The sequence below is a fragment of the Castor canadensis genome, chromosome X, assembly GCF_047511655.1.
Source record: "Castor canadensis chromosome X, mCasCan1.hap1v2, whole genome shotgun sequence".
NCBI classification, from domain to species: domain Eukaryota; kingdom Metazoa; phylum Chordata; class Mammalia; order Rodentia; family Castoridae; genus Castor; species Castor canadensis.
Genome location: NC_133405.1, coordinates 55,374,750 through 55,446,838, shown reverse-complemented (window position 1 = coordinate 55,446,838; position 72,089 = coordinate 55,374,750).

Here is a 72,089-nt window from a genome sequence, read left to right as displayed (position 1 = left end):
ATAATTTCTTTATGTTCACTGATTCCATTTGTCATCTTTACTCTATTGAAAGCATCTACTGACTTTTTAATTTTTAATTTTTGTTATTCTGCTTTCTAGTTGTATAGTTTCTATTTAATTTTTTATAACTTAGCTTTCCTTACTGAGAGTATTTTTCATTTCAACAAAACTCATAATTGCTTGTTGAAACATTTTCATTATGACTTTAAAATCTCTTTAGATATTCTCAATATCTGACTCACAATAGTACTCATTGTCTTTTCTTATTCTTACTGTAATTTGCCTTTTTTTGATATAACAAGTGATTTTTAGCTTTCATCCAGGATGTTTTCTCTATTACATTAGAAGTCTCTAGTTCCTGTTTAAATTCCTTTTGCTTTATGAGCAGACACTTTTCCTGTTTAAGATTAGTACAAAGGATAGTTTCCTGCGTATGTTCAGCTTCATGCTTGGACTACTAATATCACCTGGCATAAGTGGAGCACTGACTTACACTGTCTCTATGTAAAATATGTGGGGCAAAAAACCACTTCACATCTAGGCTCTGATAACATATTACCAGAAAAAGATGGGGCACTGATGCCTCTTTGTTGCCGCTGAGTGGATATACATGATCAGTTCCCCACTGAGTCACACTGACATCAGGAGAAAAGCAGAAGGCTAGGTCATACCATGCTGCTGCTGCAGGATGAGTAGCAGAGTCTCAGCTCTCTGACTGACCCCAATGGCAGCAGGGGAAGGAAGCAGGGGATAGAGGACTTAATAGCTGCATTTCTCATAACCTCCAATGACTTGATGTCAAATGAGGTAAAGACTCAGCTCCCCACTGAGCCCCCTGACATCAAGGAAGGAAAGAGCAGAATGCCACCAAGCCAGTTATCCATGATTATTTCATCTTTTTGATGCAGGATGGACGTGGAAGCTTAGTTTGACATTGAGCCCCACTGACAGCTAGGGGGCAGGTAAAAGGTCAAGAATTCTGCTTCTCATTGCCTAGTTCAGTTTTGTTGCTGCTGGATGGAGGGTCCAGCTCCCTACTAGACTTAACTGATCTCTGGAACATGGGAAAGAGTGAAATATTCGTAGCACTAAGTTGTACTACTTTGCTCAGTCTAACTGCTGGGTAGCATTGAAACCATAGCTCACCATTAGACCAGATGTGCATAACTCTTGTGGGGATTGGTAGCACTGTGTGGTTTCCATGAGAGGGGGATGTAAGAAAATTTCCCTGTTTGGTGTGTCAAGCCACCTGCCTAAGGAATTAGAGCAACACCTGTTTCTCCAAGAAACAAGGTAGGGATGATTAATTCCTTGCTAGGCTCCTCCAACACTACCAAGCAGGGAAATGAAGGTACACTGTGTGTTTCAGCAAGACCAGGAAAACCCCCATTAGGCCTTCTGAAATTACAGTGAGTATTGGAGGTAGAGGTCATAGTGTCTATTAGTCTATTAGGCAGGTAGAGGCAAAACCTTTTTCTGTTTGGCCACCATTTCCTGGTCCTTTGGTTTGGAGGAACAAGGCTTCCTAAAACTTTTTCATTGTGTCTGTTGGTATGTCTTTGTTGGGAGTTTCTGCATTCCCCTGCCTATGATATCTGAGAAGTACTGAGGAAACCCAAGGAACTTACTACAATGCCATTCCTTATGTTCTGAGGTCCCTAATACCTCAGCTTCTTCTTTATATCTGTCAGAGATTCCCTATGATTGTTGGTTAAGTTAATGTCCAGAGTAATTTGAGTTGTTAGAGGGAGAACTGGGGAGGCAGATGGCTATGCCATTTTGGTGGCAATCCTTGAATATTTTACTTATGCTATCAAAATTAGAACTTAGTGTGTTTATCCTTCTCCTAAGCACTGCAAAGATATAGGATACTTTAACCATGATCATTTTACCTTCAGTTTTTTATTTTATTGGTTGAAAATATTAAACTTATTTTTAAGTCTATCATAATTCCAACTCTGAACTTTTTGAGAACTTGAAGATAATGTCATTCGTTATTCCCTGACATTCATAATTAATTGTTTCCATGTATGTCTATGTGTGTGTTCAGAAAAAAGAGCTTTCTTAAATTACAGAAACACGTGAGCAATGATCATCTCTGAATTGTGAAATTATAGTTTTAAACCACTCTTTTATACATTTCATTATTTTCTAAATTTATTACAATAAGCATGGACTACTGTAATAGTCACATAAAACCATATATCATTTTTTAATTTTTCATTTTGAAGCTTTCATTTCTCACTAGAAAACTAGCCTTATTGAATATCCTAGATATCCACTCAATTAGGTGAAAATGATTTTAATTAAATAAATCATTAACTCTGAGAATAAATATCTCTGTGAAAGCATGATTAATTAAATTGCTATTTTTTTAACCTGTTGTGGTTATTACCCTGTGCATTCCTTGGTAAGAATGCCTATAATAAGCAAAAATGCAAATATTTTCTCTCCCATAGTTACGTCCAAATCAGGACAATTAATATTAATAAAAGAAGTGCTTACAATGTATTCAAAAAGGAGGCTGGGTCTGACGGGATGTATTAGTCTTGTGTCAGATGGTAAGAGGCCTGTCAATAGAAATGCAGGAGAGGTTTGGGAAACTGGGAAGATGATAAGAATCCTTATGGTACTTACTGGTAGAAAAAGTTAGAAACACTGCTGTAGGATTTTATATATATATATATATATATACCCAGGCAAAATAGTACCACATCGTTAGAAATCCCCAGGGTATGAGTTTCTTCTACCTACTTCAATATTATCTTTTGGAGTCTAAAACCTGAATTAGTCCTTATCAAATTTCTGTAGGCTAAATATGGATTAGGCATTAGCCACATCCACAAAAGGCCCCTGCATTAGTTGGCCAGTCAGCTGAATGTAAACCTGAGGCAGGTTCTTTGATCTTTGCTTTGCTGCCCCCCTACTAGTCAGCCCTTAGGCTGTCATGCTGAGTGGTCAGCTCTCTGACATTTTCCCCATCTTTTTGTGGCACAGTATTGAATCCTAAGTGCTTCTGATTTATTTATTTATTTATTTATCTGGCTCTGTTAAAAGATAGATGGTGCCATTCTTTTTCTTTCTTTTTTCTCAAACTATCATTTGAAACTTTTTCAACTTTAAAATTGAATCAGGACTTCTTCAAAGTAACTACACAGGACAAAATAATCTGAGAATATGTGTGCAATATCTTACAGACAATGAGGTTTAATAGATGTTTAACAAACCTTCCCGTCTGTCTCCTGTTTAAGCTTCTAGAGAGTAGAAATGCGTTTTAATTATTTATGTGTCTAATTATTTTTAGAAGTCAACATTTACTGAGCACCTACATTTCCTTTATAGATTATAATCTGTTCATTACTCTCTATGCAGATTTCACACATGTCAATACCCATTGTAAAGATATGTAATGATAGCCCACATATATGTGTGTGTGTATGTGTGTGTGTGTGTGTATAGTACATTAAGTGAAGAAGTATAGTATAGTCTAATGAACACTTTGCCTTAGAAGATCCAGCATTCACTTTCTACCTACGTGGTCATAAACCAATTGCATTGACTCAGATCATGTACAAAAAATGGAGTCAATGACACAGTTTGTCTTATAGAATTTTTATGCATAACATTCTATAAATGTTTTTAAAATAAGGGTAAAATGGTAAAGTGCTAAGTAAATGTGTTATATATATGAATATATTAGCTATCATTGCATATTGACATCAAAGTTCTTTGAAAACACTCCGCACAATGTTTTTATATGTACAATATGAATAAAGGATTACATTCTGTATAGGGGAAGAACTTTAGTCAGAGAAATGGGGGAAACAACAGAATTTCAGTCTCCTCAATTTTATATTTTTATGCAATAGACTATTCTTTCCTTTTTACCTGTTTTTGAAAACAAAATGCCAATGAAAATACCTTAATGAATAATGGAATTCATATAAAAAGTTACAGCATGTGCAGCTGTATAGTTAATGAAACTCAACATGTATTCTTCAAAAGTAACTATGAGCTCATATGGAAGCTTAATTTAAAATGTAACCAAAGCTGAGCATGCTGATGTACACCTCTAATCCCAGCACAGGAGAGGCTGAGGCAGGAGGAGCTCTGAGTTTGAGGCCAGACTGATCTATATAGTGAGATCCTGACTCAAAGAAAAAAACACCAAGAAATGTGATCAAATATAATGAAGTACGGTATCTTTTGATTTTCTCATATACAGATGATAACAAATTCAGGGTTCTTTTAAATTCAATCATCAAGCTATTTACATGAAGTCATTTTAAATTGGAAGTCTCAAAAAACTTAACATGGTTGGAAAACCTATCAAACAATTTGAAACATCTATTATCATCATGGTGTCAAATAATGAAGAGATAAAAAGAATCCTCTGGTAGTTGTTTCTTTGAGACGAAATCCACATACCACAAAGCTTATCACTAAAGCATAAGCAAGACAATGTCTCTGGTTTGTGGATGTTCTAAGCACGATATTCTCTTTTAGAATTAAACTCGTCTAACCACAATACAGTAGTTGCTTTGGTTACAAGGAATTTTTGTTATGTGACTTTGAATTACACTCCAATTGTCACAGAAAATAAAGACAATGAAAAAATGCTTGTATTCATTTCAAATATATTCAAGAGCCATAGACCCAGTACATTGTTTTCCTGAGCATATCCCAAAAGATGTCAGGCCTTTTCAAATCCAGCCATGTCTTTTGTCAGTAAGCCTGCTTGAGAGATGAGATGATTTTGATTCAAATTCAGTATCCAAATAGCAAGCCCAACACAATAATTTGAGACATTACCTTTGCATTACCTCTAACTCAATATGAAGAAAAAACTTACCCTCTGACATTTCAAAGTAATAAATTAGCACCATCTGTCCCTAGACTCTGCTGCTTCTTCTCCTCCTCACACTGCTCAAGGGCATTCATCATGTTCTTTCCATTAGCACACACCATAAAGATGTGTTGTTCTGACACCTGTATATCAGCCAAAGTTATACTCCAGGGATGCCAGAATACCTTATCACATTGTCATGAACATCAACCCTTTTTTTCCTATTGAAAAGCTCTTTGGCTCTCTGGAATAAATGACTCTATATAAATTTATCATTATTTGTTGCATTTTGTTTGAGAAGAACCCAATGTCAGTTACATTACAACTTTATCTTAAAGTAATTTTGACCCTAGATAGAATAAAAGTGGGATAGTACAATCCTTTCTTCAAATATGAAATATCAAAAATTGTATTTAATTTGACCTTCTGGACATTGGGTATATATTGTGTAGATCAGATTTGTGCTTTGCTGAAAAAATTGTGTTATGATAAACATATTCAATAATGATGGCTCCACTAATCACAAATAACCTTGAAATCAATGGTATGATTTATATTTTATAATCATATTCATTAATGCTGCTTTAACAGTGGAATTTAACTTTGCATACAGCCTATGTTTATTCATAATTCTGCCTGCTATAACACTTTACAAGTGAAATAAACCTTATTCCTCTGAGAAACTTCGTCCCCAAATCTGATGCAATTGAAGAGTAAGTAAATGGGGATAAAATCATAATAAACATGGTTTTCAGAATTCCTGAACATGTGTTAAGAAGCTATAGTACTTTTCAATAGGAAGATTACAAATACTTTTATGGAAAGAGAGAGTATGAATAGGGTGCACCAAACAGTTAACAGCCTTTACTTAATATCTCATATTTAATTTTCCCCAAAGTTGTGTTTTCTGGGAGGAAATAGCCTTAAAAATGTTGAGCAGATGACTAACTTCTCTGAGCTTCTTATTCCTCACCTGGGGAAAAATGTTTACTTAACTTTAAGGCACCTAATACATATGGCAGTCTATAATTGTTATTTAGTCCTACCACATCTATTTTCAGGATCTTCTATGCCTTCAACCCCAGACTGCTACAAAGGTTGCTATGTATGGGTTTGCATGAGTGCATATGGGTGTGGCAGTGTTGGCTCATGAATCATACTTCTTGTCCTAACTTTGATGCTTCTGTTCATAATCCCAGCCTCAGTGTTCCCAATCACTGGGTTTACTGGCTGGAATACAAGTTCCCTTGTCAATGAACTATTTGCTCCATAAGTTCTTTCAAAATACCTAAAGAAGAATTATTTCAATACCATTGTCTGGCTGAATTCCCGTTGTTTATTTATCCTGTGCTTTCCATGTTGACCAGATTTCCAGATTTCAAATTATCATTTAGATTCATGATCCAATATGATCACTGTTAAAGTAATCAAACCTCAATGTTATTTGCTAATTAGATCTTATTTTACATCCATCTTGCAGTTTCACATCAACTTTTCCTAGCTTGTCCTCTCTTAAATACAGTCTGATCCCCAACTTTGGCAGAATTAGTAGTCAAAGGTCACCTTTTTCTTTTCTTGTGATTGGTATATGTATGCATATGTTATTTAAAGAAGACAACTTTCTTAGTTTGCTTTCTTAGATTATTCTAAAAGAGGTGGTCATTAGGAATAATTCTGTTTGTGTTATTAGCTCTGTAGAGACCTATGAACCATTTCACTCATGCTTGGTGTATCTTTACATTAAAAAATATGAAAGTTTAAGTAAAGTTAAAAAGAAAATATACCATGCCAATACATTTTTTAAACCACTAATATAAGACCAACTATCTTCCTTTCTCTAAGCTGAGTATATTTTTAAGACATCCTCAAGGCTAAAACACATTTGTCATTAGGTTTGATTTTTTTGGCATTATTGGTGTTTTAATTGAGGGCCTTATGCTTGATAGGCAAGCATTCTACCACTTGAGAATGTCTCTAGCCCTTTTTGTTTTATTTTTATGATAGTGTCTCACATTTTTTGCCCATGCCAGCTTCAGACTGCAAGCCTTCTACCTACACCTTCTTGGAAGATGGGATTCTAGGTGTACACTGCCCAGCTGGTTTTGTAAGAGGTACTTAGACTGCTTTTGCTGAGAACCACTGATTCCTTACTGGGATCCATGAATTAACTAAAAACAGGAGAAAAGCTTGGGATGTCCATCTCCATTTTGTACCTATTGTCCTTTGCTCTGAGCCATTCCCTCCTGCAACCACCTTGGAATCAAGGAAGGACAGAAAGCTGATCACATATTTATGACAAGGGACTGAAACTCCTTTAAAGAACAGCTGGAGCCTTGCAGGACAGTTCACCCCTCCAAATTAGGACAATTATAATGTTGAAGCTGCACCCTGGAGCAGGAGTAATCATCTCATAAGAACCAGATTGCTCCCCTCAAGTGATGACCGTTATAACAAGTTCTCTAGAATTAGATAACCAGAACTAAGATAATGACTACACCCGTAGTTGGGATTGTTTAACTATGCATACCTTTTGCCTCCTGCCCTAATTCTTTGACTATTTAAAGTTAAAGCTCAAGTCTATATCCCAAAGATGGCTGAAGACTTACTTTGCCTCTTTCCACAAGATGTCCAAGCTGTGGTAATAAACCTCTTTCTCTGCCCTTTGCTATCTTTAATATTTGGCATATTGGGGCAAGTGGCCAGGTCTGATATGTGGAAGCCCAGGAGTTTGGGGCTGGAATCCAAAACTCCAGTTTCAGTTTGTGTGTTGAGATAGAGTCTCACTAAAATTTTGCCCTGGCTAGCCACAATCATCCCTATCTCAGCCTGCAGAGTAGAGTAGCTGGAATTATAGACATGTAGCACAATACCTGGCTATGTTTCTTAATTTTTCACAAGTGGAAGAGCAGAGAAGGAGGAGCTAATTCCTAACAGATTTTATTTTGTTCTGCTCATGATCAAACCTAGGGTCTCACACATGTTAGGCAAGTGCTCTACCACTGATCTGCAACTACAGCCCTCTAACAGATCATTTTATTCTTACAAATTTAATGTCAAATATAAGGTTTACATATAAATTGTAAAAATAAAAATTGGTCAGGTAACTTTGAAAAGTATGTGACACTTGTATTATAAATTACTTAATGTGATTATTTAGTTTATATGACCATCTATAGTATTTATTTGATATAATGGTAAGTTTTAATGGAGGAACTTTGGTAAAAATGTTTTTGCAAAAAATATATAGATAAGCCGGGTGCTGGTGGCTCACACCTGTAACACTAGCTACTTGGGAAGCTGAGATCAGGAGGATCCTAGTTCAAAGCCAGCCCCAGGCAAATACTTCTTCGTGCTACCTTATCTTGTGAAAAAAAATTGCAAAAAAGAGCTGGTGGAGTGGGTCAAGCTGTAAGAGTGCCTGCCTAGTAAGCATGAGGCCCTGTGTTCAAACCTCAATGCTGCCATTTATATAGACAAAAATGTTAATCAAAATATCAAGAAAATGTGGTACATGTACACCATGGAATTTTACTCAGCCATGAAGAAAAATGAAATTTTATCATTTGCAGGTAAGTGGGTGGAATGGGAGAACATCATTCTGAGCGAGGTCAGCCAGGCTCAGAAGACCAAAAATCATATGTTCTCCCTCATATGTGGACTTTAGATTGAAGGAAAATGCAACAATGTGGTTTGACTTGGATCACAAGACAAGGGGAGAGCACATACAGGAGATACAGGAATAGGTAGAAAATCCAAAACATGAAAGCGTTTGATGTCCCCACTCCAGAGGAACTAATACAGAAAACTTAAAATGACAGGTTATCATGAGTAGGGGATCAGGAACCAACGTAAAGATCAGTTAAAGTTGAGTCAACATGGGTCATAACACATGCGTACACGAAAGCAATAGTAGGAATCTCTCTGTATAGCTATCCTTAACTCAACTAGCAAAAATGCTTTGTCTTCCTTATTATGCTTATGTCTTTTCTTCAACAAAATCAGTGATAAGGGCAGAACGGACCTGCCTGGAACTGAGAGGGGGGAAGAGGGAAAGGGTATAGGAGGGGGGCACGGTGGAGAAATGACCCAAACAATGTATGTACATGTGAATAAATGAACAAAAAAATTTTAAAAAAGAAAAAAATATATCATTAGGGTCCACCTAGGAGCATTTATCTGTGCTTTTGGTTTTTCTTCAGAAAAATAAATAATAAACCTTTTTATGAGAATTGGGAACAAAATTACTATACAAAAAGTGTTTTAAATAACACTTTTTACATTTTTTTCTTTAGAGTTTACACAACCATTTTGTCTCATTATGCCTTATTGGTGTAAAACCCTGAAGCAAAACTGGCAGACCAACATCTGCCTTGCGATCACCCTTATTAACTAACAGTAACTGGCATTTATCTTTTCCTAGTCTGTAGGAATGAAAGCAGTGTTGTCCACAATGTTTTTATTTAAACTAATACAAGAAAAGTCTTTGCTAAATTCAATATATTTTGTGTTACCAATGAGGAAGATTGTTTTCTTGTAGATCAAATGATACTTATGGTAATCTTCTATAAATATGTAAAAGTAAAATCAATTCTGCAATGTTACAACATATTTTTCCTATTATATTCCAAGTTTTAAAATTGGTCAAAATTATAGCAAAGAAATTATTCTTTCAGATATAAGTAGATACTTTAGAAAACCATTCACACACACACACACACACACACCCACGCATACACACACATAGGTCTTATGACTTGTTTTTTAAAATGAAGTATAGTCTTCCAATATGCTCTGTGGGTTTAGACAACTGCCCATATGAAATTTGTGAAGTGCATTGCTTTTTAGTGAAAATATATTATGTTGGGGCATCATAAAATTTCCACCACCTTTTTCATAACCAAATAAAGTAAGGAGTGTTTGTTTTTAAAGGTACTCTTACCTTATCAGTGCTGTTGTCAAAAAGAAGGCACATCCTCAGGAAGAACACAGGTGTTGACATTTTTGGATTCCATTTTCTCTAAAAAGGCTTCCTCTTGTATACAATCACATTCAAAGGCTGTCTTTCAAAACAGCTCCATTTCTCTTTGAAGTGAGAATTTTATGTTCATACATTTGCACTTTTAAAGTATTCTACAAGGAAATAATGTCACCACAAATCAGTGACGCAACACTTACTAACTTGGAAATTTTGAGGCTATCCTATAATTAATATACTTAATTAATATAATTAATATATAATTAATTATAGTATCCTATAATTAATATACTTTCAAACTTTCCTTCAAATACCATTCAGACTGGCATTCTGAGAAACAACTCCTTTGAAAACTAATAGTCAAGAACAAGAATGAAATAATTCTTTGATTCTTGTGAGCAGTGTTAGGGAAAAGGAAAGGCACTTTTACAAAATCACTTTTCTGAAAATAACTGATCAAATTGATGCTGCCTAGCAACTGTGGTGGGTCCATTTTCCTTCTTAAAGAATTAAAAGACAGGAGACAAGAAAGTAGCAGGACAAAGAAAGTCTTTATTGCAAAGTGAAAGGAAAGGCTTCTCAAGAGTGAGAAGTGAGACCCAAAAACTGGTGGTCCTCTAAACTGCTCAGTGAGTTCCCTTTTATGAATCCCATTATCTTTCTTTCTTATCCCTCCCCGTGTCTGGGTGGCCCTTCTGGTGTTTGTGCCAGGATTCTCCACCTGTATTGGGTTAGATTCGGTGTTGAAGGACTTGTCAGGAATTGATTGGGGGAGAATGTAAAGGTGGTGTCTTCAGGCACAGTCCTCTGGGAAGAAGACAGCTTGTACCTTTGTAAGCACTTTCTCCCATCGCCATCTTTAGAGTGGCCCAGGCAGTTCCCCTTTCAAGTCCCCCCTCTCAGTGGCTGCTCTAACTGCCCTTAGGGAGTAGGGATGATAACTCTCTTTCTCTTTCCCAATGCCCAGTGTTCATTGCTGCTTCCTGCTGAGAAGGGGCAATGATGGGGGGCCTGAGGCATTAGGGCTGGCCATGAGGAAGACCATCTAGAGTACCGTAGTAATAGGCTCTCTTCATTTCCATCAGCATCTATAATTTGAACCTTTCCAGGCAAGAGGAAAGATTTTTCCTCCTTTCTAGGCAAGAGAAGACAAATTCAACTGTGAGATTTAAAAGACAGGATCTGAAAATGAGCAGAAGGATGATAGCAACTTATGGGGCCCAAGAAGAGCAGGAACCAAATCACTGAGGACAGCCAGGGTTTAATTTGTCCTCATACCTGTGAGGTGACCTGTGAGGTGATCTGGGTCTTGAGGGAATATTCCCAGAGCCATTTAGCCTGTTGTAAAATATAATCTGCACGCCTTCCACAGTGCCTGAGGTGTTCATATAGGTGCAACAGGAAGTGTTAGCAATCGCACATTATGCCCCCCCTCCCCGCACCCTGCCTTTTTTTTCAGCTAGAAGAAAGTCTAGGGCCAGGAGGTGGTCCATAACCATTTTGGCTAGAGAAGATAAGGACATTTGCATATCTTTAAAGTTAAGACCAAACTTGTCTGAAGTTTCCTCTATCATCTTGGTGAGATCTTTGATAATTTCATAGTTGGAGACTACACCATAGGTTATCACAGCTAGTACAGCAATTAAAATTAATTCTTACCACTAATGTGACAACCTCCTTTTTTTCTCTCTATGGAAACCTGTCTCTTTCTGATGTGAAAATTCTGTTGGATTACTGTGTTGTTCCAAAAGGTAACATGATCAGGGCTACTGCCCAGGTCCTCTGAGTATGATTGGGATAGAGGCATGTTAATCCCCATACCTCTACTTTATTTCTTGACCATCCCACACAGAGATATCCCTCCTCCAGGCAAAGTATTTGCCTTGGTCGGAAATTAGAGATGTTGGTGGGACTGAAGGATAAAGCTGTTCTCCTGGGGAAGCCAGTTAGCGCATAGGAAGCTATAGAAACAAGGCTCTCATGGTCTGGAGCTATGAGTGGGATTGAGGTCTTCCTGAATGGCATTGATGTTTTTATTCCACTTTGTATGTGCCCTAGTAGAGGCACTATAATCGTGGAAAGGAGTATTTGGTGCTATAAAGCATACAGTTCTGGATGGGTCCCAGTCAGCAGGGGCCTCCATTGGGGTTGTGATATTATATATAGATCTACTGCAGTCTACGGGAGATAACCACCACCAGAGTCCCAGCAACACTTTAAAATTAGCACAGCACCAACCAGAGCTTGGTCTTCTTGGCCAAAGAATTGATTCCCATCATTATTGGGAAAGGCTGGCAGGCTGGGCCATAGATCTGATTGACACAGGGAACAATAGTAGTGTTCCAGGTGAAAAGGTCCCAGTTAAATGATACTTCTGGGGCATTATTCCATAAAATCCCTGTCAGAGGAACCAGTGCATAGGAGTGATTAGCATTTCTTGGGCGCACCAATGTATGGCAGGGCTGTTTCTGGGGGTTCCAACAGTAATTAGAAAAGTTAAGCTGGACCCCAGCCAGTAAGTGAGTAGCTACCAGTTTTTCCTAACAAATCCAACAATCTTTTAACAGTTACCTAGGGAAGGCAAATGCTCTGGAGAAATTTAAGAAATCATTTTTATCCCAGATTTGTAATTTGTTACGATCTTTCTCTCTTAGGGAGATCAGTGTAGCCAAAAAACTAAACCCAGCAATATAGCTAGCAGATAAAAAGAACATGTCAGTGCTACTTTTAGAAATCTAGTCCAATCAGAAGGAGCAGTAGCAGCCAACCCAACCCCTAGGATGAGCACAAGCAAAATAAACTTAGCCCTAAGTGATAGAGTTGATAGAGAGTTTTTATTATTTCCCTTTGGAGGGCCCCTGGATGCCATAGCTTCTTGTTGGAGGAAACCCACCAGCCACAATGATCTAGTTGGCATCCCTGATTGGAAGCCTGTATAGCCTCCTTGGGTTGGTAATGAGGCCTCTGGTGGGAGTGAAGACTTTTACCATAGGAGAAGACTAGCTGGAGATTCTCCCAGGGCTGCCCTTTTGGCAGTTTAATCGGCTGCCCTGTTTCCCTTAGCGACACTGTCCTTCCCTTTTTGATGGCCTGGGCAATGGATCACTGATACCTGCTTGGGTAACAAAATGATATCTAGGAGACCAAGTATGTCTTGTGCATGCTTAACAGGGGACCCACTGTAGTCAGCATCCTTCTTTCCTTCCAAATGGCTGCATGAGTATGGAGGATTAAGAAAGCATATTTGGAGTTTGTATAAATATTAACTCTCTTATCTTTTGACAGATCTAAGGCCTTTGTAAGGGCTACTAGATCTGCTAGTAGAGCACCGGTATTGGGAGGGAGAGGGCCTGAATAGAGTGTGCCAAACTCCATCACTACTGCAAACCCAGCATATCTGATTCCATTCCTGACAAATGAGCTGCAATCAGTGTATAGTGCCAGATGGTTGGTTAGTTAAATCATGTCTGGCGGCATAACTTTCTATAACTACCTCTTCACATGAAGGTTTAGGTTTTCCCTCCCACTCCGGTAGGAAAGACGCTGGACTGAGACTTTGACAAGTCTTTAAAGTAACTTCAGTTCCTTCTAATGATTGGGCCTGATATTTAAGGAAACGGCTGTCAGACAATCAGAGGCCTCCCTCTGGTATTCTCCCACATCAAGGTCGGCCCAGGATGAGCTTTTGGGCCTCAGGGATTAAAAGTTTTACCGTGGCCACTGCTCGTAAACATCCAGGCCATCCTTTAGCCACTTGATCCAATTCCTTACTCAAGTATTCCACTGACTGGGGAGTTGGCCCTAGGTGTTGTGTTACTACTCCCAGAGCCAACACTTTCTTTTCACAGACATATAGCTGGAATTATCTTGAATAAGGAGGCTTAAGGCAGGGGCCCTAATTAGAGTTCTTTTTAATTGGTGAAAAGCATCAGTGGTAGCATTATCCCATTCAATGGAGATCTAGGAGTGTTTTGGGGCCTCTCTTAGGGCTTGATACAAGGGTCGATCCAGATCTGCACACCCTGAGATCCAGATCCTGCAATAGCCTGTCACCCCCAAAAGGGTCTCAACTGCGATAGGGTCCTGGGGAGGGAGAAAGCTAAAATAGGTTGAATTCTGTCTTTCCCCCAGGGCTCTCATTCCCCCAGCAAAAACAAGCCCAAATAGATAACCTTAGTCTGGCATAATTGGGCCTTTTCCAGGAGCAAGATTTTGATTTAACTCTTAGAACTTCTGAATATATTGATCAGGGTTTTCAGTAAAGTTTCCCAACTCTTTCTTAATTGCTCTAAGTTCATTTAATTTGAATGGAACATGGACAACTTTGTGCCCAAATTCTTCCTCTGGCAAAGCTTGAAAAGGAAATAAACTGGGTCTAGAGGGCTGTTGCCCCTGTGTAGTAGCTTCCCCGGGAGAACAGCTTCATCCTTCAGTCCCACCAACATCTCTAATTTCAGACCAAGGCATTTGAAATATTGTTCAAATTGTGTCTCAGACCTACTTGTAATATTCTAATTATTTTGCCAGGGAGTATATTCATTTATTTCTTTTTAAAATTAAAAATCAACCTAAAAATAGCAATCAAACCACAACAACAATGTTGATCCTTTAACTTGTTATTATGATTGGATTGTAAATATGATATAGTGCAATGAAACAATGAAGTTAGTTGGAGAAGAATGTAGGAGTCAGATAAGGAGTCTCTCAAAATATTATTTTTGCCATGAAGGTAAAATGGGAGCAATTGAAGAATGTTAAGAAAGACTTGTGTTTGAGAAAGTCAATTAGATGTTAGAGAACATATGAATGTATTTATAGTATATCTTACATGTTTTGAAGGCAAGGACTATGTTTCACTCATTTTTGAATCTCAACACAGCACCTAGACAAATGTTTGCATGTAAGGAATCATTTATAAAATATGTTAAGTTGAATTTTAATTTTGATGTTCTGTCTGATTACATGCAAGTGAGAGAATTCACAGAGTGTATAACTATCTTTAATTCTTAATATACTATTGGAGCAATCAGGTTTCTGTGATTCTTGGAGAAAACTATTTAACATTCAAAAATTATCCATTTTAATTATAAACCCTGCTGAATATTTCCTGACATTAAAAATTATAATTTGCCAATGCAATACTTAATAGAAAATGGTTTAATAGAATATGATTAAAGCTTTACACCTCACTGTGGGATCCAAATACCTTATTTTAAGGTTTATGAGAATAAACTTTCAAATGTTTTAATATACTGCTAAAATGCTAATTGTTCTTTATGCTATTTGTTTGACTTAATCATAGAGCAATACATTTACAGGACAAAATCTTTCAGGAAGGATATAATTCAATCTCCCCAGAATATGCTTCAAACTGTGGATAGTACAGAGCCATATATGTGTGTGTGTGTGTATACTGTATTTTTTCCTATACATACAAACCTATGATAAAGTTATTAATTCATAAATTAGGTATAGTAATAGAATAATAGCCATTACTAATAATGAAATAGAATAGCAAAACACTATAATAAAAGTTAATGAATATGGTCTATCCTTTCATTCTCAAATATCTTATTGCATTTTACTCACCTTTCTTGCTACTGAGACAGTGATTGATGTAAGTGCTCTGTTATAGCATTATACTACTATTATACTACTACTATTCACCTTCTGACTTGAACACAAGTTCTGTGATACCAAGATAATAAATGTGATCAATGAGATGACTATGATGTGACTAACAGGTGGGTAGTACATACAGTGTGGATATGCTGGACAATGGAATGATTGATGTCCCAGACAACATGGAGGGGGACATAATCAGACACTACAGGATGAGATAAGATTTCATCATGCTACTCAAAATGGTATGTGATTTAAAATTTATAAATTATTTATTTCTGGATTTTTCTATTTAATGTTTTCATATTATGGTTGCCCGTGAGTAACTGAAACCTCAGAAACCAAAACCTCAGATAAGAGGGGGCTACTATTACCTATATGAAGTAATGAGTGCATATGTTGAAACCATTCCTATGCTGTATGGTTTTCCGTGGCTAATTTAGAGTTCAATCATACTTAAAAGACAATCAAAAGTAATTGATACACAGCTGTAGTGATTTTTGTCTTTTAAAATATGCTGAAACAAAGACGAGTTTGCTTATAGGAATAAACTGCTATGATGAGTGGGGCTCTTTCTTTGGTGAATTGTTAATGTTTTTCAGGAGTAATTTGACAATGTGTTTCGTACTGGTAGACTGTTTATTATCTGCAAGGCTCTCAAATGTAACATTTTTAGACTGCTAGCTTAATGATAAAAAGAATGAGAATCATTTTTTAAAATCAAATCTCATATAATCTTGATATTTTTGTGTTAAGTTCCTTTTCTTTTAGTCATAATCATGTTCTTTGTTCAAGACTTAAAATAATTTCTACAAGTCAGCCAGAGCTGTGAAGGAAGGAACCTGTGCTCTGAGGCCCTGTCACTTTTCAAAGTTCCTTTGAAACTTTCTAAGTGTGTTCTAGACACTACCAGTATTCACTCCATGCTGCCAAAAGGTAAAAATTCATTGTTGTTGAATCCTTCTTCTATCTTTTGAGAGATTTTTTAATACTTGTGATCAAGTGATTGCCTTATATTAATAAGGCACTGAAAGGATTTTACAAAATATCAGTCACAATGTCATTTTTCACATACCCCATATGTGAATATTCTCATATGTTTTTCAACTATGCAACAAAATTCTGTCTTATAGTTACATAATTTGTGGACCTAAGAGAAAAAAATAATGGCTTTCCTCTGATTTCTTCTTAGTATCTTCATTTGAACCCTGGTTTGTAGACAATGCAGAAAGTAAATTGTTTGCCTGTGTTCAGCTTGGACCTTTATTCTCTAATAAGCATTGAGAAGTATTCCTGGAAAGGACAAACTGGGTAGTTGCATAGCTCTATCAAAAAATTCTTTTTGAGACTCATAGCAGACTACAAGATAGAAAATGAGCTGATTGCACAAGAGTTAATGACAGTACAGAATACCTAAAAGTACAGGAACTATGTTCAAGACTTTATTCACATTGGATTTTCTTTCTCCACTAGAATTACTACTGAAACAGAATCTAAAGATTAAAAAATCTCTTCATCTTTGTGCACCCAGAAGCTTATATTCATTCTTCCGATTTATATTGCAATTAAATTTTGGGCAGTATAACGCTACAAATAATTATACCAGTTTTTCATTTTTCATTAAAACAGTGCCATCTCTACAGGTAAAGGTAGGCTATTTATGTACATACATGTACCTAGATTTTTAATTCAGAAACAAGCTCCTCGATAATACATGGATTCTCTTTTCTTTATTGGTAGTTTGCCAAATAAAAGTATGCTTTGATATGGACTACTGAGGAAGTAGAGAAACAGAACAACTATCCCTTTTCAGTGCCCCAAATAAGTGTCAGTAGGTTAAACAATGTGGGTTCCCTGCATTGTAGTACACATAATAAGTATTTTTCCTTTCATTCCTCAACTTATTTTGCTATAAATATTTAAGAGAATTTTAAATACAAAATGCTACCTTCTATGGAAGAAGATTCATTTTTATAGGTTGATTGTCTACATTTTTTCCAGTATTGTTAAAAGGAAGTTGTTGCCCAGTTTATTTTTTAACCATATGTAGCAAAAAATTCTGTAAAATGACGTTTGTTAACTCAGATGAAATCCTTTTAATTATAGTATCTGTCTTTTCATAATGCTTTAAGTTTGAACTTAAAGCTGGTCTATGCTAAAGAAAAATTAAAATTATAATAAGAGTAGTTGACTTTTTTTAAGTAGAAAAGAAAAGTAAGTAGGGAGTAAGTACCCCAGATGCTGAAGGCAGTTGTCAGAAATATAATACAGAGATGGGATAAGGTTCCAGCTTAGAAATACATATAAGAAAATTTCTATAGTCACACCAATAGTGGCCACCAAAATATGTGTGCGTGCATGTGTGTGTGTGAATGTTTGCACATGCACACGCACCCTTATTTCCCATGGTAACCAATTCACCAACACTAGCTGGGGAATTTAACTTGTTTCTAATGTTCCTGACCTGGGCAGTGTCATGTCCAACATGTTAAGCTCTCTATCCCATAAGATAACCCATTTCAAAAGCTAAACTCCCCCAGAATCAATGGACCAATAAAGAAATTGGCAACTGAACTAAACAGATCTTTTTCAAAAGAAGAAATTCAAATGGCCAAAAAACACTTGAAAAAATGCTCACCATCTTTGGCCATAAAGGAAATGCAAATCAAAACCACACTAAGACTCCACCTCACCCCTGTTAGAATAGCCATCATCAAAAACACCACGAACAACACGTGTTGGCAAGGATGTGTGGAAAAAGGAACCCTTATACACCGCTGGTGGGAATGCAAACTAGTACAACCACTCTGGAAAACAATATGGAGGCTTCTTAAAGAACTAAACATAGATCTGCCATATAGTCCAGCAATCCCACTCCTAAGGATAGGATAAACCCAAAGGAATGTGACTCAGGTTACTCCAGAGCCACCTGCACACCCATGTTTATTGCAGCCCTATTCACAATAGCCAAGTTATAGAAATAGCCAAGATGCTCCACTACTGGCGAATGGATTAAGAAAATGTGGTATTTATACCCGGTGGAATTCTACTCAGCCATGAAGAAGAATGAAATTTTATCATTTGCAAGTAAATGGATGGAAGTAGAGGACATCATCTTAAGCAAAGTTAGCCAGGCTCAGAAAACCAGGAATCATATCTTCTCCCTCATATGCAGACTTTGGATCTAAAACAAATGCAGTAATATTATTAGACTTGGGTCACATGCTAAGGGGAGAACACATACAGGAGGAATAGGGAAAGGTAGGAAAACCAAAACTTGAAAGTGTTTGATGTGCCCACTGCAGAAGAGCTAACACAGTAACCTTAAAATGACAGAGGTCAATATGGGAAGGTGACTGGGAAGTAGTTGAAGAGATCAAGTAGAGATAAATCAATTTGGTTTGAAATATACTTGTGCATGGTAGCAATGCTAAGAATCTCTCTGTATAGCTATCCTTATCTCAACTAGCAAAAATGCTATTTCTTTCTTATTTTTGCTTAAGTCTACTCTTCAAAAACATTGGAGAAAAGGGCAGAACAGGTTCTGTCTGGAAGCAAGGAGGGCGGGAGGGGAGAGAGAGGGGAAAGGGGGCACAGGTGAGAAATGGCCCAAACAATGTATGCACATAGCACCCTGTGCTCGGGAGGAATGTGTTTCCTGGTGGGCTTTACTTTTTTTGTGTGTTGAATAAATCTAATCTGATGATGTATATAAAAGATTTTTGGGCCATTCACGTTCACCTTAAATGTGATAATAAATCCTATTTTCTATAAAAAAATAAATAAATAAAATCATACACTTGCAAAAAAAAAAGCCACGTGAAAGAACAGATTCTCAGGGGTTCCCCCAACCCTCTTGCATGTTCAGTCAAGCATACTACTAAGGAGCAGTCATGTAGAAAAGATGCCTAGGACAACTTGTGTGGGAGGGGGCACAGAGTATGAAGGGCAGTAGGCTACTTTTCCAGCACTTCCATATATTCATGATCCAGAAGCTCCCCAAACCCTGTCCTTCAGGATTTTTATGGAACCCTTATTTCTTGGGCATGTTTGCTTAAATTTCTGGCCACTAGTGATCAACTCAAACTTTTGCCCTTCTTCCCTCCCTGAAGATGGGGATGGAGGTGATGGGTACAGATAGGATTGAACCATTTAATCACATGGTTGGTTCCCTCTAAAAAGCATTGTGAGGTTATTCAGGATCTCCTAGACATTAGCCATCTTATTAGCATACAATAATATACTCATCACTTCTGAGGGTTCTGAGGGTTTTAAGGACTAAGTGCTGGGTAAATAGGACTACCCAAAATATATACAGTTGTCCCTGGTATCTGTGGAGGAGTCCAGAATCCTTGCTAATGGCAAAATGCAGGAATGCTCAAGTTGCTTATATAAAATGACATAGTATTTAGAGATAGCCCACATTTACCACTCTATTATACTTTGAATCCTCTCTAGATTACTCATAATTCAGAATACAATGTAAATGCTATTTATGTAGTTGTTATGCTCTACTAAATATGTATGGAAAAAAATCCGTACATTTTCAGTACACACCCAACCATGTTAGGCCTAACTATATTTTCCATCCGTGGTTAGTCAAATTCATGGATGGGGTGTTAGAATGAAAGAGATATGGACCAGATAGGTGGGAGACAGCTCAATGCCAGCACTGAGTTTATGGTGGATAAGTGGTCTTGTGGCAGAGGACACCAGCAAGAGAGCTGGAGCCCTCAGATGCTTTCAGACTTGGAATAGATATAGGAGGTGGGTGAAGAAGACCCAGGAAAGTCACTGGGCAAGAAAATCCTCAATGGTTGTCTGACCCTCCTAAGATAATGGCTTATTGGCAGGTCATTTCTTCTAGGCCAGGTAGGGAGCTTCTAGTAAAATGGTTAAAGGTGGATGGCTTAATTTTCTTTAGAGCTGGGTGGAAAGTTTCCAGTAAGTCACCTTTAAGGGGGAAGGAGTCCAGTTCTATCATGGCTTTTTGTTCACCCTAACATGGGAAATCAGGAGACAGGGAACACTGACTGAAGCTCTTATAGTATCACAGAATGTTGGCCCACAACAAGCAGTTTCCTTGTGTTAGGGTGAGCAAAAGGGAAGCCATGTTAGGATGGAACCCCCCAACCCCTGCAGGCAGCTTACTGGAAATATACTACTACTTACTGGAAGGACCACACCTAGCCTCAAGGAAATGACAAATTCTTACCTCCCAGTCCTGGAGTTGTCACCTAGTAGGGGGCCCAGAACTGTGAGCCACCAACCTACCTAATTGCCACTCTTATCTCCCCTAGTTTCCCTTCTTCCTTCATAAACCCTGTGCTGGTGTCTGAGCTGTCTCCCGCCTATCTATTCTGTGCTTCTTTCAGTCTAACACCTTATTCATTCCACTCCTTTTTCTCTGCCACCTGTTTCTCATTAATTATTCCTGAACACATGGAACAAGAATGAAAACCACCAGAAGGTAGGGAAAACAGGCTAGAAGCCTGCTATGCATCAGTTCAGAGATATTGAACAGGAAAATCACCCTAAAGCAGGTTATAAGGACAGGAGAAGTTGCTAGTTAAGCCATAAAATGGGTCCAGGGCCAAGATAAAAGGCCCCATGCAGAGATAACTGCCCACTCCTGTCTTTCTTTGACTCCTTCTGTAAACACACTTCCCACTACAGATCCTCTGCTGCCCATTCCTGCCTTTCTTTGTCTCCTTCTGTAAACAGACTTCCTAACATAGGTTCCCGGCTGCTCCCACCTAAACACCCCGATCCCTAGATCCCAATGTGAGCCCACCTATTAGCAACCAGCACATTCACCATAATCTGATTCCCTGCACTGTCCTATAAGAATTCTGTAATTTCACTGCTCGGGGCCCAGGATTTTGAGTATGAGCTTATCCGGGACCACTGGTGTCAATAAAGTCTGAGTTCTCCTATTTCTCTGAGTGTCACTTGGTTTCTCATCAGACAATATTTCCACAATAATATCCATCCTGAATCTGACTAATGAGAATTGTGTAAAAGCCTCCCTTCCCCATTTTTGTCTTGGAAGGAGGAAGGCAAAAACTGTCCTTGAATTACTCCCCCTTCTTCAGTCACTGAACTTCAGGCAGGTGAAAGAGGAAGAGTTTGTCTCAGAAGACCTGGAATCATGTATATTCAGGAATGTGTAGGTACTTTACCCTTCCCCCAAAACCACCTTCTCCCACACACTCTGCTACTACTTTTCCCATGATCACCCTCAGCACCACTCTCTGGTATTGTTTACCCAGAAAGAGTTGACTTGTTTTCCTCTTGAAAGATATGCTATTACACATAGGAAAAATGAGATGAGAAGAAAATTTTAAGCATTAAATGCTAAGACTAGCTTTTGAGGGTTCAGTTCAATTTAAGTGTAAGGAACTGCTGAACAGAGACCACACCATGTGTAGAAAAGAAAGATTTATTGGGGGCCAGACTGCTGGGCTAACTCTCAGGTTCAGAGTGCAGCAGCCTGGGTAGATTGGGTTGTGGGCTTTATAGGAGGGACCATCCATCAAAGGGGGGAGGGTATCTGTTTCAGAGAACAACTGGGTTGTTGGGCCCTGATTGTCAGTGATCACCAGGTGGAATGGCTCAGGACATATAGTTAGTTGAAAAATAGGAAGTTTTCTGCAGTTTTTCAAGCAGGGAGATTTTGCAAGCAGTTATGGGCCATGGGACCTGGTTTCAATGATAGCCTTGGGACTTTCTGCCTGCCCTATGGATGTCAGGGTCCTAACATTCCAGCCTTTTGTTGTTAATATGGGTGCTGATTGATCTGGCTGCTTTCTGCTGAGTGGGGGTGTCAGGGAGGGTCTGGCTGGAATGTATGAGACCCCCAAGGACTGGAGGCAGGCAGTTTCCCTTAGGCCCCATTTGAAGATAAGACCACTTGTTGGTAGGCCAGAGAGGGTTGTAGTAGCATTTGGTGAAAAGTCTGTCTGCTGAGCTCCCCTAGGCGATCCTGGAGACATCTAAAAAGGCAAGGGATGATAAGGAGTAGGGAGAAAATAGCTGCCAAAGGTCACAACTGACAGAGCAAGCCTTCACTATATCAAAGGTAAGGAAGATAGAAGATTGGCATCCCTTAGTTGGACAGAAGATGGAATTAAGCAGAGTATGTGGGTAAAATCAATTTGCCAGTCTTCTCTAGGTATAGAGTCCTGGAGCTGGTGGGCCGAGAAGGTTGGGGGTGGCTTGAGACTGCCCTGAGGAGAGACCTGGGCACTCAGGGGGAGCCATCCCTGTGATCCTGGTATGGCTCCCAAGTTGGTGAGTTTGGTTCTCTCTTCTGGAGTATATGTAGGGCTCTGGTCAGAGCTATAAGTTCTGCCTTTTGAGAAGTGGTGCCCCAAAGGAGAAGGCTAGATTTAATAACTTCTGTAAGGGACACTACAGCATAGCCTGCACATCTCTTGCCCTCTGAATCTAGTGAGGAGCTGCTATCTATGAACCAGGAGACATCAGGATCAGGTAGGGGTGATCAGGATAGATGTGGTTGACAGTATGTAAGAGTTTCTAGAGTTTCTAAGCAGGAGTGTTCTAAGGGCTTTCCATCAGGAAGCAAGGTGGCAGGATTAAGGGGAGGGCAAGTCTGTCTGTAGGGTAACATCTGGATTTTTTATAAAAGTGAGATGGAAAGGCTGTAATCTTGAGGGAGACAGGTTGGAGAGACAGTGGTGGGACAGGAGGTCAGTCAATTGGTGGGGGGACAGGACAGTTGTGGGTCTCCCAAAGGTGAGTTTGGAGGCTTCCTGAGTTGGTAGAGCTGCTGGAGCCAAAGCACACAGGCAAGGCTGCCAGCCTTTGATAACCAAGGTCAAGCTGTTTGGATAAGTAGTCTACAGGGGCAAAGGGGGGACCATTTATCTGTCACAGTACTCTTAAGGCCATTCCTCCTCATTCGGTGACATACAGTTTCAAAAGTCTTCCAGATTTGGGAGAGAGAGAGCTGGGGCCTGAAGGGGGGCCTGTTGGAATTTGAGAAAGGGGGTTTTAATGGGTTTGGCCAGGTCAAGTAGCTCAGTTAGAGGGCCCTTTGCAGCCTCATAGAGAGGCTGGGCCAAGAGAGCAAAATTGGGAATCCATGTCCTGAGATAGCCAGCCAGATCTAAGAAGGAAAGTATTTCTCTTTTTGTAGATCGGACTACTAATGATCTTATGTGGGCCTTACAGTCTACCATAATTGTTCTGGAAGCTGGTGTAAGGAGAACACCCAGGTATTTTACCTGAGGCTGGGAGAGTTGGGCTTTTGAGGGTGAAACATGATAGCCCTGTTGTGCTAGGAAATTGAGTAATAAAACAGTATGGTTTTGAGAGCAGGTGAGGGTTGGGCTGCAGAGGAGGAGGTCATCCACATACTGGAAGAGTACTGGGTTGGAGATCAAGGGTGGATAGATCCCATGCTAGAACCTGGCCAAAGAAGTGGGGGCTATCCCAGAAACCTTGGGGAAGGACTGTCCAAGTTAGCTGTTGGGCTAGTCCTGAAGCTGGAGCCTCCCAAGTAAATGCAGAGATTGTGACAATCTGGGTGGAGGGGGATAGCGAAGAAGGCAACCTTGAGGTCAAGAATAGAAAACTAAGTGGTGTTTGTGGGGATGCAAGATAGTAGCATGTAGGGATTGGGAACCACAGGATGGGTAGGAAGTATAGCTGAGTTAATGATTCTTAAGTCTTGAACCAGTCTATATGACCCATTGGGTTTTAGGACAGGGAGGATAAGGGTGTTAAATGGAGAATGTGTAAGCCTAAGAATTTCCTTATGTAGGAGCTTGTCAATGAGGGGCTTTAAACACCACCTATGTTTAAGAGAGATAAGGTATTGAGGTCTACTTGGGTGTGAGTTGGGGTCTTTAAGATATATCATGGCTGGTGTATGGTGGGAGGTGATGGAGGGGCAGGAGATATCCCAGACAGTTGGGTCAACAAGATTAGGGGGCAAAGGGAAAGAGTTTGGGGCTGGCAAAGGAGGACAGTTGCTAAGTACCATCAAAAAAGGGACATGGGAGTGGTCTGGTGTGGTGGACAGGAGTCTAAAAGAAAAGGTGAAGTGAAATTTGGAGAGAAGATCCCTTCCCAACAGAGGAGTCGGGCAGGAGGGCAGGATAAGAAAAGAATGTGTAAAGGGAAAACCTGATATATGACATGAGAGTGGACCAGTAGCTTTTGGCTGGTGGAGGAGACCATCCACCCCCACCATGGAGATCTGTGAAGGATAATGCTTACCCAAAAAGTCAGTCAACACCAAGTAGGTAATTGAGGCCTACCTGCTACTGGGATGGTTATCCTGGGTTCCTCCAAGGTGATCTTGGGCTGCCAGGCCCAAGAGGTCCGTGAGGCCTTCATTCTGGTGGAAATGGGGATGGGAGACTGACCTACCTTGTAGAGACAAAGAGGGACAGTCAACCTTCCAGTGTCCATTCTGGCCACATTGTGAACAGGGTCTTGGCAGCATGTGAGGTGAAGGGCAATTTTTTGCCCAGTGTCCCATTTGGTTGCATTTGAAGCAGGCCCCTGGAGGCATGCATTGTCAGGCGCTTTTTGAAAATGGAGGAGGTGGCCTCAGGGCAGCCAGCAAGAACTTGGCCTTACAGTGGTCTCGGGCCTCCTCTTGGCTGTTAAATACCTTAAGTGCCATTTTCACAAGATCTCCTTGGGGGGTTTGAGGGCCATCCTCTGCCTGTTTAAGTTTTTTCCAAATATCAGGGGAGGATTGGGAAATAAAGTGGGAGTTGAGAATAAGCATTCCTGCCCTTGAAGAAGGGTCAAGCTTAGTATAGTGGGTTAGGGTTTCTGTCAGGCGTCCCAAAAAGTCAGGAGAATTTTTAGTTGGACACTGAATAACTTCTCTAAGCTTATCAAAATTAACTTCAGTGTGGGAAGCAGATTGTAGTCCTGCAAGGAGGCAGGTTAGCATATAATTTCGGGCAGCCACCATGGTGGGATCTTGATAGTCCCAATGTGGGTCCTCATGTGGCATTGTCGTAGATCCCACCAGGAGAGTGAGATCAGTGTGATGTACATCGTCAGCATGTACCTGGGCTGCCAGCCAACTCTTTCCTTCTCATCCGAATTTAGGGTAGAAGAAAGGATGACATATATGTCATGTCAGGTCATGTCATATGCTTGGGTTAGATATTTGAATTCTTTAATGTAGGAGGCTGCATAATTAGAGAAGGAGCGAGGCCTTTTCTCTATCTGTGAGAGATCAGTCATGGAAAAGGGCACATGGACCCTGATAATACCATTGGCTCCTGCCACCTCCCAGAGAGGGTATAGATGGGCTGGCCATGTTTGGGAAGAGGTGTGGGAACGTGTATGAGATACTGACACAGAAGAGAAGGGTGAAGGCATAGGAAGGGTCAGGGGAGATTTAGATTTGGGGGGGGCCGATGGTGCAGGGTGAATAGTGACCACCATGGAAGGGGAATATGGTGGTGGGGGTTTAGATGAGCCAGTGGGGGATGAGGGAGGTGGTGGATAAAAGCAGTGGGAGGATGGGGTAGAAGAAGAGGTCGGGGTGGAAGGTCAGCGAGAAGAGGAGCTGGGAAATGGGTGGACTGAGTCAGTGAGGTCACCAGTAAAGGAAGAATCTTCTGAAGAAGGGGTCAGTGGAAGGAAGAGACACAGACTTTGAGGGGTGTTTGTCATGGGCAAGAAGAATTTGGAAAGTGTGGCAAGATTTAATAAAGGAGGATTGAGATTGAAGATAGAGAAAAGCTTGGACATACGGGAGCTTGGACCATTTGTCGTTGCAGTGGCAGAAGTTGTCCAGGTCAGTAAGGGTGTGGAAGTCAAAAGTGCCATTTTCAGGCCATTGGGACTGATTATCTAATTTGTATCGAAGCTAAACAGTGTTACAGTAAAATATTAATCACTTGGGCTTAATACCCTGTTGGAAACTAAGGTCCTAGCTATCAAATTTAGAGTGTGTGGTCCCCATGGTATAGTTGAAAGAAAAGAAAGAGAGAGAGAATGAGAGAAAGAGAGAGAGAGAGAGTGTGTAAGAATAAGAGAAAGAGAGAGAGAGTGGAGTGAGATTGGGAGAGAAAGTATGAGAGAGGTAGGTGCCTCAGTGAGTTTACTTGTCTGGCCAATGTAGATCTAGTTCAAGATCTAGCCTCCCTTACATGACTCAGGCAAGGAGAGCAGAATCGTTCAGTTCCCATTTGGTCAAAGTGAGCTGGAGGGGACTGTCAAGCTCTCACTGTAGGTGGAGGAAAGGAAGACAGAGAAGGAGAGTGAGAGCAAGAGGGAGGGGAGAAAGAGAGAGAGGGAGAGAGGGAGACAGGGAGAGTGAGAGGGAGAAGTATCACCAGAGTGGATTCCCAGAGGCAGGTGTCCCTGACCTGGGTCACCGTCCATAGAGAAAGTCCAACCGGTTAGCCAGGCATCCCCGTGCTAAGTGGTGGGCACCCCAGTGGGTGTTGGAGGTGTACCTGACATAGTGCTACAATTTCTGAGAGAAACAGAGCAGGCAGTCCCAAGTAGGGTGACACTTACCAAGTCCGAGGACAGGGGTAGATTAGGTGGAGAGTAGTGGAAGGGAGTCTAGTGGTGGGTGGGAGAGCCAGCAAGGCAAAATCCTTAGGCACGTGGGGTCAATTCAGCAGTCTAGGTCTGGGAGAGGACAGGACACAAAAGCCAACCAGGGCAGGGGCATCCTGTTAACCTCTCCCGGGTTTCGACACCAGATGTAAGGAACTGCTGAACAGAGATCACACCATGTGTAAAAAAGAAAGATTTATTGGGGGCCAGACTGCTGGGTTGACTCTCGGGTTCAGAGTGCAGCAGCCTGGGTAGATTGGGTTGTGGGCTTTATAGGAGGGACCATCCATCAAAGGGAGGAGGGTATCTGTTTCAGAGAACAGCTGGGTATTTGGACCCTGATTGTCAGTGATTGCCAGGTGGAATGGCTCGGGACATACAGCTAGTTGAAAAATAGGAAGTTTTCTGCAGTTTTGCAAGCATGGAGATTTTGCAAGCAGTTATGGGCCAGGGGACCTGGTTTCAATGACAACCTCGGGACTTTCTGCCTGTCCTATGGACATCAGGGACCTAACATTAAGAATAGCCCATGATTAAGATACTTGTTACAGGGTTACTTGTCACAGTAAACATTAATATTTCAAAGGACAGCATTTGATGTAGGGCTTGTTGTACATAGCATTTGACGAATACCAACCTTCAAGAAAGGCTTGTATTTAAACACTATGTCTTCCAGAGAACTTTTATCCCAGTAAATTTTTAAAGATACTTCTCTATTATTGCCTCATAAGCAAGCCACTAGATACATAACAGTAAAGGAAAGAAATGACATTTAGGATGAATACTTTCTCCAAGGTCCATGAAGGGAATACATTGCACTGACAAGGTGATATTCCACATTGTAGGTTTTTATGTGGGCCCCTATGCATGCAAATGGACTTTCTTACTATGGAGCACATTGTGTTTCAACAAGGCCTGTTTCAGACAAAAAGGCAGTATTCCACAATCACAAATGTCCTTATGTGATACCTGTGAACAATACTGAAGCTCCAGAACTTTTTTTTCTGAAACCAAAGGAACAATTTAGGTTTAAAAATAAAAAACCAATTCTCTTGTCAAAGACCAGGAGAAGGGTGACCTGAGGTCAGCTAAAAGTAGATGTGATAAAATAATGAAGGGATACTGAGAATAGAGGAAAGAACATGGGTTTGGAATGCTATTAGTAACATACATTAATATGACTTTGCACATGCTATGTAGTTACTCTGAAGCTCAGTTTTCTCATCTAAAAAGTGAAGGGAATGATTTTTTTATATTTTACAGAGCTCTTGTGGAGTTTAAATAAGGTAATGTATATAACATGTTTTTCTGTGTTATTCAAGATACTTTGCAGGTAAAAGAATTTTTTGGTTTTGATACTGGGATTTGAACCCAGGGCCTCATACTTGCTAGGAAGATGCTCTTCCACTTGAGCCATATCTCAGTTCTTTTTGCTTTAGTTATTTTTTAGGTAGGATCTTCAGTTTTTGCTTTAGGATAGCTTTAAATTCATGATATGCTTACCCATTCCTTCTGTGTACCTAAAATTATAGATGCATAATACCATTCTCAGCCTAATTGGTCAGATGGAGTCTCACTAGCTTTTTGCCTAGGCTGGCCTTAAACTGCAATCCTACTGATCTCTGCCTCTTAAGGAGCTGTGATTATAGTTGTGTGCTACTGCACCCAGCTGCAAGTGACAAACTCTTAAAGTAAAACAAAGTCTATATCATTCCCAATAAAATCCTTGATTGTTTTGACTGTGAACTAATCCTTGTGTCCAACAGTATCAAATAGTCTGACTGGTGAGGCTGTGCAATGTACACACAATTTTGGAAGAATAAAAAAGGCTTTATAATTATCAGATTTACAAGAATTTTATGAAACAAATGCTCTCAACTCTGACTAAATTTTATAAATAACTTGGAAATTTTTTATTAAAAATTAGAGATTCCTTGGCAATGGCCATTAAATGAGGTCAAAAGACAATACAAAAATAATTGAATATACTATGAACATGAAAAGGATACCTCCTAAAGAAAGAGAAAATGTATGTTGTGGGGGTTGTTTGGTTTTGGTGTTGGGTTCTTTATCTGAAGAACAGGTAGAAAACAACAAAAATCAGATGTATGCTATAAGTGTTTAGTGCAGGATCAGGCACATAAAACCTAAAATATTATCCATTATTGTTAATATTATATTACAAAATAAGAAAATATAGCATGATTAGCTAAAATGCTAGCATGTACTATTTGCCTTCCATGTATGAAAAATAACTCTGCTGAGCTAATTGGAAAAAAAAATGGTAATTCTGAGCAAGGAATGAATTTGAAAACACTATAGATGATGAATGTGTGGCATAGATATTTATAGAAGAGTGCATTTATTTTAAAAAATAATAAACATTCCATAAAATTTCATTTCTAAAGTGATACTTATTGAATATCTACTATATGCCAGATATTGCATATAGTGAATATTTTTCTGAATATTTTAGTAAATAAAATTAAAAAAAATTTCTCTACCCTGTGAGTTTTCTTTCTAGTGAACAGAAAGAGGTAACAACAACAAAACAGTAAGTAATAAGCAATACTATAGGCTGTATGGTAAAAAGTGCAATGAAGAACAAAGAACAAGGAGGTAACTGGTAGGGGATGGGATAGGAGGTGATGATACTGTTCCAATTTTATATAGGGTGGCCTGGGAAAGCCTCAGTGATGTGACTTTTGAGCCAAAGCAGAGACAAGTTAAAGGAGCAGATGTGTTCATAGTTAAGGGATAAATGTTCTATGCCAAAATGACAAAGACAATGAAGCTGTGTCAGTCAGTTGGAATAAAGTAAGTTAAAGGAAGGGAAATAAGAAATGAGGTTATGGAGGGAGAGAGACATCAGATTATGTAGAGGTGTTTTAGTCAGCTTTTTGTTGTTGTGACAAAATATCTATGTAAACAACTTAAGGAAGGATTTATTTTAGTTCATGATTTCAATGGTTTCAGTCCATGATTAGCTTGCTCCATTGCTATGGTCCTGTGGTAAGGCAGGACATGACAGCAGGAATGTATGACAGAGCAGAACTGTTTACCTCATGGCAGCCAGGAAGTAGAGAGTCAAGAAGGGGCTGATGCCTGCCTCCAGTGACCCACTTCCCCAACTAGCCTTCACCTCCCATTAATGTCATCATATTATGAATCCATCAATAGATTAATCTACTATGTTACAGTTGTTAGGATCCAATCACTTCCCTAAAGCTCATCAGCTTACAACCAAGCCTCCAACATATGAGCTTTTGTGGACATATCAGATACAAATCATAACAAGAGTCTTATAGGCAAGAAGGCAGGCAAGCTTTCTGTAAAAGGGCCAGATAGAAAATATTTTAGCTGTTGTAATCCAAAGGCAAAATTGATGACATTGTATAGGTATTTACATAATAAAAAAGAAAAAGATTTCCACTAATTTTATTGATGAAATTAAAAAATAATAATGGAGAATAAATTTTTAGTAAATATAAGTCCACTAATGTGAAGTATGGCCTTTTTTCAGTGAAGGGTATAAAATTTTTAAAATTGGAATTCAAAGTTAGTGTTCTCTGTCATCAAAATCAATTATAAATGTTCATCTCTTAATTCTAATCTATGGTAAGATTTTATGTACAGGCATGCATCATTTAATGATGCCGATATGTTCTGAGTAATGGATCATTGCAATTTCATTATTGTGCAGACCTCATAGAACATAATTACATACACTAAAATGGCTATGATGTCACATGGTGATACAATCTAATGGGACTACTCTCATACATGTGTTTTGCCATTAATTGAAATGTCATTATATAGCATATGACTATATTTCATCATTGGGAGCGTTTTTTTTTCACACATTTTCTGCCAAATACAGACATTAATTCATAGGTCTAGGATTTTAAAATTTATAGGGTTGGATTTCTTTTCTTGATATTTGCCTTTTAGTGGAATCTGCACTGCAGATTAATTATTTCCAATTGAAAGTTAGGTAAAAATTATCAGTGGCACTGTTTGGATCTTTAAAAATGGAAATTTTCTTTTGTGCTTATATCAAGGCTGTAAAAATAGTACTAAGATTGTAGTTTAAGCTCAGTAAATGTGTCCACTGTAATTTTTGTGGGGAAATGTAAAGCTTAGTTTTTGTTCTAACTTTTTACCAGATGCAGGTGTATAGAGTATCTTTACATTGCTATTCAAAAGTTAATTATCATCAAAAGGATTCCTATGTTATAAGTTTCACATATAAGTACTGATTTGCCTTATAATTGTAGGTTGAATTCATTAAGAAACATTTTCAAGTATGCAGCAGAAAATAATTCTTATAGCCTTTCAAATAGTGACTAAAAGCCATTATCACTTAGAAAAATTTCAATGTTGACCCTGAGCACAAAAATTATAATAAAACTATAAGACTCCTAAGTCATCAAACTATTTACTTTCTGGTAGGACAAGTCAGGATATTCAGCCTTTAATTTAGACAGTGTTTCAGTAAGAAGTGAGTGAAATTTACCATCAATAATACATGATGCATTCAAAAATTTCCACATCTTATCGGTCGATACAATGACTTCATGGGCTTTAAATATGTCATATTTTCTAAGCTTTAAATATTTATTCAACTAATTCTTTTCTGTTCATATATATTTTTGCTACCATCAATTTTAACACATCTTAACAGATTCTACTTCAGATTGTACTGAATTAATGTTTTTGAAATTTCTCTGAAAATGTTCTTGCAAGTGGTTGTTATATGCAGACTATTCATGAGGTTTATTCTTTAGGCACTTCAAATTCAGCATTACCTCCTGAAATAAATAAGAACTGAACAGTATTGGTAACAACTGGGGATACATTAAAAGTCATGGCAGATCCCTTGAAATTGTTTGCTTTGGGTTCTTTTGGGGTTTTTTTGTTGTTATTTGTTTGCTGGTTTTGTTTTTTTTGAAACAGGGTTTCATTATGTAGCTCAGGCTGGCCTCTAACTCTTGATTCTTCTGTTTCCAAAGCCCAAGTGCTGTGATTACAGATATGTCACAGCAAACTGCTGTCGGTTTGCTTTGTTTTCTAATTGACAGTTGTCAAAGTCTTTAATCTCGATGATCCAAGAGGCCACAATATAAACAGGACAATTTACTGGTAATCAGTAAATGACTTTCCTTGCTTTGGCTAACACATTAGCCACTTTAGTGCAGCAGCCCCATTTTCACTTTGCATTTTTGTGAAGAAATTCTGTTGTGATGAAATAGTCCATCTTATTTTTTTTCTAATTGTTGCTTTGCTATGCCTTACAACCATTGGAATAAATATTGAGTTGGGTAATACCAGTGTATATTGTGTTACTTTAGCACAGCTATAGTGTGATCACAAAATGAACATGATTCTTTGCCATCTAACTCAATAACAAATGAATCATTACCCCCTTCTACCTTAAAAGGATGTTATTCAAAGTTAACTTTCCTGTCCTTTCTTTGATTCAGCATTACAGATGTTCATTAGTAATAAAAAATAAGGAAAGTGTATGTATGGTGGTGTGTGTGGCATTTAAAATACATTCAAGTTGTAATTCATTGTTGCAATTTATGTTGCACTGAACAACCCTAGTAAAAACTGATGATACATTAGAAGTGTTGAGTAGTGGTTACCTTCTGAAGACATGTAATATAGGTGTATATCTATGTGTGTGTATATCCACATCTGTCACACATAGGTATTGTTTTGGTTTGGGGATTTTTAAGATGGGGGGGTCTCACTATGTGGCCCAAGGTGGTTTTAAACTTGGATTTCTCCTACCTCAGCCTCCTGAATTCTGGAACTATGATTGTGTACTACCACAACCAGCTTAGACATAGGTGTTTATAAGGCCTGAAACTAATACAATTTTGAGAAGTCCTATAAAGAAAAACAAATAAAATTGTTTTCTCTCATACTTTACAGAATATGTGATGGTATGATTATACTTTTAGGGTCCCTGAAAAGCTTAGAAAGAGCTCCTGCAATAAAACTTAAGCTGCATTTGTTCAATGGCAAATCTGTCTTTGTAAACAATATTTACATATAGATTAGATGTAGAGGATAAAGAAAGGAGTCAAAAATGACTTAGTGTTCCTGGCTTGAACAATTGGAAGAAAGAAAATGTGATTTGTTCCAAAGGGTAAAGCTGGAGGATGAGCAGATTTAGAGGAACATTCTAACAATTTTGTTTTGAGCATATTAAGTTTGTTCTACAAAAAATTTTCTGCAAACATTGAAAGGGCAATAGTATATAAGTCGGTGTGCAGAAGAAAGGTCATAGTATGAGGTATAAATTTGTTAGTTAAAATCAAAGCTATGAGACTAGATGAGATTGCCAAGGGTATAAACACAGAATAACTGAGCCTAGGGCTATTGCAACACTTGGATATTGAGATGAAGAGGAATCATCAAAGGAAATTCAAGAATGGCTAGTAAATTAAGAACAAAGCTAAGAGCAGTAAAAGCCCCCAATATTCAAAACTACTATACCCAAATGGAACTTGAATTGTAGAGCCTTCTCTTTATTGTCCCACTGATATGATGCTTACACCTAAGACTGCGCTATTCATATGGATTTATAAATACATGCCCCTAAAATCTCATAGTCGTATAAACACAGAAACAATCCTTTCAGGTACACAAAATTATTTTTCAAATATTTATTAAATTTAATGTTTAAGGACATTTAGGGAATATACGCAGTTAGAAGCTATAATATTTCCCCCTAGACTCATGTCTATATAATTCATTCCCTGAACTCTCTCTGAATTCAGAAATTCACAGAACACAGAAAACATAGAAGAAAGGATTTGGCATCAGGTGATGCAAGGCCACCCTCATTGGAGCTGGCATTCTAAGGTAGTTCTACTTTCTGCTATTTCTTTCTTCAGCTATCATCCTCTAAAAAAAGAATTTGTTAAGACTGGCTCTAGGAAAATTTAAGAATAGAAGAGAACATAATCCCCCCCCCCAAAAAAAAAACTGACCTGTATCTTCCCAAACAACACTGAGGTCCAGCTCTCTTAGTAATTCATCTGTACTCAGAAAGCTATCTTCCCCCACCCCATCATCGCTTCTACTTTGTACTTACCATTTCTGTACTTCTCTTCCTTGACACTTCTGGGTCCTATACCTCATTCACTTAAACAGGAATTCTCTGAGCTTTCTGAAAGGATGGATAGCTAATCTAATTAACTAATATGTGCTAATGTGTTCACTTGACAAAATTAAGTACATCAGAAGCATTTTAATAGTGTTCTTTAAAGCAAAGGTTCAAACTTGTGTTACCTAATAGTTAGTATTTAGAATGCTAAAAATTTCAGAGCAGGGATGAATAAAAGACAAATTCAAAAGGGAACATACAGAAAAAAATAACATTGCCTTCCAATCTCACCAACCTGGTAGCTTCCCATTTAACTCACTTAGAGAGTTGGCCTTAAATAAAGCAGATAAAAATGAAATAGTCTCTATGTTTAGTGTTGGAAGAGAAACCAGAAGAAGAGGAATGTAATGAGAACTCAGAGGATTGAGCGAGGTCTGTGGTCTAATCACTGAGACTGATATATCTGAATGACTTTAAGAGAAGCAAAAAGTAATAAGAGATATATTTTGAATGACAAAGGCCAAATCAGCACATACCACTTCCTTCATTCATAGCCTGAGAGACCAGGTTGATTGCAGTCATCAAGAGGTGTAATAGGAATTTTTAATTTCTAAAATTATAATTTTCATTTTTATAGCATTATTGCAGTATTCAAAATAAAGTACAAGTATTAAAATTGTATGATTTGAAAAGTTTCAAAGCATATATTTGCATGAAACCATCACTACTATAAAGATGAATAAATATATACATAACACCTAAAATTATCCTCATCTCTCTTGTAATATCTCCCTCTTCTTTTCCCCCTATTCACAGGCCACTGCTGGTCTGCTTTTTGTCATTATAGGTTAGTATGGATTTTCTGGGATTTTGAATCAATGGTTTCATATAGTATGTACACTTCTTTGTCTAACTTCTATTAGTCTGAATAATTAAGTTTTCTCCTATGTTGTTGCTTTAGATGCTTAGTAGTAATCAAGTATATGAATAGGACACAAGTTGTTTATACATTCACAGGTTGATGAACATTTGGATTGTTTCCTTTTTTTTGGCTATTACAAGTGAGGCTGCTATGAATATTCATGTACAAGTCTTTATGTAGATACATGTTTTCACTTAACAAGTACTGAGGAGCAGAATGGCTAGATCATTAGTTAAGTACAAGTTTAGCTCTTAAAATAATCTGTCAAACTACTAGATGGACTGTTGATCCTTGCTCGAGAGCTATATCCACATCATATGATCTAGAATCTATGACTGTAACTGTATGAGGGGGAAAAATCTCTACAAATAGAATTAAGTTGAGATGAGATCGTCTTGAATTATCCAGATAAGTCCTAACATAGACTCAGAAAAGAAGGTTATGTGAACAAGTGGCAGAGGTTGGAGTTACAGTGCCACAAGTCAAGAATACCTGGAGCCACCAGAATCTGAAAGGAACAAGGAAGGATTTTTCCAGCTAGAATCTTTGGAGGGAAAGCTACAGTGTTAGCACCTTGATTTCAAACATATAGCCTCCTAAATTGTGAGGGAATAAACTTCTTGTTTTTATTGAAGTGGCCAAATAAATAGCATTTTGTTATGACAAACCTGAAAAACTAATAAATTTTGTTTTACAAAGCAATTGTAATGTTGTACATTATTATTAGCAATATATGGGAGATACAAATGCTCCATATCCACACCAATACTTGATATGGCTAAATTTCTAAATTTTTTACATAGCCTAGTATGGTGGTTCATGCCTGTAACCCCAGCTACTCAGAAGGGGAAAGTTGGAGAATCTTTTTTCTTTTCTTTTTTTTTTTTTCCTGTAGTACCGGCGTTTGAACTCAGGGGCTATACCTTAAGCCACTCCACCAGTCCTTTTTTGCAAAGGTTTTTTTTTTTTCGAGAAAGTGTCTCATGAGCTATTTCCATGGTCTGGCTTTGAATACAGTCCTCCTGATCTCTGCCTCCTGAAGGTAGGATTATAGGCGTGAGCCACCAGTGCCTAACAAAGTTGGAGAATCTTGAATTCAGTGTCTCACTAGGTTACATAGTGAGACATTGTCTCATAAAGCAACAAAAAAAAATTCACATTCTAGTCATCGTATACTGGAATTAACTGCATTTTGCTTTTTGCTTAATTTATGGTATTTCCATAGATGCATACTTGGATCAAACTTCTCTCCCTCCTTTCCCTCCACCTTTTTAAGTTTTTGTTGGCCTCATTATGCTATTTTCAGACATCTATAATATATTTCTGATTTTCATATCTATATAATGTACTTTGATCATATTCATCCCCATCATCTCTTATTTTCCCCCTCCCCCTCTCACTGGTTTCCCTGCCCAAGCAGAGAAATATTTTGTGATCATGTTTACAGTATTATTATTATTGTAATTATTACTATTTAGTTCAGTATTTGGCATATGAGCAAAAACACGTGATATTTGTATTTCTGAACTTGACTTATCTCACTCAGCATGGCACTCTCTAGTTCCATCATTTTACTGCAAATGACATAATTTCATTCTTCTGTGTTGCTGCATAATACTGTATTGTATGTATATAGCAGATTTTTTAATCCATTTATCAGATTTAGAGCACTTACATTGATTCTGCAGCTTGGCTATTGTGAACAGTGATGCAGGAAACACAGGTGTGCAGGTGTATGTTGACTTACCATTCCTTCAGATAAATTCCTATAACAGGATCGTTGTTAGTTTTATTTTTAGCTTTTTGAAGAATGTCCATACAGATTTCCATAATAGGTGTGCTAATTTACAATCCCACAACTATGTAGAAGGGTTAGGAAATTCTGTTTCCCCCACATGCTTGCTGGCATCTATTGTTCTTTCTTTCTCCCCCATTCTCTCCCTCCCTCCTTTCTTCCCTGTTTCCTTTCCTTCCCCCCTTCCTTCCTTCTTTCCTTCCTTCCTTCCTTCCTTCTTTCTTTTTTGGCAGTTGGTAAGGTTTGAACTTGGCCTTGTGTTGGCTAGGCAAATTACCACTTGAGCCACACCTCCCATCCCTTTTAGTTTTAAATGATTTTCAGTTAGGGTCCCATGCTTTTACTTATAGACTGACACCATGATCCTTTTACCTATTCTTCCCATGTAGCTAAGATTACAGATATGTACCACTATGCCTGGATTGTTCTTTGAGAGAAGGTCTCACTAACTTTTTTTTGCCTGTAATGGTCTCAAACTTTGATCCTCTTAGCTCCACCATGCAAGTAGCTGGGATGACAGCATGCAGCATCTAGCCCAGCCCCATTTTTTTAAATATAGCTATTCTGATTGGGGTGAGATGGAATATCAATATTGTTTTGATTTTTGTTTCCTGTACTTGTAAGATTGTTGAACATTTCTTTACATTTTTATTTGCCACTTGCATTTCTTCTTTTGAGAACTGTCTTCAACTTGTTTGCCCATTTATTAGTTGGAATATTTGATATTTTGTTGTTTAGATTTTTTTCCACTCTGTGAGTTGTCTCCTCATTCTGTTAATTGTTTCTTTTGCCATGCAGAAGCCTTTTAATTTGATGCATTACCGTTTGTCAATTCATGCTCTTATTTCCTGAGCAATTGGAATCTTATTCAGAAAGTCATTGCCCATAGTTTTCCCTGTTTGCCTATAGTAGTTTGAAAGTTTAGATCTTACACTCAGATCTTCCATTTATTTTGCATTGACTTTTGCACAGGGTGACAGGGATCTAGTATCAGTCTTCTACATGTGAATATCCAGCGTTTCCAACACCATTTGTTGAAGAGGCTGTCTTTTCTCCAACATATCTTTTCAACTCCCTTGTCAAAAATCATATGACTGTAGCTACATGGGTTTGAGTCCGGTCTTCTTTTCTGTTCCATTGATCTACATTTTTGCTTTTGTAACAGTACTATGCTGTTTTTATTACTATGGCTTTGTAGTATACTTTGAAATCTGGGTTTATGATACCTCCAGCATTGCTCTTTTTGCTAAGGATTGCTTTGGCTATTCAAGGTCTTTTGTGCTTCTGTATGAATGTTAGGATTGACTTTTCTATGTCAGTGAAGAACGTCATTGTAATTTTGATAGGGATTGCATTGAACATATAGATTGCTTTCAATTGTATAGCCATTTTCACAATATTGATTTGCTGATCCATGAGAATGTGATGTCCTTACCTCTTCTAATATCTTCATTGATTTCTTTCTTTAGCGATTTATAATTTTCATTGTATAAGTCTTTCATCTCCTTTGGTAAGTTTATTCCTAGGTATTTTATTTTTTGAGGATATTGTGAATGGGATAATCTTCCTGATTTTGATTTTGTATTCTCTGCTTTGTCAAATGTGTTATTAGATCTAAGAGATTTTGGGTGTAGTCTTTATGGACTTTTAAGTACAGGGCAATATCATTTGCAAATAAGGATGATTTGACTTTGTTTCCTTTTTGTATACCGTTTATTGCTTTCGCTTTCTTAATTGCTCTGGCTAGAAATTCAAGCAAATTATTGAATAAGAATGGAGAAAGGAGACAACCTTGTCTCATTCCTGATTTCAGAGGAAATGTTTTCTGGTTTTCCTCATTCGATACAATTTCACTTATTAGTCTGTTGTGTAGAATTTTTATTGTTTTGAGGAATATTCCTTCTATTCTTAGTTTCTTCAGAGCTTTTATCACAAAGGGGTGTTGACTTCTGTTAAAGATTTTTTCTGTATCTATTGAGATGATCATGTGATTTTTGTCCTTTACTCTGTTCATATGCTGTATTATCCTATTAATTTGCTTATGTCAAAACATCCTTGCATCCCTGAAATGAAACCAACTTGATGATAGCATATAATCTTTTTAATGTGTTGTTGAATTTGGTTTGAAAGTATTTTATGGGGAATTTTTGCACTTATGTTCATGAAGAAAATTGGTCTATCGTGTTTTTGCATCTTTATTTGATTTTGTAATCAGACTAATACTGGCTTTATAGAATGAGTCTCATAGTGCTTTTTCTCCAATTTTATGGAATAGTTTGTGGGGCATTGCTATTAGTTATTCTTTAAAAGTCTGGTAGGATTTGCCAGTGAATCCATCAGGTCCTGGGCTTCCCTTGTTGGGAAACTTTTTATTATTGATTCAATCTCATTGTTCATTATAGATCTGTATAAGTGGTTTATATCTTTTTTTGTCAATTTAGATAGGTCATATGTATATAGAAAGTTACACATTTTCCTAAATGTTTCCAGTTTATTAGAATATAAATTTTTGGAGGATTGCACAGTCTTCTAAAGTTCATAGATTTTTTTGTGATGTCCCCTTTTTCTTCTTTAATTTTATTAATTTGGGTCTTCTCCTTCTTTCTTTTGCTTAGTGAAGGGTTTGTCAAACTTGTTTGTCTTTTCAATGAACTAGCTTTTTGTTTCACTATTTCTTTGTATTGTTTTTATGGTCTAATTCATTAATTTCTTCCGTCATTATTTTTATTTATTTCTTCTTACTAACTTTGGGTTTGGCTTGTTTTTTTTTTTAAGTTTGAGGTGCACTATTATGTTACTTATTTGAGAGTTTTCTGATTTTTTTAACGTAGGTTCTCACAGCTATAAACTTTCCTATTAGTGCTGTCTTTGCTACACCACAAAGATTCTGGTAAGTTATGTTTTGATTTCCATTTAATTCTAGAAATATTTTATTTATTCCCTTATTTCTTTGATGACTCACTGATCATTCAATAGTGTGTTATGCGGTGTCCATGTATTTGAAATTTTCTGTAGTTTTGTTGTTTTCATTGTTGATTCCTAATTTTATCCCATTGTGGTCTAATGAAATAAGACTTTCAATGCTAAGACAATGGCAAAATAACAACATTTCAGCATCTGTTAATTCTGGGTAGTGTACATGGGCATCTGTTACATTATTTTCTGAATTGTTTTTCATGTTTAAAATATTTCATAATTTTAAAGTTTAAGTAATTACTCAGCTTGCTCTCAGTGTCTAGTTCTAATGGAATTTATTCTTTCCCGTATTTTTGTGGTTGTATTTATGTTCTTCTTTTATATGTACAATTCCTTTAAGGATCGACTACAGTGCCGGTTTAATGGTCATGAGTTCCTTTAGGTTTTGTTTATCCTGGAAGGTTTTATTTTGCCTTCAATTATGAAGTATACAGTAATCTAGATACTGGATATAGTAATCTAAATTGATAGTCATTTTCTTCCAGAAATTGGAATATATCATCCACGCTCTCCTTGCTTTTAGAGTTTCTGTTGAGAAATCTGCTGTTATTCTGATGGATTTGCCTTTTTAGGTGATTTGTTGCTTCTTACTTGCAGCCTTCAATATTCTTTGTTTTGTATGTTTAATGTTTTAACTATAATATGCGTTGGGGAGGTTAGGTTATTTTTTGATCTTCCTGTTTGGTGTTATGAAGCCTCGTGCACCTGAGTGACTCTCTTTCTCAAGATTTAGGAATTTTTTTCTAATATTTTATTGTATACATTATCAAAGCCTTTAGCAGATTGTGTTTCTCAGTCTCCATGGGTTTGGATATTTTCTGTAGCTTCTTTTACTGTTGAGTTCTAGCTTTATTCCATTATGTTTTGATAGAATACATGGAGTTATTTCAATTTTCTTACATTTGCTTGGAATTCCTTTGTGTTCTCATACACTTATAATGGGAATGAAAACTAGTACAACCCCTCTATGGATATCAGTATGAAAGTTTATTGAAAAGCTAAAAGTAGACCTACCTTATGACCCAGCTGTATACCACTCTTGGGCATATATCTGAAGGAGTGTAAACCAATATGCAGCAGAGATACCTGCACACCCATATTTATTGCTGTACTATATACAATAGCCAAGCTGTGAAATCAGGCACCCAACAATCAATCAATGGACAAAGAAACTATTGCATATATACACAAGTGAGTATTGTCCAACTATAAAGAAGAACAAAATTATGTTATTTTTCAGGAAAAATGGTGGAACTGGATATTATTTTGAGAGAAATAAGGCAAGTTTAAAAAGCTAAGCACTACATGTTTTCACTCATATGTGGAAGTTGGGTCTAAAATAATAATAATAGTGAAATTGGACATGAATATAAAAGGGGATCATGAAAAGGGGAGTGGAATCAGTGGGTAGGAAGAGGGGAATAACAAAGGGTACTGGGAGATGAAGAGCTTCATAGTATATTACATGTATACATATAAAGATAGCAAAGTGAAACACACCAAACACCATTTGAAAAAGGGAAGAGAGTTGGTGGGAAGGTGGCTAAAGGAATATAATAGAAGGAGAGAACTTGTTCAGGAGTATACTATACACATTTATGAAATCTTCACAGTGCAAGACCCTTGCATTATAATGATAACATTTTTAAAATTAAAATTAAAAATAAATAAAAGCCAAAAAAATTTTTTAAAAAGAAATATTTAAGAATTGAGTGGCCTTTCATGTAACAATTTAAAAGAAGCCAAACTTTCATGAAGATCTGAGGAGGCCTGGGGAGGTCTGTGAAGCTGGATAGAAAAAAAAAACATTTAATATCCTAAAAGCCAAAGAAATTAAAGAATCCAATTAAGTGTTCTAACAGTGTCTTTCATTAAGTGAATGAAAGACAGACTTCTGTGAGAAAATGTAACAAAGAGAGAATGATGATTCAAATCCAAGGATATAAATGAGTTCTATTGCATAAACAAAGTTTAACCAATGAATTAGTTTTGTTATTTTTGTGTATCTTTGTCAAGCTGTAGAAAGTTGAAATATGGAACATAAAACTATCTGAACCTGGAAAAAAGGGAAGAAATGATCTAAATCCTTCTAGTTCTAGTCATTGTCTGCTTTGTATTTCTATTGAGGACAGATAAATCTTACATCAAATTTTGTTTCCTAAATCTCAAAGCTAAATTAGTCCTTTTATCTATTCCTAGCCTCCAAGAATGCATGTGGCTGTGTTTGTTTCTTTAGTGATCAGTTGTCAGGACCTTTCCCAGGATTGTACTTTTTGTAAATGTGCCATGGTAAATTGTAGATGCTATATTAATTCTTTTTTCTTGACTCATGTTACCTCCTACTATCACAGAATCAAGCACTTTTTGTAGCCAAGAATATATATTAGAGTTCTGTTTAATTTGATTCCCCCCTCGATATATATACATATGTCCAAATTTAAATAGCAAAGTAAACAAGCTAACACTGTGTGAAGAATGCAATTTATTTGAATCACAATAACATTTCCAGTATGATTGAGGTAGTTAGGTTGCTTGCTTTCTAGTTGTAAATTTGTTTTCTTTCTGCAGTTTCATTTTCCTTTTGCAGGATCTCTATAGCTTCCATACTTTACTGCTGTGAATATTCACAATGATTCTGGAACTATCAGCCACTTTATCTGAATGATGAAATCATGAATGCTGAGTGACATTTAATAAAATGGTACTGTATATTATGTTCTTGTTATTTGTGATTTATGACAAGAATATACAATGTAAAAAATAATTTCATTTCACTCCTATTCTTTTTGTTCAAATGCTTTATTGAAAATATCCTGGCATAACTGGCCTAACATGTTCCCTGAAGGAAAGACTTTTGAACCTGGACATAAATCTTGAATCTGGTAGTAGGGAAGGGGAGATGGCATTTTGTCACCCTGGCCCAGATGCTTACCTTATGTTAACTAGGCAAAGCTTTGTTTAACTCAAGCCCCATGAGTGCAGCTTTAAAATGACATTTTCCAAAGTCAAAGAGCACGTCCATATTGAGAATGGAATTAAAATGTGTGCTCCTTGGCAGTGAGTCACTTTAAAACTGGCGTTCCACATCTGAATGTACAGTTTAACAATATTACTGACTCACATGTTTATACATAGAACTTACTTCTAAAATAGAAAATAAGATATATGAAACAATTTAAAGTTTTAGCAAATGTTCCTATTTTTAGATTATGGACATTTAATCCTATATCATCTACCTGAAATCCACGTTATATTTAATCTCAAAATCCTACATATTAAACTTGTATTAAATCATGTCCATTTTATTAGTTAATTTGACATTCTGTGCAATGTAATTTGCAATGAAGGGAAAAGTCACCTGTGTAAGTTTTTGGTACTGAGCTGACACAGTTGGTCATACAGTATAGCATCTACCTAGACTTTTGATTATTTTACCAAGGTTTTAAAGCCTGTTTTATTAATTTAAATCTGACAAGGTGACTCATGCCATACTTACTTACTGTATAGCATACTTTTTATATATCATATTAACTGGTTTATGTCATTTTTTCTGAGTGAGTAGTATGTTCAAAGTTTATGGAAACCAAAAATGATAGCTACATTATGCCAATTACTTGTTGAGATATGGAAGTCATTTCAAGCACACCTTTTAGTGATCTTGGGGACTATAATTTTGGAAACTGTGGAAAAACACTTATTTCTTAATTTATAGAAACAAACCAATATTGGAAATTACCTAAGACAATCAAGTTCTATGTAACCATAAGAAAAAATAATCTACTTCTGGCTACTGGAGATGCTATTGAAGGAATTGTATTCTCTTATAAGGACATTTTTCACTTACCAAAAGGAACTTGTAATTACCATGTTCAATAAACATCAATTGATTGTCAGATACTGATATAAAATGCTTAGAAGTTATAATCTTTTTCACAGGTTTCTTAAAATATGCTTGGAGATTTAATATACATGAAAATAAGAATTAATAACTTAAAGTAAAATCTGCTATTACTAAAAATACATCTTGGAAGACAAATGAAGATGTCAATCCCATAGACTGGGGTTACTTAGGAAAATATTCATCAATAAATAAATTAAAGCTGAATCTAGAATGATGTATGGCTATTAAGCAAATAGAAATGAAGGACATCATTCAGAGTAATAATAATTAAATGAGCAAAGCCAGAGCTAGATGAAGAGTTCATAGTTTTGAGACAGAGGAATTATCTGAAGAATAAAGAGAAAGACAGAAATTTTGAGGTTTTTATTTTTTACCTAAGTTGTTTCACCAGTATTTAAAGTAAATAACAAAACAATTATATGTTGGTGAGGATCCTCTAATTCATGAAATTATTGTATGAAAGAATGAATATAGAATTTTTAAGCCTGTTGAAATCACCATAAGAATGGAAATAAGATAGAAAGAAGAAACATAGAGGAAATGAGCCAATTCAGGTTATAATATATACGCACATGAAATGTCACAAGGAAACTCCCTGTATAGCTATCTTAAACAAACAAAAATGTCATTTTCTTTCTTTTACAAAACTGGAGAACAGGAAGTTGGAATAGGTCCTGTCTGGGGGTGTTGGTACCAGTGTGAGGGGGAAGGATGTTGGGAAGGGGTGTAGGAGGGTGTATACGTATATGTAAATGGAAAAAATGATATCTGTTGAAACTATTCCAGGAGTGAGGGGAGGGGAGGATAAAGAAAAACGGTGGAGGGGGTATGAATTCAAGTACGATATATTTGATACATTGTAAGAATTTTTGTAAATGTTATAATGTACCCTCACCCAGCACAATTAAAAAAATCTAGACCTAAAATATAAAAGTAATAATATGACATGATTATAAAAGAGAGACCCTATCAGGGGGTAGCCATTGGGTGAGAGAAGAGGAACAAGAGAGGGTGATGGGGTGGATATTAAAGAAATGCATTATGCAAATAAAAATAGTACAATTAAACTTACCAAAACTTAAAAAGGAGAAGGGATAAGGGAGAGTGGTTAAGAAAGAGTAACATAGGTGAAGTGAATTTAATCAACGGACATTATATGCACCTTGGAAATATCACAATGGAACCCCTTTGTACAATTAATTTGTGGCCATAAAAATTTTTATAAAATAAAGTAGTCTTGTACTCAGAGAGCTATAACTAGAATTTCTTTGTTTATTGCATGTTTTTTCTTTTTCCTTCAAGGAAGTCATAGACATTACATAAAATGTGACAGGTTAAAATGGAAACATGTACTACAGATTTTAAATGACTCAAGTTATTTTTACTATTATTAAGCAGTAGCAAAAAACATGCAAAGGATATTCAAACACATGCCACTAAAAATTTGAAGATGATGCTTATAATTGAATTCAGCCTTCCAAGGGAATATTTTAAAACAACAAACCCCCATAAAAACAAAAACAAAAGACCTGTTTCCTTTCATACTCATGTTTTGATGTGGATTTTTTTTCAGTACAAACAGGTTAAGCTATTATTTTATATGAGCACCTTGGTGCTTGCTCATGTGCTGTTTTCAATTGCTAAATTAGGCTTCATTTAAATAATGCTATAAAAAGTATCTGAGGCACATTGAAGATATTCTCTGGAGTGCTGGGGCAAGGAAAGAGGAATCAAATGGGTCTATAAGGAAGTCATTGACATTAAATAAAATGTGACAGGTAAAAATGGAGACATCACAGTGATATATCTATCTGTCCAATATCTACAAACTTAAAACAGACTAAGCTGGAAGGGTAGATTCATGATTTAATTTATGTCTGTTTCACCTAAAAAACTAGCTAGCATTTGTTGCCCTTAATGCAGAGAAACTAAAGCAGATACCTTAAAGCAACTGAGGCCAATAGGAAAAGGGGACCAGGAACTAGAGAAAAGGTTAGATCAAAAAGAATTAACCTAGAAGGTAACACCCACGCACAGGAAATCAATGTGAGTCAATGCCCTGTATAGCTATCCTTATCTCAACCAGCAAAACCCCTTGTTCCTTCCTATTATTGCTTATACTCTCTCTACAACAAAATTAGAGATAAGGGCAAAATAGTTTCTCCTGGGTATTGAGGGGGGGGAGCGGGAGAGGGTGGAGTGGGTGGTAAGGGAGGGGGTGGGGGCAGGGGGGAGAAATGAACCAAGCCTTGTATGCACATATGAATAATAAAAGAAAAAAAAAAGGGAAAACTTCATCATTGTAAAAAGAAAAAAAATAATAATAATTTATGTCTGTTTAACAGTTATGTGGCTGGACCTGTCCTGGGTACAGACATCAAGTGGAAGACATGATAAGTGTCTTTAATGATCTCACACTATGGTATAACTATTCTATGGTATTCAGTAATTATTTGTAAAAACAAATTACTACACAAGGTAGTGAGAAGAGAGAGGAGGTTCAACTACCACGGTGTTAGATGGCTAGGAAAGGCTTTACAGAGAAGGTGGCCTTTTGGCTGAGGTTTTACAGATAAGTAGAAGAAAAATAGGAAGAACAGAAAGTACAAAAAACAAAAAAGAAACACAAAGAACATGTTTCATATGCTCTGGAAGAAAGTTCTGTATGGCTAGAGTATTTGCTTCTTTCTGATTATAGCTGGTTAAGGAAGAAAGAATGAATAAAAGTGAGAGTAGAAGAGTTTCTTTCACTTGGAGAGGGACTGAAGAACACTTGGGCTTTTTTCTCTACCATGAGTGAAACGTAATATATATCTTCTCGGAAGAAAAGATTGTACAAGAAGACTTAAAAAGGAAAGATAAATTTATAGGTATTTAAAAATCAGTATTTACATCTAGAAGTATCTGTGCTTCTAGAAATACCCAACTTTATAATGTTTTTTATAACAGTGATTATTGTTTATAAACATTTAAAAATTTTATATGTACAGTATCCTTCCCAATGTCTTCTTTCATTTTAAAGCTGTGATATTTGTTGGAAATGTTTATGGTCCCATTTTATTAGATAAGAAAGCAGAGGCCCATACAGGCTAATTGAATTACTTCAGTGGCAGAGTTTAATGTAATTCAGAACAGAGATTCATATCCTTCAGGACCAAAGCTCAGTTTATTTGCCATTGTTAACCACACCCCTTTGAATCACCTTAAAATCATTAACTTGTTCTTGGAAGTACTCTCAACGACTTACACCATCTGGACAAGGCAAACCAGTTTAGATAGAATCAATTTGGAAATGTGTTTCAACTAAGTGTCACTGTCTCCTATTTGAAGCTTTTTCTTGCTAATGAGTCTTCCCAGACCCTCAGCTAAAATCTCATGTGTGTTCCCATTTGTGGATATCATTTCCCTAAATTTTGATAGCTGAGGAGAGAGAAATTAGTAGAACACTGAGTTCATGACTTTAATTGAATCTGAAAAAAAACTTGGCTGTGAAGGAGAGTGACACTGACAAATAGCCTCAGGTGACAATGAGAGACATTTATGGCCTCAGGTTGTAAGAAAGTTCTATAGAACCTTTTCCAGTTTAGACCCTGGTGTACCTGTCTCTGTAATCCCTGTCTCCAATTAATCTTCTGTTAGAAGTATTCTACTTTTCATTTTTTTTTCCTTAGGAAAATGAAAAGTAGAAGGAAAGAGATTAAAATTAAAATGTAAGCAATCTTGCATCCTGAAATCCAAATCTGAAAAGCTACAGGGAATACAGGCTTGAACATAGAATAGTTTGAAAGGATTCACAGCTGTTCACTTGTGGCTTATTATGTAAAATAATTATCATTGATTTAATGAATTAAAATAGTTAGCTAATTTATTGTTTGTTTAAATCCAAATAAGAATCATGGTAGGGAAGAACTTCTTCAAACATTTGTCTTAAGTTACTCTATACTTTAAAATTATTTAATCTCTCTCTTATCAATTAGCTCATTTCCATTAGTATGTAAGCTCCATCTAGACAAGTCTAAATATTGCATAAATACTTTTTGGAAAATTCTATTTTGTTGATTGATGTATCTTTAGTGCTTAGTACAGTGCCTAGAACATAGTAAATTCAATAAATCTTCACTAAGTAATTTTTGGAAATTTCCCTAAACCTTTATTGGAGAACTGGCAGGTCCCATATTTTTCCATTGTAGTTTTTCTATTTCAGAGGTCCTCAAAGTGTGTTTTGTGAGATCTCTTCAAGGAACCTGTAAGGTTAACATTACTAATGATCTTAGGATGTAGGTTTTTCTTATTGTGTTGACCTTCACAATGATGTTGCAAAAACAATGAAGGATAAAATTGCTGGGGTTTTGACACGAAACAAGGAAGTATGATTAGTCATTGTGTTCTTCACCATGGTGCACTGGCAGCTTTTTTAAAGGCAGTTTTCCCTTAAGAATGCCCTCCATGAAGCAGTAAAATGCATTAATTATATTAAAGCTTGACAATTGGGTACACGCTTTCTTAATAGTCTCTTTGATGAAATGGAAGTGCATATAAAATACATCTGAATAGTGAAGTATGATGACTGTCTTAAGGAATGCACTTGTGCAAGCAGTTGATTTATGAGCTCAATAGGCCACTTTTTTTTCTTATGGTACCAGGGCTTGAACTCAGGGCCTTCAACTTGAACCACTCCACCAGCCCTAACTTTGTGAAAGGTTTTTTGAGATTGGGTCTTAAGAACTATTTCCCTGGGCTGGCTTCGAACCATGATCCTCCTGATCTCTGCCTCCTGAGCAGGTAGGATGATAGGCATGAGCCTCTGGCACCTGGCAACAGGCCACTTTTTAATGGAACATCATTTTTACTTGAAAGAATGATTGATGAGTAAAGTATTATTCAGACTTAGATACTTGGCAGATATTTTCTCAAAAATGAATGAAGTGAGACTGTTACTTCATGAAAAATAGCTGACAATCTTTGTTGCTACTAATGATAATATTTAAGATTTCAAACAATAACAGAATTTTGGAAAATTTTTATAGTATCATGAGATTAATACCTTCCCAATACTTGAAGTGTTTTCTCATGACATTAATGGTGATAACATGAAGATTTTTTCACATTGAATAATTAAATGTGTCATATTTGAAAGATCTAAATAAACTTGGTAAATGAGTATTTTCCAGATGATCAATATATGATGATGGTACAAAATCATGTATAAGTAAAACATCCATTGAAAGTATAAAATATATCATTAGTTTTAATTTAGCAGAATATAAACTGTTCATTGATATGGTTTCAGATTTCACATCACAACTAAACTTTAAGAAACTACTACCTATCATGCTTTGGTGCAGCACAGTTTTAGAGATTGGGTAGTTTTCACTAAACAGCTAAAAGAAAAAAAGAAGGGGAACAGATTTAGTAAAAGCACAGAAATATGAAAAAGCATGGTATGTTTGAGGATTTACATCTCGTTTTATGTTGCTGGGATATAGAATGAAAATAAAGAGGAAAAAGAGGTGAACCAGCTCATGTAGGATCCTATATGAAATGATAAGAACTTAGAGCTTATCTTATTGTTAATTTATCCAATATTTCACTTTGGAAAGTGTGAGTAATAGCTTTTATTCTATAACGCATCTTTTAAGGTTATTGCAATACTTCAGGCAAAACATTTTTAGTGCCTGAAATAAAGCAGTAGTAGTGGGTGATGAAAAGTAAAAGCCTATTTCAAGATGTATTTATGAGTTAAAATGATTCAGAGATTAAACACTGGTAATGAGAAAGAAGGATAAATCTATAATATCTCCAGCTTTCACATTCAGTGACAAGAGGGACTGTAGAGTTGGTGCATATCTAACACTAGTTCTGAAAGCATTTAACTACAAATTTCATTTCTCTGAAGTTTTAGAGCTATTCAAAGCACTCATTTCTTTTTTAGGGAGCCCTTTTAATTTATATCTTTCAAGGAATTTTTCACATGATATAAATGTAGAACTTATTGTCACAAATTTCTTCATATTATTCCCTTATTATTTCTTTAGCATTTGTAGAGTCTTTGAGAAAGTAGCCTGTCTTATTGCACATATTGGTAATTTCTGTATTCGCTTGTTATACTCCCCTCTGTCTCTTTCAGGGACTTCAATTACATATAAATTAGGTCAAAGTTGTCTCAGAGTTCATTAAGGCTCTTTTTCTTCCTTTCCTTTTTAGTATTAAGAGCTAACATTTATTGAATCTTTAGTATATAACATTTATTTTAGTATATAGACATTTATTGCTTAACTCATATTAACTCATTTGATACTCATAACAAAATTTAAGGACTGTTATTATCCCTATTTTGTAGAGATGAAACAGAAGCACAGGTAGTTGAAATAATTTGCTCAAGGATATTCACCCAGTAGCAAAGATGAACTTGAAAACATCCTGTTCATCTCTATAGTCCATGCTTTTAACCATTATGCTATGTAGCCTCACCAAAACCAATGGGAAAACATGCTTAAAAATATAAGACTTCCATGATAATAGTATGCTGTACCAATTGCTTGCAGCTCCAAATCATGCCTCTAATTCTCACCCCTGAACTATTTTTGAGAATGTTTTAAAATTTATTTGTACTGGGCACATGTACCACTTGTCTTTCTTTCACTTCTTCCACCTTGAAAAACTTTCCCCCCTGATATCTGAGAAACCAGTCCCTTGACCATTTTGACCCTCTCTGACAAGTCACTAATTCTATAAACATATACTGAGCCACTTAATTTGTGTCAATCTTCTAGGTACTGTGGTAAAATATGAAAGTCAAAGTCCCTTTTTGAAAAAGAGTGGATTCTAGTGAGGAAGAAATACAATAAAATAATAATATGCAACTCTGAAACTTAAAACCATATGAAGGCTAGAAGAAAAACAAAAAACATTTACCTATTGCTGTCTAAATCCCACTCTTAAGAAGTAATCATGTTAATGATTTGATATACTTTCAGATCTGTGTGAAAGGACACACATGATGTACATACATACATATATAAATATACATATATACATATATATACACACACATTCATTCACATATATTAAAATAGATCTATACATGGCTGAATATACACAAATGAATATACATACCCCATCACATAGATAGAATGAAGGAAAAAGTCATATGATCATATCAATAGACACACAAAAAGCCTTTGATAATGTTCAACATTTTTTCATAATAAAAGCTCTCAAGAGCTAGTAATAGGAGGATAATACCTCAACTTAATTAAGGGTTATATCAAACCTATAGTCACCATTGTACTAAATGGAGAAAAACTGGAAATATTTCCTCTAAAATCAAGAATGAGATAGCCCACACCTGTAATCCTCAGGAGGCAGAGATCAAGGGGATTGCAGTTCAAAGCCTGTCCCGGCAAATAGTTTGCAAGACCCTATCTCGAGAAAACCCTTCACAAAAAAGGGTTGAGAGTAGCTTGAGCTGTAGGCCCTGAGCTCAAACCCCAATACAGCAAAAAAAAAGAAACACAAAAACCAGAAAAAGTTGTCCACTTTCTCCACTGACTAGCAGCAATAAGGCAAGAGAAAGAAAGAAAAGGGATACAAATCAGAAGGGAAGAAGTCAAATTATCCCTATTTGCAGATGATACAATGCAATACTTAAAAGACCCTGAAGACTCTACAAAAATGCTTAGATCTCATAAACACTTTTAGCAAAATAACAGGATGTGAAATCAACATAAAAATATCAGTGGTTTTTTTTTTATATACTAATAATGAAGCTGCTGAGAAAGAAATCAGGAAAACCATCCCATTCACAATACCTCAAAAATGCCTTGGAATAAAGCTAACCAAGGCATCTACACTTAAAACTATAAAGCAGTAAAAAAAAAAACACTAGAAAATAGAAAGACATCCCATATTCATGAATTGGCAGAATTAATATTGTCAACATGGCTATAGTGCCAAAAGTGATCTACAGATTCATATCAATTCTCTTCAAATTCCAATGATATTCTTCACAGAAATAGAAAAAAATATCAAAAAATTCACATGGAGGCACAAAAGACACTGAAAAGTCAAAGCAATCTGAGTGAAATGAGCAATCCTGGGGATATCACAATACCTGATTTCAAATTTTGCTACAGAGATATGGTAACAAAAATAGCCTCGTATTGACACAAAAACAGAGCCATAGACCAATGAAATAAAATAGAGAACCCAGAAATAAACCGCTGCAGGAAGAGCCTTCTGATTCTTGACAAAGCTGTCAAAAACATATATTTGGGAAAAGATGTCTTCCTCAACAAATGATACTGGGAAAACTGGATGTCCACGTGTAGAAGACTAAAACTAGATCCCTATCTTTCATTCTGTGTGAAAATCAACTCAAAATGGATTAAAGACCTTCATGTAAGACCTGAAACCTTGAAACTAGTAGAGGAAAATATACGGGAATAAAAAAAAAAAAAAGATATAGGTATAGGCAATGGCTTTCTAAATGGGTCTCCAATAGATCAGGAAATAATAGCAAGAATTGACAATGAGATTTGATCAATTTAAAAGCCTTTGCAAAGCAAAAATAATTACCAGACTGAAGAGACAGCTTATACAATGAGAGAAAATCTTTGGCAGCTAATTCATCTGACAAGGGATTAATAGTCAAAAAATATAAAGAACTCAAAAAATCAAACACCAAAAGACCAAATAATCCAATCAACTAATGAACAGTTTTCCAAACAAGTAGTTCAAATGCCCAATAAAACATGAAAAATGTTCAACATCTTTACTTGTCAGGGGAATACAGATTTCATCTCACCACAGTCAGAATGGCTGTCATCAAGAAATCAAATGACACCATATGTAGGTGAGGATGCATGGAATAGGGAATCCTTATACATTGTTAGGTGTCTAAACCAGTTTAACCACTATGCAAATCATTTTAGAGTTTCCTCAAAAAACCAAAAATTGAATCACCATGCAATCCAATTATATCTCCTGAGTATATATAACCAAAGGAATCAAAGTCAGCTTGCTATAGAGATACCTGGACATCCATGTTTATAGCAGCACTATTCACAATAGCCAAGTCATGGAATCACTCTAGGTGCCCATCAGTGGACAAATAGATTAAGAAAATGTGGTGTATATACACAATGGAGTATTATTCAGCTATAAAAAAGAATGAAATCATGTCATTTGCAGGAAAATGAGTGAAACTAGAAATCCTTGTCTTAAGTGAAATAAATCAGACTCAGAAAGACAAACACTGCATGTTTTCTCTTATACACAGCATCTAGAATTCAAAAAAGACATGCAAGTAAAAGGGGGATTATTTGGAAAGAACAAAGGGACCAATAGAAGTTGAGAGAGGACAAAAGAGAATCAGGGGGTGAATACTATTAAAGTACATTATATACAGGTGTGAAAGTATTACAATAAAGCTAATCATTTTGTGCAATTAATATATTCTAATTTTTAAAAGGCAAAAATAGATTATACAAATAAATAGGGAAACATAATAGGCTTTCATTTTCAACAAAAATTTGATTATATAATACATATTTCTATAACGAAATTTATTCATTTTATAGTGTATATTAATATTTTTCATATACTTTCCTAATATTTTCCTTGTCCTGCAACCATTCTCCTATTTATGGAATATTAGATAATGTTCTAATTTTTTAATACAAAAGATATTCATAGATGAATCTTTGGATGTTTATATTTATGTATCTCCTTAGGATACATTCCAGAAACTGAAACTGAGTTTGTTTTTAAAGAATATGAATAGATAACCCAAATGTCACCTGGGTTCATCCTGTATGCTTATATTTTGACATGTAGGTAAGATTAATTAATTCCACATGTAATCATCTAAAATTCATAGGAATGTCACATTCTCATGGGTGTGTCTATTTCTCAGGTCTTGTTCCCAAGAATTAGTTTATGGATAATATTGCCATCCAACATATGTGCCTCCTATCCTGTACCACGTTGTTCCAAATATATAATTCTGCATTTAACCCTCAATTTTATAATAATCAAGCATGGTACTTCTTCCTTTACTGCTTTTTGTCTTGTTATTTATAGAGTTGTTAAAGTGTTCCAGATCTGTATGGCTAATGCTGGCTATAGCAAATGCTTGACCTATAGCTCTGACATGAATAACTAACAAATAAGAGAAGTATGTTGTTTCAGAAAAGGTGTGTTTTGTGTGTGAATGTTCACTTTATTCAAGGTTTTGGGAAGTAAAATAGGACTTGTGTCTCAGAAACACAAGCTACCTAAAATTTAGTATGATCATTACTATTCTTAAAAGTCTTTTGGCTACTGTGCTTTGAAGCAAAACCTTTCTCTCCTCTCCCCATCCTTTTCCCCTGATTTCTTTTCCCTGCATCCTCTGTCTTAGAAGCAAGGAAAACCCAGTTCTTCCAATTTTCTATGTCTCATTTCTTTAGCCTTGCTCCCCAAATTATGAAGCTCTTGACCATAACTTTGTAAGTAATCAATTTTAAATTTCTGCTTGTTTAAGTTTTTAAACAGTGCTTATCCTCCTTCACAGTCTTGCTATAAGGAGAGGAAAAAGGTACATACACGTTTACAATGTTGATAAATAATATTGTCAAATTGCTTTGTAAAATGATGAGCACTACTATTTTTCCATGACACCAAGAGTGTATAAGAATTTTTATTCTCCAAAACCTAGCTGTGTATTATCCATCTCACTTCTTATTTTTTGCCTGTTTGTTGAAAGGGAAATGGTATTTTATTATTTTCTTAACTTTCATTTGGACAATTAGTGAGCTGAATAAAATTTTTAAAGAATTTATTGAGCTTTTTCATGTCCAATCTGTGAATTGTCTACTCTTTGCTCACATGTTTAGTTGGGTTTTTGTTTTTTCAACATCAACGTGGAGTTCTTTGTATACTCTGAATTACATCTTTACTTTTGTAAAGTTTTACAAATGATACCTTTCAGGTTTCTTTTTTGTGTATTATTACCTTTTATACATGGTGTTTTTTGTAAATATTTTTCATATTTTTGTGTAAGTATATCTATTAATGTTTTCCTGTGTGAACTCTGGGTTTTACTCCTTCATTAGTTTAGTCTTTTCTACTCCACAAATATAACCCCTAACGTATTGCTTGGCATTTACTTCTGAAGGTCTTAGTTTTATTTTATTTGTAAATTTTTATTTTAATTGACATCATATTTAACATATTAATGGGGTAAAATATAATAATTTGATATATTTATACAATGTGCAAAGATCAAGTCAAAGTAATTAGCAGTTACATATCTTGAAAAGTTTGTCATTTCTATGTATTGGGATGATTTTGACTCTTTTTTTCTTAGTTATCATAGATTATAGTTAACCTACTGTGATATACAAGACTGGAATGTGAATCAAGAGGAAACAGAAAATTTAAACAGATTGACAATGAGTAGCAAGATTAAAGCATTACTTAAAAGTCTCTAATGAAAGAAATTCCAAGACTTGATGACTTCCCTGCTAAATTCTAGAAAATATTTTAAGAACACTAACTCTTCTGAAATGATTTTTAAAAATTTAAAAAGAGGGAATGCTGCCAAACTTATTTTATGAAGGTAACATTACTCTGCTACCCAAACCAGACAGAAACACAAGAAAACTACTAACTAATATCTTTGATTAATCTGAATGCAAGATTCTCAACAAAATGCTATCAAACAAAGACAAATGGAACATGAAAAATATTTAATCAAGTGAGATTTATTTCAGTGATATAAGAATGATTAAACATTTGCAAATGAAGTATATAGTCTTAGCTGAAAAGTAAAAATTGTGCATATGTTCTACAAAATGTTGTACAACATTGTATTTTTTATGTTTCACATAAAAGCTTCAAAATTATAAAATGAAAAGTCACACATACATACATGAAGGTCTCTGATCTCTGATTGCTAGGGCTAATTGATGATAAATCCATAGTACTCACAGAGGAGTCCTAGGTACAGATTGAAAATTGCCTTTAAGTATGGCTGAGTGGCCTTAACCCCACTCTTCCACTCTTGGTCCTGTCAATGTGAATGTCTTCCTTGTGCTATTCTATTTCCATAGCAATAAAAGCATAAAATCTTGAAGTTGGAGTATACTGAACCCATGCTATGCTCTGTCTGAGGAAATGATGATACCTAGAGATGAATACGTTGAACTTCCGTTAATCTTAGACTTGTGAGTAAACAGAGGTATTGGAAGTCAGTGAAAGTTTCATTATGGACCAGAGTCATAGGGAGAATTTATAACTTTCTTGGCCTCCTAAAGCTATAAGTTTAACAGGCACTTCTCAAAAGAAGTACAAATGGCAAACAAATAGTTGAAGAAATGTGCAACATTTTTAACCATAAAGGAAATGCAAATCAAAATGACAGTTTCTATCTGATCCCAGTCAGAATAGCTATTAAGAAAACAGCAACAAATGCTGGGGAGGATTCTGGGAAAAAGAAAGCTTTATGCACTGTTGGTGGGAGTGAAAGTTAATCCATCCTCTTATGGAAATCGGTATGGAGGTTCCTCAAGAAACTAAAATTAGAACTGCCATATGATCCTGCTACACCATTCTTGCACATATATGTATAAAGAAAACATGGTACAGATAGACAGTAGAGTGTTAGTCAGCAGTAAAGAATGAAATTATTTGCTTGCTGGAAAATGGATGGAATTGGAGGTCACCATGTTGAAGGAGATAAGCTAAACTAAGAAAGAAAAATATCACAGGTTTTTCACTCAAATGCAGAATATAGACCTAAGAAATTAATATGACATGGTTATAAAAGGGAAAATGCTTGTGGGAGGGTGATAAACTATTGGGGGGAGAAGAGGGTGATAGGATGAATATAATCAAAGTACATTTTAAATATGTATGAAAATAGAATAATAAAATCCAGTGAAAACTGCTAATAAAAGGAGAGTAGTAGGGAGGAGGTTAAGAAAGTAATAGAAGGGGCTGAATTTGATCAAAGGACATTATATGCATGTATGGAAATAAAACAATTAATTTACACTAAAACAACTGACAATATATTAAATTCCTAAAAGTGAATGGTATATTCGTTCTAATTGGTAGAAACTAGTGTGAAATATGAATGAAGATATATATGTATAGTTATTTCCATATTATAAGTAGTAAACAATTAAAATGCCTTAAAGGCTCTAAAAAATGCACATGTTGCAAATTATAGAATACTAATTCATAAAATGGGAAGATAGTCTATTAAGTTAAAAATCAGTTTATTAAACTTTAATATAACACATAAAAGATTCATAAAATATTAAAATATACATATAAATAAGTATACCTTTGGAAAAAACACTGGCAAGATAATTTTTTAAAAATTAAAAAAATACACAGTTGAATGAAGTATTATTCAGCCACAAAGAATGAAATTTGATAGTAAATGGATGGAACTAGAGATCATCATGTAAAGTGAAATAAGATAGATTGAAAAAGAGAAATATCACATATTCTCTCTCATATGTGGATTCTAGTCCTTAAAAGTGAATGACAGGATTGTAAAACAGGTTCTATTTGGGAATGGGTAGCAGTAGGAAACGGGAGTGCAAAAGGAGAGATTGAAAGGGAATGCATATGGTTGAAGTACTTTCTACATATGTATAAAACTAGAAAAATGAAACCTGCTGAAATTATTTAAGGAAGCATGGAAAGGGATGAGAGGGAGTGATAGCGGAGTGAATTTGGTTGGGGTACATCTTATGCACCTATGGAAATATCACAATGAAACCCCTTTTAAAAACTAATATAAGCTAATAAGGATGTTTTAAAAAGAAAAATACATTGCGGAATGGTTAAATCAAGTTAGTTGACACATGCATTATTTCACATCTTTGTAATTCTTTTGGGAACACAAATCTACATTTACCATTTTCAAGTGCATGTTATGTTGCTATTCACTGTAGTCACCACAATGTACAATAGATTTCTTGAACTTATTCCTCTTGAATTTTTTTTACATTTAGGTTACCAATTAGTTTGGATTTTACTTTCGTATATGGTGTATAGGGATGTAAATTTGTTGGTTTGCAAATAAATATCCACCTTTGTCAGTACAGAATTGTCTTTGTTTTCATCAGTGATATCTGCTTTATTTTATGAATGAATACAAACACAGACATGTGTAGATAACAAAGGCCTTTCTGGAATGTTTATTATTTTCTTTGGGGCTATATGTATTGATGTGAAGTGATATTATTTTAATGACTGAAATTTTATAGTAAATTTGAAAACTGGCAGGAAAGAGCCTGTATTATAAATTTTCCTCTCACAAATTTCATGGCTATTCTCATGCACTGGGTCATCCACATGAACTTTAGAATCACCTAAATTACATTAAGATACTGATTGAACTTTTCTAATAAATCCATGTAATAACTTGGGGAGAATAGGACATCTGTAAAATAATATTTCTTTGTTTCCTGGAAGAAACTGATTCTATTCATTTATCCAGGCATGCTTCATATTTTCTTTCAATATATCATATATTTTGTTTATTCTTACTTTTCATTGCTTTGGGGGTCAGCATCTTTTTCTCTATGTTTGAAAATTTGACTGCATTTGCTATGTAAGAATACTAATGATTTTTTGTATGTTGGTCTCTTATATAGACACTTTATTGAAGTTATTAATTCTAAAGATTTTTATTCTTTCTTTATTCTTTATTGTTTTGATCCTATACTATAGGTAGACAATCATATAAGCCAAAAATTACAGTATTTTTCTTGCCAATATTTATATCTTCTACTTACTTGTGCTGGATAATTACTTTACTAGTAATTCTTGATCAATACTGACAAATAGCTCTAATAGCAGGCATCCTTCTCTAATTCCTGTTACTTGGACTCTCTTCAGTGTTTCTCTATGAGGTCTGATGTTCTCGTCACTTTTCAAAGTTACCTACTACATTGAAAACATATCATATCTTCTATTTTCATGCTATGTAAAAATTTTTATTTTTTTCTTTTAGGAATTGTTTTTTTTTCATTTATTAGTTTTCTGGCATTAGTTTTGTTAGCCATATAATTTTTTCTTTAACCTATCTATTATGTTTTCCTATAATTAAACTATCATTTCAATACTAGTCTTTTTCTGTACTTGTTCATAATATACTCTTTAAGACTTTACAGAAATTGTTTTGCTATTATTTCAGTTAAAATTTAGAATTCTTCTGAAGGCTCACGTTTGTAAGCCTATTCGTTTTCACTTTTCAATTCTTTCATCACAATTAATTTGATAAAAACTCTATTCTATCTTTTATACACTGGAAAAGTTTTTTTTTTAATTAAGGGCTCCATCAGGTTCTAGTTGAATTACATTGGGCGAGTTGCTTAACCTTTCCTCCTTCCAATTCCTTACCTTTTTCCTTGAGGTATAGTAAACTTCTTTTTTTGCAGTGTCACATAGAATTTTGGGGGAATATAGATTTAACTGATTTTAAAACTTTTTGTATGGTTATTGGGCTATTAATATACTTTCCTTCATTGAGTAAATTGCTTCCTTTCTAGTGTTTTAGAACATAGGTAATTTCATCAAAAGTCACAAACTTATTGGTAAAACTATTATACATATTGAAAACAGTTCCTTTTTGGTATAATTCTTCATTTTTTCTATTTGTTTCTTGATGATAATTTCTAAATATGTGCCCATTTTATTCTTTTTTCTAAAAGAGAGGTTTATGTGCTTATCAAGTGTCCTAACTTGTTTAGCCTTTATAATTTTTGTGATCATATACTAATTCATTTCAGATTGATTGGGTTATCTTATCTCAAGATAAATTTGCAATTACTATATTTTATGTGTCATATTTTTAATAATTACATTTAAGGATATACATATTCATCTTGCAACCATCTTGTTTGAAGACTAAGACAATCTGTTGTGATGATTTTATAGCTTCTTATATGTACATTTTCTGTATACCAATTTTAATTTATTCTTAAAGCAAACTAACTAGTACAGGTTTTTAAATTTTGAATTATTTTTTATGCTCTAGGCTAGTATTTGATTTGTTTCTAGTTGTTTCACTGAAGTTCAAGAAAGCAGTAACCTATATAATTCCTGTTTTTTTGTTTTATTGAGCTTTTCTATATAATTTAGTATATAAGAAACATTATAACTATTATAAGTATTCAATAAGTACTTTGTGAAATTTTCAACCTACGATATGCTCACAAAGTAGAATTAATTAAAAAGGAAAAATCTTTAATGGGCTTTGATAGAGTAGCTTGCAGCAGACCAATGTTCCTCCTGAGAAGAAACAAAATTCTGGGGAAAAATCAAGGCTGATTTAGAAGATTTTAGGATAGTTTCAAAGACAACCAGGATATGAATGTCTAGATCCAAAAGATAAGGAATAGTAACTAATATAAGCCCAATTTTTTAAAGTTTATTTTATCATTTTTACTTTTACTTACATGTGTATACATTATTTGGGCCACCCTCCCCCAACTTCCAGGCAGAACCTGTTCCACCCTCTTGTACTCTGAATTTGATGAAGAGAGAACATAAGAGAAAATAAGAAAAACATAGCATTTTTGCTAGTTTGAGATAAAGATAGCTATACAGAGAGATTCCTAGTGTTGCTTCCATGCACATATGTATTACAACCCTACCAGATCTTTACCAGACCTCTTCACTACTTCCTGGTCCCCTTTCCTTAGTAGCTTTGCCAGGTTAAGATTACTAAATTCTCTCTGATACAGCGAGCACATCAACCACATTCAAGTTTTAGGTTTCCTTTCCTTTGTGTGTTCTCCCCTTGGTATATGACTCATGTCCAATAATGTTACTGCATTTGTTTCAGGTCTATAATCCACATATGAAGGAGAACATACAATTTTTGCTCTTCTGAGCCTGACTAACTTCACTTAAATGATGTTCTCCAGTTCCATCCATTTACTTGTGAATGACAAATTTCATTCTTTTTTGTGAATGAGTAAAATTCCACTGTGTACAAGTACAACATTTTCTTAATCCATTCATCAGTAGTGGGGCATCTTGGCTGTTTCCATAGCTTGGCTATTGTGTATAGTGCTGCGATAAACATGGGTGTGCAGGTGCTTTTGGAATAACCTGAGTCACATTCCTTTGGGTGTATCCCTAGGAGTAGTATTTCTGGATCATATGGCAGATCTATGTTTAATTTTTTATGAAGCCTCCATATTGTTTTCCAAAGTGATGGAACTAGCTTACATTCCACCAGCAGTATATGAAGTTTCCTTTTTCCCCGCATCCTCACCAACATTAGTTGTTGTTTGTGTTCTTGGTGGTAGACATTCTAACAGGAGTGAGGTGGAATCTTAGTGTGGTTTTGATTTTCATTTCTTTTATGGTCAGGAATGGTGAGCATTTTTTCATGTGATTTTTGGTCACTTGAACTTCTTTCTTTGAAAAAGTTCTGTTTAGTTCAGTTGCCTACTTCTTTCTTGGTTCATTGGTTTGGGGGCAGTTTAGATTTTGGAGCTTCCTATATATTCTAGTTATCAGTCTTTTGATGTATAGCTAGCGAATATTTTCTCCCATTCTATGGGTGGTCTCTTCAATTTAGAGAGCATTTTTTTTGTTGTGCAGAAGCTTTTTAATTTCATGTAGTCCCATTTGTCCATCCTTTCTCTTAGTTGTTGGGCTGCTTGAGTTCTACTGAGGAAGTCCTTGTCTATATCTATTGCTTCCAGAGCATTCCCTGCTCTTTCCTGTGCTAACTTCATGGTTTCAGGTCTGATATTAAGGTCCTTAATCCACTTTGAGTTGATACTAGTACAGGGTGATAGGCATGTATCTAGTTTTAGTTTTCTGCAGGCAAATAACCACTTTTCCCACCAACAGTTGTTGAAGAGGCTGTCTTTTCTCCATCATATGTTTCTGGAGCCTTTGTCAAAAATAAGGTGTAAGCCCAACTTTTTATCTGTAGCTTTTCTTCTTGATCATTTTGATGATTCTTGGTAGCAAAAAAGAGACAAGAGCAGCCAGAATAGTTTTGTCAGCCTCACAGAATCGCAAGACAGATAATGGACTTCTGGTATTAAGTAGAGGCATAAAAATTCCAGAAAAAAAGAAGGTGCAAATACTTGAGCTAGATAACTGGCACCAATTTTCTCCTCAAGGTCTTTTTCTCACTGAACTTCAAAGGGCAAGATGGTAAGAAACTAAGCAGAAAACTCCAAAAAAACAGTGAGGTCTTCCAGCAGTTTCATGTTTTTGGAGCAAATATTGAAAGTAAGATTCCACGTGGAGTACCATCAATAAAAGATTCTACAGACTCCCAGTTTGAATCCATGAAGGCAAAACTCTAGTAGCAGAAGGAGTTTACATAAAAACTGCAAGCTAGTCTTGAATCACTTCAGTCCAGGATTAGATTTAGGTTATATGCCCCGTTGCAACCTGAAAAAGAGATACAGTAAATCTTTTTTTGGAGGAAGATAACCACATCTCTAGCTGCTATAATTTTTATAGGAAATGCCTGGAATTCAATCAAACAATGTACAAAAAGCTCAAAGGGAACTACATGGATATCATGGTTTGGATCTTAAATGTTCTCCAAAGGCCAGGTGCTAAACGTTTTGGTCCCCAACTGGTAGCACTAGTGGTATGTGTGGTGAATACTTTAGGAGGAAGGGTCTAGGTAAAGTCTAGTAGGAGGAAATAGGTCATGGGGGTGTGTGTGCTCTTGAAGGGTATATGGCAACCCATTCTCTTCCTTTCTCTCTCTGCTCCCCAGCCACCAGGAGGTGAGAAGCTTTCTTTTGCTATGTGCACCCTCCATGGACTCACTGCAGGCCAAAAAATTAACCAGGATATGCAACCATGGATTGAAACTTTGAAATCATGAACAAAAGTAATTATTTCTTTCTTTTAATTTGGTTGTCTCATTAATTGTGTTTGCTTGTTTGTTTTTTGGCAGAACTGGACATTGAACTCAGGGTCTTGTGCTTACTAGGCAAGAGCTCTACCACTTGATTCACACCCAAGTCCTAGCTCAGGTGTTTTGTTATAGCAATGGAAAGATGAATAGCGCCAGCAACAATAGGACAAGAGCAACTAGGGGTATAACTATTCAGTTACCATACTTTGATTTTGAAGTTGAGATCAATATGTTAATAGACAGCAAAAGAGTAACTTTGAATTTTCCCAAATGAGCAAAGACATTAAACCCTAATTCAAGAATCATGATGAGTCCCAAGCAAATTTGTAAAATGAAAACCACACTCAGAGTCATAATGAAACTGTTCAAACTAATATACATAAGAAAAAAAATCCCTTAAAATCTCTAGAAAAGTGATGGTTCATGCCTGTAAACCCAACTATTTGGGAGGCAGAGGCAGGAGGATCATAAGTTTGAGGTCACCCTGGGCAAAAAGATAGTGAGACCCTGTCTGAACACCAAAATACCTAGCAGTGCAGTTCAAGTTGTGGAGTGCTTGAATAGCAAGCACTGGATCCAATCCCAGAACAGGCAAAAAAATCCAGAAAAAGATTCACCATCTTGAAAACAGCAATTAAAAAAAGCACTGCTGCAAATAATTAAAGGAAACTTAAATCATTAAAGGGATAAACCAGACTAATGAATTGGAGGACTTTGTATTGTAAGTGTATCAATTCTCCCCAAATTTATCTGTAGGATTAATGCAAGCCATCCCCAACATAACCAGGCAATTTATATGTGTGTATGTATAATTTGACAAGCCCTATCTAAAATTTATAAGATACTAAAGACCCAGAATAGCTATGATAATCTTGAAGCACAAGAACAAAGCTAGAGGATTTATACCATTGGATATTTATTTTAAGGCTATGGTAATTGTAGCATTGTTAATTGTGCAGGAATAAACTTGCAAAACCAGTAAAATGGGACAGAGCTGATCAAGTCTACACTAAGGTTCAGTGGGGGAAAGAATAGGCCATTCGACAAAGAGTGCAAGATTAATTGGAATGTCCAAATTAAACCTTTATTTCTCTCTCTCAATATAAAAATATCAATTCAAGATATTTTGTGACCTGAATACAGAAGGTAAAACAAAAGCTTGAGGAAGCAAACTTTTAAATTTTGTAGTCAGCAACTGTCTCCTAAACAGAACACAAGGAGCAATATCCTTAAAGAAAATAAATAAAAAGTTGGTCTACATTAAAATAAAATTGTGGCCAGAAGACATGATTCAGAGTGAAAAGGCAAGCCATATAGTGAGAAATACATCATAAAGTTTTTATATATAGCAAACAACATGCATCCAGAGCAATAAACAAAGTAAAAGCAGAGCCAGGAAAAATAAAATGGGTAACAGACTTGAATATGCTCTTCAAAAATGAAGAAAAAAAATCAAGATATTCAAATGTTTAATACACATATACAAAAGGTCATCAAGACAAGGCAAATGAAAACCACAAGAATTTCCTGCTACACATTCATTAGAATACTTTTAAATTACTGACAATACTACATGCTGGAAAGGACATGGAACAATTAGAACTTTCATACACTGCTGATGAAAGTCAGTATGAACTCTATGGAAAAAATAAAATATTTTTGAAGTTGAATGCACATAAAGCATAGAATTAAAAAAAGGTTTACTGGGTACCGGTGGCTCACGCCTGTATTCCTAGCTATTCATGAGGTAGAGATCAGGAGGATCGCGGTTCAAAGCCAGTCAGGGTGATGGTTCCACAAGACCCTATCTTGAAAAAACCCACCCCCCAAAAAGGGCTGTGGAGTGGCTCAAGGTGTAGTCCCTGAGTTCAAGCCCCAGTATCACAAACAAAACAAAACAAAACAAAAAAAACTTCCACACATAGGTATATATCCGAGAAAGGAGTACATATACCCACTGACATACATATAAAGGCCATAACAGCTTTTTACAGTATAGCCAAAAACTAAAGTCATTCTAAATATTCATCAATGGTGGAACAGATAGTGTGTTCATAAAATGTATTACTACACAGTGATAATAGTGGAAAGAATCATTATTAGTAACAACAGTAAGGATGAATTGTGAAATCAATAATGACCCAAAGGTGCAAGACAAAAGGAGTAATTATTACACGATTACATTTCTATACAATTAAAAGAAATAGCTTAACAAAACTATTCTATGGCATAGGAAGTCTGAATAATAGTTACCTTTGTGAGACAGTAAACAAAAGGGAGCATAAGGAAGGCTGTTGTCAAGTTGGTAACGTTTTAAGTGAGTGAAAGGATCAAATAGTACCTACTAATATTACATTATTAAGTTATTGCATTGTAGCAATAACTTACTCTTTAAAGGTGAATATATTGTTCACCTGAGTGTCAGACCTTTGACATGATGAGTTGGGAGGAGAATGTTTGAAAAATTATGAAAAGAATACAAAGATATCCAAGATTAGAAAAATCTAATCCCAAGGGATGCATGGTCTAACTGAAACAATTTTTTGAGGACTTAAATTATTGTGAAAAGTTTTGGTTCATATTTAGTGAATTTTATCAAAATAAGTGTAAAAGTAGTAAATATTCTTTGCATATGGGATAGAAACAAATATATTTAATGTCACTATATCACTTCAGGAACTCATACTTCATACCGGAATCATAATTTTTAATCATGTTTCTGCATGGAAATTTTAATAATTCCATGAAGACAGATTGTAAAAGTCATCAGTTATATTTTTAAGTTCCTGAAATTAAATATATTTGAACTTTGAGCAACAATCTGAATTTTACTTCATGTCATTAATTTGATCTATTTTGCATTTATTTTTGTGCAGGGCTAGTTATACGGGTGCATGTTCAATCTTCTGCATGTGGACTACCAGTTTCCACAGCACCATTTTTTGAAAAGGCTGTCTTTTCTCCAATATATATTTTTGGAAACTTTGTCAAGAATTAGTTGGCTGTAGAGGTGTGGATTTATTTCTAGATTCTGTACTCTGTTCCATTGGTCTCTGTGTCAGTTTTCATGCCAATACCCCCCATGCTTTATCTATTTGTTTGTTTCTGTGGCTGTGAAATATATCTTGAAATAAAGTACTGGGAATGCTCCAGATTTCGTCTGTGTGTGTGTGTGTGTGTGTGTGTGTGTGTGTGTGTGTGTTTAAGATTGCTTTGGCTTTTCAGAGTCTTTTCCATATGAACTTTGGGATTTTTTTTCCTACTTCTGTGAAGAATGTCATTGATATTTTCATGGGGATTATGTTGAATGTGTAGGTTATTTGGTGTATGGGCATTTAAAAAATATTAATTCTTCCAATTCATGAACATGGGAGGTCTTTTCACCTTTCTGTGTCTTAATTTTTTTTATCAGTGTAAATTTATAACTTTCTTTGTAAAGGACTTTCATTTCCTACATTATGCTTATTCCTAGGAATTTTTGTGTGTGCATGTGTGTGTGTATTTTGAATAGGTCTTTTTTCATGATTTATTTCTGAGCAAATTAATTATTGATGTACAGAAAATGTACTAACTTTATCAAATGCATTTTCTGTATCTATTGAGATGATAATATGATTTTTATTCTTTATTGTGTTAATGTGATAAATTATATTTTTTTGTTTACATATGTTGACAATCCTTACATTACTGGAATGAATCCTTACTGATCATGGTGGATATTTACAATTTTTCAATGTGCTGTTGGATACACTTTGCTAGTATTTTGTTTAAAATTTTGCATCTAAGTTCAGCAGGTATTTTGGTCTATAATTTTCTTTTTTTGTTGTTGCTGTGTTCATGTCAGGATATGGCAACACTGTAATACCTGAGACATAGAATTTGTTTAAAAGGGTTTATCCTTTCAATTTTATGGAATAGTTTAAAAACATTACTATTAGTTCTTTAAGTGTTTGATAAAATTCAGTAATAAAGCCAACTAGTAGTTAGCTTTCCTTTGTTGGAAGACTTTTTAATTACTGAATCTCATCACTTTTTGGTCTATTCAGGTTTGTTATATACTCTTGCCTCACTTTTGGTAGGTCATATATATTTAAAGATTTGTCTACTTTGTTGAGATTTTTCAATTTCTTAGCATGGAGTTAATCAAACCAATACTACATGATATTTTGTGCTTTGTGGTATCAGTTATGTCTCTATTTTCATCTATAACTTCATTTGTGTGTGTGTTTCTTTCTCTCTGACTAGTCTACCTAAAGTTTTGTTGATTTTATCTATTCAAAAAAAAACTTTGTTTCATTGATTGTTTGTATTTTTTAGACTATATTTCATGTATTTCTGCCCCAATCTTTATTATTTCTCTAGGTTTAGTAATTTCATGTTTGCTTTGTTCTTGCTTTTCTAAATCCTTGAAATGCATCATTAGATTGTTTATTTGTAATCTTTTTTAGTTGTTATAAGCCCTAATTGCTATAAACTTTTCTCTTAGTACTTCTTTTTCTATACCCCACAGGTTTTGGTATGTTTTGTTTTCATTTTCATTTGCTTAAGGGATTTTCTAAATTACCCTCTGACTTTCTCAATAATCCACTCTTCATTCAAAAGTGTTTTGTTTAGTCTGCATATATTAGTATAATTTCAAACATTTCTCTTGTTACTGATTTATAATTCTGTTCCATTTTGTTCAGAAAAACATCAGGATATGATTTTAATTTCTTAAGTCTTCTTTTGTAGCCAATATATGGTCCATTCTTTAGAAAGTTCCATGTGTTAATAAAAAGAATGTGTATTCTGTAGATGTTGAATGGAATGTTCTGTAAATGTCTATTAAGTCCATTTGATGTATGGTATTGGTTGATGTTTCTTCATCCATTTTTGTGTTGATAATCTACTCACTGGTGAGAGTGAGGTATTGAATGGGATCCTGTAATAGTTACTTTTGCATTGCTGTGACCTAAATAAGAACAGCTTAAAAGAGGAAAGATTTATGCTGAGTCACAGTTTCACAGGGTTCTGTCCCTTATGGTAGGACAGGTATGCTGCAGCTGCTCACATAATGGTGGAAAGGAAGCAGGGTTGAACAGTTCACATCCTGGTAAAGGAGAGTGATACAAGAAGGAACCAAGGAATGATACAGCCCCAAGAACATGCTCTCACAGAACTATTTCTTACAACTAGGCCCCACCTTCTCTTTTTCACCACATACCAATAATATCATCATACTGTGAATCCGTCAAGGGATTAACCCATTGATTAGATCAAAATCTTCAGGACCCAATCACTTCCCATCAGTGGCAACTTAAGGATCTAATACCTGAGACTATGGGGAATATTACATATTCAAACCATATCTCTCCCTTTAGATCTATAGTTTTGTTTTATAAAATTGTGTGCTCTGATTATAGATGCATATAGATTAATAATTGTTACACTTTCTTGATGAATTGATCCCTTGATGTTTATATTGTGACCTTCTTTGTCACTTCTTATATATTTTGACTCAATGTCTATTCTGTCAGATTTTGTTATAGCTACTTCTGCTTGCTTTAGGATTCCATTTGCTTGAAATGACATTTTCACTTTCAGTATGTGAAAATACTGGTGAGATGAGCTTCTTTCTTTTTTTGGTGGTACTGGATTTGAATTCAGTGCTTTGCACTTGTGAGGCAAGCACTATACCACTTGAGCCACAATTCCAGAACTTCTTGTTCTGGCTATTTTGGAGATATGGTCTCACTTTTTGTCCAAACCAGCCTGGGCCCTGATCCTCCTACAAAAAGTTGGAGTGAGCAGTGCATAGCACCATGTCCAGCTTTTTTTCTGTTGAAATGGGATCTTGCAAACTGTTTTGCCAGGGCTGGCCTGGAATGACAATCCTCTCAATGTCAACGTCTAGTGTAGCTGAGGATGATAGATGTGTTACTATGCTCAGCTATTTTTTTGACATGGAAGTAGTAGGAACTCCCTGCCAATGCTGGTCTTTAACCATGTTCCTGATGAGCTCAGCCTCCCAAGTAGCTAGTTTTATGGCACCCAGTTTGAGATGAGTTTCTTATAGGCAACATACTGCTTGGTCTATGATTTTTTAACCCATTCTCCATTGTATCTAGAGAATTAAGCCTTTTCACATTGAAAGTTATTGAAAGGTGTAGACTTATGCATGTAACTTTGTTGATTTTCTTCCATTTACTTTGAACATTCTGCTTTCTTTCTCTCTTATTCAAAATTGTGGTTTGATGGTTTACTGTAGTGATAATGTTCAATCCTTTTCTATTTCTCTTTAGTGTATCTACTCTTCTGGTGGAATTTATATTTTCATGTACTGTCATGATGTTAGTTATCTGTTTTTCACTTTTGAAAAAGCATGTTCCCTGGAACATGCTTTTTAAGACTGGTCTGGTGGTTATGAATTTCTGTTTTACTTTACCTTAGAAGAACTTGATTTCTGTTTTGTTCCAGAAGTATAGCCTTGATGGGTATAGTAAACTTAATTGCTTTCTTTCAGGAATTGAAATATATCATTCCATTCTCTTCTAGCCTGAGTGGTTCCATTGAGGAATCTGTTGTTAATTTAATGAGGTTGCCTTTAAGTTTGACTTTGTGGTTTTCTGTTGCAGATTTTAAAATTCTTGTTGTTGTTTTGTGCTTTTGAAAATTTGACAATATGTTGGGAGGAAGATCTTTTCTGCCCATGTCTATTTGGTATTCTATAAGCCTCCTCTACATGAACATACATGTCTTTCCCAAGGTTAGAGAAAATTACTATTATTTCATTGGTTTCCTATATTCTTTGCCTTTATTTCTTCCCCTTATGATATGCTACCAATGATGGTTGAACATTGTATGGGCCCAAAATTCAGAATTCTCACTAATTTTTTTTTTCAAAAGACTTGTCTTCAAGTTTTGGTACTCTTTCTTCGACTTGATCTAGTTTCTTTTTGAGGCTTTCAACTGACTTTTTAATTTGACTTAAAGAACTCTTCATTTCTAAGAATTCTGTCTGATTCTTATTCAAAATCTGCATGTCAGTATCTTGCATTTCCTTAATTTCATTTAAATTAATGTCTATTCTCGTGGAACTCATTGAGCTTTTCTAAAATTATTGTCATGAATTCTTTATCAGGCATTTTACCCATTTTGATATTTTTGGTGTCTTTTACTAGAAACTTAATGATCTTTGAGGTGTCATATTAGCTTATTTTATCATATTTCTTGTGTTCCTATTTTGAGATTTGCACTGTGGTGGAATGGATATCTTTACCATTTTGGGGGATAGCCTTTTAATAAGCAGTTTTTTCTTGAAGATGTGTCTTGGGATTTCAGTTTGATATACAGTGTTGAGTTCATTTTGAGCTGTGCACCATAATCACCATAATGCAATCTCCCTATAGCTTTCCTTTGGCTATGATTAGTGAGTTTGAGCACAGGGCATACCATATAAAATGATGGAGATGCCACTGTATCTGCAGGTAATACAACACTCCAGCATTTCAGGCAGGTGTGGTGTATATAGCAAAGTGTGTGGATATTCCTTATATGGCTACTCAAATAGTGGGAGAGGTAGCTGCATGAGGCAATGAGGGTTTCCTCAAGCACTGTTTCTATTTGCTTTGCAATTTTTAAGGGTCTTTAGAACTGGCTGCCCTAAGTGAGGGACTTAAGCACTTTTTTCTGAGTAGGTATTGGAGTGGGTTCAGCAGTACATGACCAGACAAGGTGTGGGGATGGCTGATGGTGGGACACACATAAGTGGTAGGGGCAACAGTAGCTGTCATGATCCTCTCTACTGCTTCTGTGTACATGCCCATCCATGAGTGAGACCTCAGAACCCCCTAGCCTCACATGCCTGGAGGTGGAGCAATAATCTGGGCTTTTCTCTCCTTGATTTTTTTCAGATGTATTTCCTGCCAGGGATTGAGCAGGAGTGGCTTGTGGCTGGAGGCAGGCAAAATTCCTTTTACAATAAGTGTCCATGAGAATGAGGAAGAGTGGAACACAGCTGGCCTGAAGCAAATATTTCTCAGGACCTTCTTAGGCTATGCTTCCAGGATACAGTGTGACAGCCAGAGATGGGGCATTGCTAAAGAATACCCCAGCATGCCCTTGTGGAAAGGGAAGCAGTAGAACTACAGAGCTCTTTCCTTGCCTTATCAGTGCCCATGTGTGGCATTGGGAGAGCCACATGGGTAACTTCCTTCTGTCCAGGCTCCAGTGTGGAACCACACATGACTGGCTAGGCTCCTGGTCTTATAGGGCACACTCCCTGATTCCCTGGTTCTTGAGGATGGAGCATTCTGTTCCTCTGTTTCAATACCTGCTTCCTAATGTTCAGAGCTCTATGTTTGTGTTAGTCACTTTACAGAGCAGAACCAAGTTTGGTTTGTGAGTCAGCTACCTACTGAGTCAGTGCAGTGGAATATCTATGGCATGCAGGAGAAGGAAATATGGCAGATGTTTCTGATGCCTAGAGCCATCAAAAGTCAAATGATAGGCCCCTTCCAAGATTGTTCCTGGCTACTTTGCCCTAGTGGTTCAATAGGACATTATGTGAATTCTTTTACCAAATCCAAGCTACTTTGCATATTTCAGGTTGCTTATGTATTTAGTCTGTAAGCTTGTAAAGGCTGTGAAGCCTCCCAATAGCTAGGAGGGCTAGTATCCATACTTGATAGAGAGTTTTCTGGGACCTTCTCTTTCACTTTTATCTCTACAGAGGGAAGACTCCCTCATCATTTTCCATAAAGCTGGGGTGACAGACATTGGTGTATTTTATTTCTCTTACTATGTTATTGTCCCAGGTCTCTGGATATTACAAGATTTCTATTTTTTCTCCTGTGGATGTTCAGTATTTTCTCATGATAACTCATCTCAGTATGTAAATGTACACCTATTGTTTTGGCTCTTCTTTGTAGAAGAGCAGGTGAGTTCTGGGTATCACTATTCAGCCTTCATGTCCCACAAATCAAAGAAATTCTGCAGGTAACATATTTTATGACCACAATTCAACAAATTCTTAATGACTGCCTATGAATGCTAGGTACTATGTAAGGTTTAGATGATTATAATATGAACAAGTTGTAATCCATTTCTTCAAGTTGCTCAGTGTCTGGTAGGAGAGAGAGACCATTGTAAACTAGTATGACACATGCAGTGACTAGTTAAGTGCAAAGAGTTCTAGGTACATATATCAAGGCATCATATATCAAAGTCTTAATGTTAAGAGACCATGAAAGCCTGCTTTAAAAATATTATTTAAGATTAAATGTGAAAATGGGAGTAGTAGTTCAGGAGAAGAAAAGAGGGCTCAATATTACAAAGAAAAGCAATGTGTACCAAGAGCTGGCTATTGTCTAAATGTTTATCTTCCTCCAAAATTCATATGTGAAGTTCTAGCCTCCAATGTGAAGGTAATAGAAAATGGACCTAAGGGAGGTTATTATGCCATCAGGGTAGGTTT